The following is a 72,089-nucleotide window of genomic DNA, read 5'->3' on the forward strand; positions in this document are numbered from 1 at the left end:
TATATATTTGATTTTTATAGTTTTTAATAATGAGAATAGGGTTTATATATGGATATATTTGTTTCTAAATTATGAATATGTAATTGTTTCTATTTGGAAAAACAATAAGGAAACAAACATGGGACTTTGAATAAACTAAATAGTTGTAGAACAAGTGGGAGAAAAGATAAATAAATAGAATGGACTATAAATATATAGTTTAAACAGACTTCTAGAAGCACAAAAAATTCAAAGATTATAAATCATAGTCAAAACTACACACAGAAGTTGGTATTCTGACATGAAAGGGAGTGGGAGTAGTCTCTAGGTGAGTACCTCTTATATATTGCTCCTGAGTATCAGCCCAGATTATAAGCTCATTGATTCAAGATCTATCCTTTGCGAAAACGATATAAACCTTATTACACAGAGTAATATACCACATTATAAACTAAGCATTTAGATTCTTTAAATGATTACAAGTCCTGAATCATAAGAGAAGATAGGCAATTTCCTAGCTAGCATAACAAAAAAGAAAGTAAAGAAGTTTCTCATGTGTATGGCAGGTATTACAATGACCATAGAAAACATGTCTAAATTTATATAATGTGAACCTTAATCAGGTAAAAAATTATGAGAATCAGAACTTAGTACTCAATTGTATCATTCCTTTCCTTTTCAGTGTTTGTAGTTTATTTTTATTTGGATGTAAGTTGGTCTTAATTGAGGAATTCTCAGTTTTTCTGCTGCTGGTATTTGTGTTTCCTTGCCTGAGGAAATGGATGATAAGGAGTCCAGGGAAGTCATGTTGTGATAATTTGGTAAGTTATCTTTCCCAAGCTGAAGTCTATTCTATTATATTATGAGTCTAAGAGTCATGAAGTTGGGTGTTTCCTGGAAGTTTGAGATTTTGCATGGTCATTTGTCTGTGTAGCATCCAGTAATAAAGGTCAGGTTTGCAAATATTATGAATTTTCTGGTCCAAGTACTCATCTGATATTTGAATTTTCCCTGCAGCATTTCTACCAAGTGGCAAACTGTCAATCTCTGTAATGATCTTTCCAATCCTTGATTTCCTGTTCTTCTATAGAATCTCCCGTTGTTTCCAGTTTTATCCTTTGATCATCAGAGCAAACCTAAAGTGTTCCATTACCCCTGCCAATAATACTTTTTTTCCCACCTTTACAAGACACAGTCATGCTGATTTTTTATCTGCTGAAATTTTAAAATCAAATTTTATCTCTTCTATAATTATTCTTTTGTTATTAAAAATAATCTTAAAAATTCCTTCTCTAGGAAAAATCAGTTGCCCTCTTCATTATGATATTGTAGACATTGTTCCCAGCACCACTATAGAAGTTACCACATTAGACATGGTTAATTGTATAAACATTTCTTTCTCTGCTAAATTTTAAGCTACTTTAGATGCCATATCACTGTCACCTTGCACTTCCTAGTACAATATCTTGAATAAATAATAAGTATAAACAAAATACGCTGAAGTTAATTTATTTGAAAATATTCCCAGCTCAGTAGCCATTTTTATGGCGATGGGCTTCTCAAAGAAGAGTAGCATAAAACACAAGACAAAACAAGCAAAGTTTCATATTCTTGCCATAAAGCGGTCTGCAGAATTTTTGAGATTTCTATATAAAATTATTTGTTCATTATGAAAGGAGAAAAACCAAGCCATCACCAGCTATAGCTAATGCCCTTGAGCAGCCCCAAACCAACATCTCAATCCAATTTAAGAGTATGCCTAAAGAAGTAATGAGAACAGCATTTATTCTGAACAGACTATATGATGAGCAGTTGGAGAGCTTTTGAGTTTCTTCTAATATCCGCAGAAGAATCCCAAACTAGTATATGCTGGTAACTACCAGGTCAAACCAGTGACCAGATCTATGGTCATTTGGCAAATGTTGGGTCTTCACATGTTACAGAAGTGATTTCCTCTAGTGATTAGTAGTTGTCTATTTCTAAAGCAGTTTTGTTGTAAAGAAAATAATTAAACTATTATTACTACAGGTGACACAGATTTTATTGTAGTTAAGAGTGTAGTTAAGAGTTTAGGGCTAAAGAGACATTACTTAGATCTTTGATCTGCAGAGGTCACTTAGAAGGACCTTAGACAGCAAAATAGCTTATCTTTGTTTTCCTTTTCTCATCTGAAAAATGGAGGTATTTATCTCCAACTAATGTTCCCTAGATTATATAGCATATTTAAAGTACTTAGCTAAATGCCTGGTACTTAGTAAATACTCAAAACCTGTCAACTCTCATTATCATCACCATCATCATCATCATCACTGTTATTAACAAGAAACTCAGTGATTTATTATGGGTCTATAAAACAAAAGACATACTAACAAATTAGTGTTAAGTGTCAGATGAAAACTAAATAAATATTTGGGGTGCATTGGGACTGGGAGGAAATTTCTTCTTGACATTTTTTCCTCCTTCTGTTTATCAGTCAAGAGTATTGGATACAGTAAGAAAATAACAAAGCTTTAAAAATAACTTTATAAATTCCTCCTTGTGCATGTGTCCATCTTTGTATGCTGTTTCCTTTAGATTGCAAGGACCTTTAGGCCAGAGACTGCATTTAACCTAGTGTTTAATATGGGCATTTATTTATTCAGTCTTAAAACTTCACTCTTGAATAAGCTGCCTTGGAGCTAAGGAGATCAGGCATCCCATTTTTTGAGGGATTATTTTATTTTTTAGTACATTTGATGGGTGGCCTGTGAAATCCTAAAGCACAGCAATTTCTCCTCCCCACTTTTTTTTCATATTGCAAATATGCTTACTCTAGTGTAGTAGGATTGTCATTCCTGGGTTCAGGTAGTGGCTCTGCAGTCAGTACTTCTTTAGCATTATATAGCACAACTCTGCCCAGTCTCTCTAACTTTACAAGTTCTCGAATTAGTGAATGAATGAGCACTAAGCGTTTTCTTTGGACTAGGGCCAGAGCTACATATTTTGAAATATATTATTTCAGGTAATCATCAAACAACCCCAAAGATGCATATTATAACTCTCATTTTACAGATGAGAAAATAGGCTGAAAGAAGTTACGTGATTTACCTAAGGATATTCCAGGTGGAGGACAACAAGTTGAGAGGCAAATTTGGAATTGTTGGAGCATAGAGTGCTGGGAAGAAAGCAGGTGGAGGAGGTTCAGCAAAATAGATCTGGAAAGGCAAGCAAGGGATGTAATATGAGGCACTTTTTCACCATGCTAAAGGATTTGACTTTTATCATGGAGATTAGAGGCTTTCAAATTTAAGATTCATTGACATCATCTAGTATGACTATTAAAAATGCAAATTATTGCTCTAATCCACCACTCTGGTTCAGTAAGTCTGAAGTGGGGACTAGAATCTGTATTTTAATAAGCAGACCAAGTTATTCTGTTGGTTTGCAGTCTGTGGCCAATGGGGAGCTTTAGAAAGACATTTTACAAGTGAATTTCATCATTCTTGGGGAATGAGGAGGATAGATAATTGGGATACTAAATTAGAGGTAAGAAACCATTTAGATCACTGGTTCTCAAACTTGTCTATATATAGGAATCACCTAGAAAGCTTTAAAAAATACTCATGCCCAGGTTCCACTTTCAGAAATTAAAATTTAATCAGTGTGTGGTACGGTCTTGGCATTTTAAAGTTCCCATAATAATTTTTATATGCAGCGAATTTGAGAGCCGCAGTTTAGGAGGTTATTGCAATAGGAAACTTTGCAGCTCTGAATTAATGCAATTGTCAGTCCATTAACATTTCTGGGTAGATTAGAAAGTGGAAGTTATTTCTCCAAATGACTCTTGGTAGCCTTGTGCCAGGGCCTTGGGCTCTGCTGAACACCTGCTTGGTGCATTGCCTAACACAGCAACCTGGAAATTTTAGGGAGGTAACAGAGATGTGAATAAAGCTAGAGAGGAGCAGAGAGAGACTGGTTTCCAGCAATGTGGTTTCAGTCTTACCACTGTCTACTTGAAGTCCCTACTTTAGTCCTCTCTGGTCTGGTTATTCCCTGGTTGGGAGAGTTGATTAGCTTGACAAATGTAGCTGAATGGTAGTGGCTACTTGGGATGTTATGTTGAAAATTATTTTGAGGTCAGGCCAGGAGTCAGCAGGAAAAAGACCCCAGTTAAGTAAAACTTTCTGCCAGGGGATGTGAAGGGGGTTATAGGAGCCTCAGGTCAGACATTTGTTATCCTGAGCAAGATGTTAATTATGAAAACATTCTCAGCCTAGACTTTATATGCAGTTGTTCAAAGTCCATTTCTAAAAAACAAAGAAAAAATTCCCTGCCTTGACCTTCCATGCACTGCTTAGGAGCAGATTTCTTGTATATAATGTTGTTGTTTACTTTTTGGTCTCCAACTGCTGTTCTACAAATCTCCCACTTTGTAGTAATTTGGGTAAGAATATACTGTATGGCTTCCTTTGCTTGTTCTTTCCAGGGAACGTATCCTGTTGTAATAGAAGAAGTCATATGCACGTTCATTCTCTTAAGAAGGAAAATACTGTCCTCTGATATAAATGAAGACTGAGAGACTTTCCATCATGATTTTCTTTTATGGTTGCAACTATCTTTCATTGTAGGTTGCTTTCTGGAATTTTCTAACCCTAGGATTCCCTACGGTTAGTTGCTGGCTTATGCTATTTCAAACATACTTTTGGGGGGTAAATATGCATTTCCTGCAAAATATATAAGACAAAGAAATAGTATTAGTTAAAAAAATCTTGTGTAGCAATATGTCTCAATAAAACAGTGGAGAAATTAGAAAAACCCTGTGTCAATATTATCTTACATTGGATAGTAACAATTCCATTTTACAGATGATAAAATTGAGACTCAGAAAAGAGAAAAGGGATGGGATTAACATTTCATGATCAGCAGATCTGGCATTCAGCTAAGTGTTTAATGTACTTATTTCATTTATTCACAAAAGCTATGGGAGTTAGGTATTATCATGTGCACTGGTCTGAAAGTTCCTCAAAATTTGTATGTTGAAACTTGTCCCCATTGTAGTCGTGTTAAGAAGTGGGGCCTTTTAGGAAGCAATTATATCATGAGGACTCCACCCTCATGAATAAATAACTGCCTTATAAAAGGCTTAGAAGGAACTAGCTTAGTCCTTTTCTGCCCTTGCATTCCTTCCACCATGTGAAGACATGGCTTCCTCTCTCCAGAGGATGCAGTAACGAAGCACTATCATGGAAGTGGAAACTGGGTCTTCACCAGATACCAAACCTACTGGTGCCTTGATCTTGGACTTCTCAGCCTCCAGAGCTGTAAGGAAATAAATTCTTTTTTTAAATAAATTACCCAGTCTGTGTTATTTTGTTATGGCAGCATAAATAGATAAGACATCATCCCTATCTCATGGATGAGGAAACTGAACATCAGAAAGGTAAAATACCTTGTCCAAGGTCAGACAGCTAGAAGTAGTGAAAATACCACTTAAATTCTGCTTTGACTTACTCCAAAGCTCCTAAAACCTGGGAGATCCATGACCTTCTGACTTCCAGGCCAGCGTTTTTGCTTTGTCACCATCATAAGTTGCTGCTGTTATCCTTCAAGTATCAGAATAGACTTAGCCTGCATCACATTTGACCCTAAGGTTAAGAAAGTATTGTCTCTAGAGTTTTAGAGCATAATCTTACTAAAGACTTTAAGCTGAGAGCTCCAGAAGTTCTTGGGCTAGACTCAACCTAAGATATGAGAATAGTAAACCTGTGTAGAGCATTGTGTTAGTCAATTCTCTCATTGCTGTAAAGAAATTATTGAGACTGGGTAATTTATAAAGAAAAGATGTTTAATTGGCTCATGGTTCTGCAGGCTCTGCAGGAAGCACGATGCTGGCATCTGCTCAGCTTCTGGGGAGACTTCAGGAATCTTTCAGTTATGGTGGAGGGAGAAGGGGGAGTAAGTACTTCACATGACTGGAGCAGGAGAAAGAGTGGGGAGGTGCTACACACTTTTAAACAGCCAGATCTCGTGAGAACTCTATCACAAGAAGAGCACCAATGGGGATGGTGCTAAACCATTCAGGAGAATCTGCCCCCATGATCCAATCACCTCCCACCAGGCCCCACCTCCAACATCAGGGATTACAATTCAGCATGAGATTTGGTCAGGGACATAGATCCAAACCATATCAAGCACTTAGTATGTGCCTGACACTCTTCTAAAGTCCTTTACACATATTAACTCATTTGATTTCCCTAACAACTACTGGAGTAGGTGCTATCCTCAGTCACATGGTACAGTGCAGGAAGCTGGAGCACATAGCCAGAGCCCAAGCCCCTGTTTCTAGCCATTTCTCCATGCTGCTCACATGTGTGACTTCCTTCGTCTCTTCTTCCCTCCAGCCTAACGAATGCTGCCCAGCAGACTGACCTTCAGATTACAGCTACTCACTGCTCACTCCGTTTTCTGACTGTACTTATCTTACATAAAATCCCTCCTGGGATTTCTAAAATAATTCTTTTCTTTCTCTTTAAAAGAACAGTGCCGTGGTACAGATCTTGGGGTCATGCTGGCTGGAGTTTTCCACTTTCCATCATTGCTTGAATTGCATGTTACCCTGTATCTGCTTTAGACTTATCTATTTTGCTTTCTCTGCTTTGGGTTTGGTTTTTTCTACAGGCCTAGAATCTATAATCTCCAAAGAATAATTTTCTTCACATTATTTTACGTTTCTGAGAATGCTTTTAATGGTAGATATTTTAATGTTCTATTTTAAGGAAATGACAGGCCCTTTAGCTAATCCGCTTGCAGTTAGATTTATTTGCTATCTGAGCCTCCAAAGATCAAGCTGTCTTTTTTTGAACTGACAATGGAAAGTATATTAATGTTTCTGGCAATATAGGTACTATATAAACTCAAGAGTTTATGCAGATTATTTTCTGATATTGAAATTGATTATTTCCTGTGAAGTTGATTATAGCTATTCAGATCATGAAAATAACATGTCAGTGCCTTTATTATTTTAGTGAGTGGAATTGCTTTGCTTTTTGTGGTAAAATAGCAGTTTCATGATGTAACTTTTAAAGTATACTTGAGTCTTTTTTTTCCTGAATAGCCATTTTCAGAGGGATGATCTATGGCTTGTCAACTTACAGTATAGCTGATATAAAAAGTTTGTGATGGCAACCCTAAATGTTTTATCACCTGTCAGAAATTTCAATGATAATAAAAAGTAACATCCTTTAAATTAATTAGACATGATTAGGACTTCAAGCCCAGAGGCCACATCATTATGCAAAAATTATAACAGTTAGCTCTTTAAATTACCATTAAATTGATTCTTATGTTAATTGATATCTCACTTATAACCCTAGATTTAATTTATATAAGATCTTCAGAAATAATAAGGTGTAATGAAATATTATTTTGAAAAAATTCTTTTGAGGAAAAACACACTGAAAAATTGAGTGTTATATTTGACTCTAGGTAGAATTTCTGTACTAGAATAAAGCTAATTTCTCAGGAAATGGCATGGCTTCCATTCATCCCCTGTGTTTGTGCAGGCCCCCACAAACACCAACAGAAGCTGCACGTGTGGTTCAATGGGGTAATTTTTTTCCCCAGTGAGCACTGTCTTATCTTCTCCTGTCTGACGCGGGAAACAGGGTTTAATTTAACCATTTGAGATGCAGCATGTGCTGTGACACATGTTGGAAAAGAAGGGTAATGTGACTGTGCACAGAGTCGACTTTTGAAGATAGGACGTGACATATATTTCAGAGAAGAACTGACACCCTGGGGTAGAATTAACGAGTAGAGTATCACCCACAGGGTTTGAAGAAGCAGGTGCTGATGAAGTACAGGTTTGAAGTTAAAATACTAGTTGCAAGCAACTTGGAATTAGTTGTTCTTCAAGGACACATTGGGATGAACTGAGGCATAGCCTCAGTTCAGGTACATAACCTCATCATGCCTTTTTTTCCCCCTCTGGTGACTAGTTCTGAATCTGTGAGATGGCAAAACAAAATAAAATGTTCTGGGCTCATTTAGAGCATTGAGTTTCTCCTAACTAAAATACCTTTATATTAGTATTTTGAAATTTCTTACTATATTGCAAATTCCATGAGTACTAGGAAATATAGCTTATCAGTATTATATGGGCCTAATTCCTTGGGTTAGGTTTTCAATTGCTTAAGAATGTCCCAAGGAACCTCTGATTTTCTTTGTGGATTTTAGCAATAATGATATTCAAATTGTAAAGTGCAATCACAATATTGCATATGACAAGCAACTGTATTTATAAGAATGGAATTAGGATTGAAACATCCAGAAAAAACTGCTGGAGATGGGAACTTTTAAAACTCCCCCATAAATGGACGCATTTCCTCATCTTCATGGCTAAGATCTTCATTCATGTTTATATTTTTGTTTTGTTTCTGTTCTGTTTTCTTTATTTTCCACACCTTGTCACAACCCAGGTGACAGAGATGCATCTAAGAGGCAAGAAAGGTCAGTACCCACGAATACACAATAGGAAACAAGCATGGTCTGAGATAGGAGACGCAGATGATGCTGGTACAGGAGCTTGTGAAGAGGGGATATAATATCTAAAATGTCCAGAAGTCATAATGCAAGGAAGGTGCTGAGATGGTGTGTCGGTTCCTAACTGCCTGGAAGAATATTTCCATCATTGCAGAAAGTTCTATTGAGCAGTAGTGCTGTCCAGCACCCGTTGAGCAGTGCTGCCTACTCAGACGTCTGAATTTTAGTTCTGGAGCTTCTCCTCCAAACTGCTAAATTTTGATAACCTCAACCTCTTCCTAGTTGCTTTCTGAACTTGCTACCTCCATGATACCTTTTTTTTTTTTTTGGCCTTTTCAGTTTTTTAAATACATAGGTAATGATTCTTTGTATTAAATTCTCTCTATTAACATTTGGAGACTAGTGAAAAAAGAAAATGCAGGTCTTCTTTTTCAAAAAGCATAATAAAAGTGCCATAAACATACATAGTAAGATTTCTTTGGTCTTTCTCTCAGTTTTGTTTTGTTTTGTTTTGTTTTTTGAGATGGAATCTCGCTCTGTTGCCCAGGCTGGAGTGCAGTGGCACGATCTTAGCTCACTGCAAGCTCCGCCTCCTGGGTTCACACTATTCTCCTGCCTCAGCCTCCCAAGTAGCTGGGATGACAGGTGCCTGACACCATGCCTGGCTAATTTTTTGTATTCTTACTAGAAACAGGATTTCACCATGTTAGCCAGGATGGTCTCAATCTCCTGACCTCGCGATCTGCCTGCCTTGGCCTCTCGAAGTGCTGGGATTACAGGCATGACTTTCTTTTAATTTTTGATGATGTTCTTTACTTGCTGTTTAATGCCAGTCTAACTAAAACAGAATTTTAAATTAAAATATTAAATTTAAAACATTAGCATGAGTTTTACTGGTAGTCTTTACATTGCACAATGCCAGTTTTAACTGTAAATATCAGAGCATTTAACTCATGCGTGGAATCTCTGACATCACACAATTTGTATTTTGTGGCTCATTCCTGGAAGATGTCTGCAGAGGGTCAAGAAGGACAGACTTAAATGAAACTCATGAAGTCTGGAAGGAAGAAGAGAAGATACTTCCAGGCATACGGTTTGGCTAAGGGAGTGCTTTCAGGCGTGGTGTTACACACAAGAGCCCAGGACGTGGCCCATAACGCAGAGGGGTAAGCCTGATGGCTTTCCCTATCTCATTGGCTATGGAATTAATGTGGTACATATCAGCCAGAGATGAGATCTGGGGAAGTCAGGCCAGGTAAAATCCTTTGTTATGGGACTGACACTGGACCCAAAGCAGAAAGGTAGCCTCCTAAAGATCTTTAAACCTCAGTACTGGAACACACTAGGTGTCTAGATGGGTGTGGGTAAGAGGCTTACCTATCCAGATAGGGCCTCTAGCCAGCCACCTACATCAAAGGCTGTGCTGCTGCCAGCCCAGGGAGGGCATGGCTGCTCCCAAGCCCTGCTCCATGAAGCCATGTAATACATGCTTCCAACCCTAACTCTCCTGCTTCCATGCCCAGGCTCATGCTGGGGCTGGAGGGTGGCAGTAGTCATTGGGCAGGGTTGTGGAGAGGGAGGCTCGTCAGGGTTTGGGCACCAGAGTGAGGAAGAACAGGTGGGTGAGTACACAATCTGGGAAGGTGTCAAAGGGTGGGACCATGTGTGAGCTGAGGCTTAGAGTGTACTCTTAAGTGCTTAGAATGTACTCTCTCATTCCATAGGACTTCACTTACAAAACACAAATTCAATCATAAAATTATTAAGAATTTAAATTGTAATACAGTGACCACAGAGCATTTAACTCCATGTGTGGGATCCTCCTGAGCATGGGGTCCTGTGCGAGTACATTAATCACATGTATGTGAAGCTGATCCTGATTAAAATGACATATGTAGTTCTGTCTCCTGATGGGACCCTGACTGATGTGGATGGGAAACCAGAAATTGGGTTAACTCTTGAAAAGAAGAGCACAGAGCAGCAAAATTCTGCTCAATGTTTTCTCCTCCCGTGACATTCCCATCTGCACACATATTAGTTGGCTTTTCAACACAGAATTATTTGGGGCCTCCTTTCACTACTGACATTTCTCATTTGACTCCCATGTTCATTGGCACATTCTTTTTTAAATGCAAAGTATTAGGAAGTTGATTTTCTTTATTACTATTGTTTCATCTCTACTCCCTTCAACTTTTACCTTCTCCAGATGCCTTGATTTTACCAAATTATCTCAAGAATAAACATTTCCATACAAAATTACTTCTATTTCTATTTCTGTCTTTGACATACCTTTGTCTCTCACTTGTGAAATAGTGTTTTCGTAAAGGAAGAGCATTTTTAGTGTTGCATCTTACTCTGTGTAGAATGTTTAAGTTCTGAGACTCTACACATAAATTTCGAAGAGGCTCATGCTCCATGCAACTTTCATAAGGATTTCCGAATTCGTTGGGTGGCAAATATGCATACCTATACTTTATGCTCTGTTTCTTCTGCTGTATTGACTTTGGTGTCTTGCAGGAGCAATTTTCAAGCTAATGTTTCTGTATAGGCTGGGTGCTTGATCCTTTGGAGGTAGGAAGGGACCTGGCTTTCTTTCCTCCCACGTATCTAATCGGAAATGACCTGGAGTTTCTTTCTTTCCGTTGTACTTAGGGCATTCTTTGCAGGCTTGCTGGATAGCTTCATGATCTCTCCTATACCAGTGCTTCCTAGTTTTTTTTCAACTCTGACACTGAGTTCGTTGGGGGTAGAATTATAGGCCCAGTAAAAGTTTAATCTAGATTGAATTTAATATGTGACATCTGTTGCAATACAAGAGCAAACAGAGGGTGGAGCTAGGTTTGTTTTCTGTTCATTCAAACCTTGAATCACATTTTTGTTCCCAGACAACATATATCCACATTCATAGAGTCAACATTTACCAATAGATTTCTACATTTGAGTTCAAATGAGGAACAAAGTCAGCTAAGGAAAATTTAAAAATCCATGTCATTTGGCCAAATAAAGGAGAACTTTGGTATCTTCCAAGAAGTCCAAACTCACTGGTTGAAAAGCAGTTATTAGTAGGCTTAAGTGGCTGGGAAAATAACAGGAGAGTTTTGCATTTGAAGAGATGAATAATTTTAAGGAGAGAGACTAGCAGAAGCTAAATAATTGTCCTTTTCACCTGAACATATGCCTGAATTAAGAAGAGAATCTGGGAAAAGACAGAGGAGATTTCTACCTGAGGACTGTTTCTTCCCAAAACAGAGCCAAGAAAGAACCAACCATATTGAAAAGGGCATTTTTGATTAAGATAAGTCATGTAAATATTGTACAGGTAGCTGCAGAAAATGTTTCCTCTCAGTAGGGAAACAATCTGCTTTCCCCAAGACAAAATTGATCAAATGCGCATTTCCAGGATAGACAGCCTGCTGCAGACTTCACTACAGGTTGCTGAGGTGTAAATGTGGAGAAAGTGATGCATCTGATAGTTTTGCCCCTATGATGATCATGAGTACACACCAAGGAATATTAAGCACTTAAATCTGACATCTGAATCTATTATTTTCATTGCAAATGTACAATGAGTGACTTTTCAGGAATAAAATTGGAGGCTCATTCCATGCATTTTTTTCTTCTTATAATAATAAATAAGCCATAGTTATTTTCTTCCAAATATGTAGCTTAAAGCTTTAATTGAGAAACATTTTGTTTTTATAACTCATTTTCTATACTGATTTTTCCCTTATTTTATTCAGACACATTTTCATACTATATTTTATAAAATACTATTTTATGTAGAATTTGGAATGATAGACTTAATCATCTCCTGATATGTTTTTATCCCAGAAATGTGACGATTTCATGCTATGGTCTAATTGTTTTTAGTGTAATATGCATTGTGTGCATATAATATGAAAGTTTACACATATACTGTTTATTATTCTAAAGGTAAAATATTTTAGCGCTGTTACGTCTTTGAGTCAGTAGACACTATAAATCAGCCACATCATATGAAACATCTGCTATAATTAGAGTGTTCTTTAAAATGTATATTTCTTCATTATGCTTAAATATCAGCCATCTTGGTATTCACCTTTCCATTATTTATGGCACCGGGAAAAATATCAGATGAGTTGGATTAGGACTCAGGTTAGATAGCATTTTAAATCAGTGCTTGTATCTATGATGTTACCTTTGCAAGATGCTTTGGGAGGTAGTTGATTTTTCAATTATATGACTACAAAGAAAAGCTAAAAATATTTGTATTTGCTTTCCTTGTTTGTATTTTTTCAGCTTGTTAAACTGGGATCTGCTTTGTCTAGGTTATTGGAAAGCTCATCGTCATCCAAAGAAATGTGGTTTGCAAATTAAAACAGTAACATCCGCAATTTCCCCTAGAGAGACTTGCTTCTACCCTGCCGGCGGCAGTATTACTGAGTAACAAATAGTTAGAAGGTTTCTCTCAGCTGCCACTGTGTTTATGAGGACATGAGCACTGGCAGGCAGGGACCTGTCCTCTGTAGATGCTAATACAAACTAATGTGAGCCATAGTCACAAATTTCTTTTGGAGAAATGGGATGACTGTTATTACTACTAGATTGTTTGCCAAAGGCAAAAAGCAAACAACAATAACAAAATCTTTCTGATCCCTCCACTGTCTGCTTCATTAAGTGATGCTCCAGACCTCAGCTAAATACATTCCCTCTCTGGCCCTAATGTTGCAATGCTCATTCCTATCAAAGTAGAAACATTGGCCAAGTAAAGGCAGTAGAACCACAGCCTAAGATTGAAAGCCAATTGTGTTTTTGTTTAGCTTTGTTCTGTATTTTTGATTGTATGCTTGATATCTGTGCTTAAGCAAATTTAGAATCTTGAAAAGTAACGCATTATCCACAATCACTCTGATGACTCTTTGAGAACTCAGAACTAGGACAGAGGGAAGAGGAATATAAGGAAACCTGTGCATGTGTATACACTTGAAATTACACAAAAAACTATCAGTATCATTCTGAAATCACTCTTTATTGTGTATGTACGTTGTTGCTTGTATTTATGTAATTATCTCCGCTGCTATCTTTCATTATTTATAAAATAAACACTGGTGGTGCTATATGCCAGTTTGTGTGATTATTCTAATATGAAAATATTAATTAGCCTCAAACATAAAGTATAAATAGACAACTATAGGGATAGAGTAAGAAGAAATCTGTTTAGTGGATTAGGTTTACAGAGAAAGTTAGATTGAGGGCCAGTGTTCAAGCTAATGAGAAGATGGAAAAGTATTCCTGAAAGAGTGAGCGATATGAAAAAGATCTTGGCCATGGGAGGCTAATTCCAGAATTCAATCATATCTCAGAACGCCTGAAATCCAGGATGGATGGGGGACAGTGAAATCTGATTTTTCAAATGATTTCAATGACATATCAGAAGGAAAGGACAAGCAGTTGGTTCTGTGACTTTTTCTCTAGCTTCAGGAATATGTGAGGGTTTGAATCTCCTTGGCAATATTAATTCAAGAAGTTGTTAGCTGTTTACCTGTATTGGATTCAAGATGAATGAGAATCTGTCTAAGAGTTATCAGATGTCACACACCTGTACATCATTGTCCAGACGTGTATTTAGGCTGGTATTGATAAGATGGGGCAACACTAGAGAATGAGTGCTAGTTATACACCTTGGAGAAGCCACATGGCTAGCTAGGTATAAAAGCTGAAGAGATCTCTGATTATCTATGCACAGTGAGCCTTGTCTATAGTGATCACACACAACTTGAATGCGAAATGATCAAGATATTGGAAACTGCCTAGAAGTCACTAGGCCTCTTTTTCGGTGGTGTTTTGCATACAGCTGTTTCCTTTCCTGACTTTTTTCTTAAAGCTGGATATACTCAGTGCCAGGTAAAACTAGTAATCTTGTAAATTAGATGTCAGTCTGGACTCAAGACCTGTGCTGTTAGTAGAACAGAGTGGGAGTTGCAGATGATATTATCTGCACATGCAATTATCATTTTTCATCATAAATATTTCATTTCTCAGTATAAACATAAAAATTAAAATTAAAGTCTCCAGTTAATCTAGAGATAAGTATTGTAAATATATCCTTGAGATTCAGATACATCTATATCTAATGATTATTAATTTCATACATTTATTCTTTTATATATTTTCTCATATGTGCTTTTATATTGCTAAGGGTAAATATGCATCATTTTTAATGGCTGCATAGAATTCCATTGTGTGGCTCTTGCATGATTTATTTAACCAACCCCAATAAATACAACTGCTAATTTTTCACTATCAAATTCAATACCATCTTTATATATGTAAACATTGCTTTTCTAAAAATCCTTATCAATGTATAGTTCCCCAAAATAGTATATGCAAAGGTCATCTACCCATTCTTCTGCCCACACTGAATTTACATTTAAGAAGACTCTTGCCAGCTTAATAGTTGGAAAATATCTTTTTGTTAGTATTTGTGTTTTCTAAATACTCTTAATATAAAATGGAAAATTATAAAGACGAAGGTGAGTATCATTTAAAATTCTGTCACATAGAGATAACTATGTTAAAATCTTGGTGCTTAGCCTTCTGAACACTTTTGAATGCATACATGCATATGACTTTTCAAAATAAATGGGACTATACAATACATGCTATTTTCACTCAACAATATATTTAAAAATAATTTCTAATGACAAAATGATATTCTATTGTGTGCATTTCACAATTTCCCTATTGTTCAACATTTATGTTGTCTCTTATCTTTCTGCTATTATATAATAATGCTGTGATGAACATCCTTATATACAGTGTTACACACTTGTCCAATTATTTTCTTAATATCCTAGTCTAAAAATGAAATTGGTGGGTAAGAGTATATTTTATACATGCATATATATATATTCAAATTGTCTTTCATAAATACCAATTCCTGCCTTTATCAACAGTGTATATAAAAATCCATTTCTTCACACTCTAGCCAACACTGGATGTAATAATATTCTAAATCTATACCAATATAATAGGGAAAAGGTGTTTTAAATTATACATTTGAGATTCAGTGAGATTATTCTTTACTATTTATTGACCATTATTATTTCTTCACTTGTAAATTGCTTTCTGATGACCTTTGTTCATTTTTCTAGTAGGTAGTTAATCTTTCTTTTGAAGAATCCTATAAATATTAGAGGATATTAACACTTTGCTATGATTGTTGCTCAACTTTTAATTTTAATTATGACCATTTTTCTGAGCTGAATTTTTAATACTTATTTAGAAAAGTCTACCAATCTTTTCTGATATGCTTTCTACTATAGAATTTTCCTCACTCTAAAATTATTGAATTATTTTAATTTTTTCTTATAGTGTTTGATTTTAATCTAGAAGTCAGTGATTAATTCATTTAACAATTTTTGTTTCTGAATTTCCCAGTGACATTATAACTCTTCTACCTCCTCCATCAATTTGAGATTTATTTTTTCATATATTAATTACTTTATACATACATATATATTTATCATTTCTGTCAATAGTGTTTAAAAATAAATTTTAATGGTGGATAGACCATGTCCTTATAATACTTAGTCTTCCATATAAATGTTGGAGTATTGTTGCTTCATTCCAATTGTAAATTTATTGAGATTTTCAGAGGCCTTGCATACAAATAATAGATTTATTGATAATCTTCACGTTCATAATATCAAGCCTTCTCATCTAAAAAGTAATTACCAATTTAGTTAAGGGTTCTTTTATTAGTCTTATGAAATGCTTATATCTTTTAAAAATATATTTTGTGTATTTGTTGTTCATTCTTATGCTTTTTAATGTATGGTATTTACCAATTAGGTTTTATATACATACACACATATATATCCATATGTGTATATTTAAATTTATATTGAAAAATAACACATGTATTTAAAAAGTACAAAAACATACTAAGTTACAAAAAAACTAATTTTGTAACATGTGAACTCACTTAACCATCACTAAAGTCAAGACATAATATTTTTGTTGTTCTAGAAATTTAGTAATGTGCCTCTCTCCTATCATGACCATCTTCCTCCTCTCAGAGACAATCAGAAACTTTACTTTTATGATAGCACCTTGCCTTTATTTATAATTCTATCATGTATGTGTACATTTCTAAATAATATGGTTTTGTTTTGCTTGATATTTAACTAAAATGAATGACCATTATATTTTCTATCCAAACTTGCATAATTTGTTACCTTCATACTTTAACTGATATTCTTTTCAATACTTTAGCTGATTTTTCCTTTGTTAAAGAAATAATTTACCAGCTTGGGTAATACAGCAAGACCCCATGTCTGCAAAATAAATTTTAAAAAATTTAGTTGGGCATAGTGGGACATGCCTGTAGTCCCAGCTACTTGAGAGGCTGAGGAGGGAGGATTGCTTGAGCCCAGGAGGTTGAGGCTACAGTGAGTCATGATTGTAACACTGTCCTCTAGCCCAGGTAATAGAGTGAGACTCCGTTGCAAAACAAAAAACAAACAAACAAAGAAATAATGTAAGTCTTATGTTGTGTGTAAATTATGTTACTCATGTTCTCTTTTCCAACATTTATAATGCTCATTTAATTGTTTAGGGTTCTTCTTAACTTTTTGACTAATAACGTTGTTTACAGCTGAAGAGAACAATAATAAATAATGGTAATAGTGGGGAATCCCAGTTTTGTTCCTGACATTAATGGCCATACTTTGTTAGTATTTCATCATTATTATGATGCTAGTGGTTGTTTCGAGATATATATGTGTATCACATAAAGCAAGATCTTTATATTCTTATTCTCCAAAGCATGTTCTTCAGAACAAATATAAAATATTATCATGGGACATTTTGCTGTCACTCAAGGCAATCATTTGGTTTTGTTGTTTTGCCTGTGTGTATATATATATATATGTATACACACACACACACACACGTATATATTCTGGAGGATGTCTTTTATACTATTGATAATGCCATCTGAAAACATTATATTCCTTTATTTAATATTCTTCAGGAAAACTGAATCATTTTCTTCACACTTATTACTCTACATTTCTTAATTTTACTTATAGTGATGCTATATTGTTGTAGGGCCTGTGAATGGGATCTTTTAAAATTATAATTTATACATTTGAGTTTTATAATTTTTTATATCTGGACCTATAAGAAGTTCTCCTATTAGATCTAACAGCTTTTTCTATTTACTTTTTAAAGTTTTTCCAGTAAATAATTATAGCATTTGTAAATAGTACTCATTTTTATGTCTTCTTTTTAAATATTTATAACTTTGGAACTTCTGCTGCTGGCTAAGATGAAGTAACAGGGATAGATTTACTCTCCTACTCTAAACAATAAAAGAATTGGACAAAATATATGAAACAATGACTTCTGGACATTTAGAGAAAGACAGTGCAGAACTGTGTTCCCCAAGAGAAGGGAAATAAGCAAAGTGAGTCCTCTAACTGTACCAGCTTTCTGCCTGAAGGCAGTTTACAGACTGCAGTGCAGGGAGGGAGTAACCGAACAGAGCCTGGTCAATTAAGGAGAAATATATTAGAGCACGGGGATGTTGGCAAGCTAAGGTTTGCTTAATACTGTAGAGGAGGAATCTGCAAGCATAGAAGGAGCCCCTCTTTCTATGTGCAGGTGTCCAGAGCTCCTCTCAAGTCTTTGGATAAGTACCGATTTGCACCTGTGTGACAGAAAACTACCTAAGTCAGAAAAAAAAAAAAAAAAAAAAAATCACTGAGCAGTAGTACACAGCAGAATTTCCTAAACTCATAAAAGCTGGGATGATTTATGTTTCCAAGGGCCTGAGTGGAAAGATGTCAAAATATATGAGGCATTGAATAGAGTTCCAGAAAGGTATTGTCATAATAGTGGGACTAAGTTAGCATTAGATTAACGATTCTGTGGATTCACCCCAAAGTATCTTCAAAACCATCTTTTATAATATCCAACTTTAAGTGTTCTCACCACAAAGAAATGATAGTTATGTAAGATGATGGATGCTAATTGGCTAATTATCACAAAGAAATGATAATTATGTGAGATGATGGATTTAATCATTTCAAAATGTATACATGTATTGAAACTTCAAACTCCATACATATCAACAGTTATTAAAAATACATATACAATTATTATTTTTCAATTAAAATATAATTTAAAACTATAAAGAAAATAATTCCAAGAAGTTTAGCTGCATGCTAAAACACAACACTATTTAAGGAACTCAAAAAATTCAACATCTAACAATGTCAAATTGATATTTTTTACAATACAATACAATATTAACAAAAATACAAAGAAGCAAAAAATTTGACTCACAACTAGGAGAAAAATCAATCAATAAAAAAAATTCAGAAATAACAGGGATGGTGAAATCAATATAAAAGGCATTAAGACAGTTATAAGTATGCTTATATGTTCAAATAGGTAGAGGCAAACAATGATGATAAGAAAAATGAACCATATGCAAAAGCACAAATGGACTAGAGATTAAAAATATATTATCTGAAACAAAAATTGCATGATGAGATTAATAGATTAGACACTGAAGAAATACATTATCAGTGAATGTAAGTATATAGTAATAGAGCTATCCAAAATAAATCACGGAGGAAAAAAGACTGGACAAATGAAACAGACTATCAATATATATCAAATAGCATAACATAACGTATAATTGGAGTCCCAGAAGGAGAGGAATACAATAATGGGAAATAATTCCAAGGTTGGTAAGTGTATACATACACCTAAGAATCTCAAATCATTCCACATAAAATAAACACACTAAGCAAAGTCAAAGTACTTCATGTAAAATTTGATACACCGGGTGCGGTGGCTCACACCTGTAATCCCAGCACTTTGGGAGGCCAAGGCGGCGGATCACGAGGTCAGGAGATTGAGACCATCCTGACTAACACGGTGAAATCCTGTCTCTACTAAAAGTGCAAAAAATTATCCGGGCGTGGTGGCGGGCGCCTGTAGTCTCAGCTACTGGGGAAGCTGAGGCAAGGAATGGCATGAACCCGGGAGACGGAGCTTGCAGTGAGCCGAGATTGCGCCACTGCACTTCCAGCCTGGGCAACAGAGCGAGACTCTATCTCAAAAAAAAAAAAAAAAAAAAAAAAAAGAAAAGAAAAGATAAACAGTGATAAAGAAAAAGGTATAAAACAGGCAGAGAAAAGACACATTATGCAGAGAAACACACAAAAAATTGACAGTAGGCAACACTTTAGAAACTATGCAAGCCAGAAAATAATGGAGAAAGAGCTTAGATGTTCTGAAAGGAAAAACAAACAAACCTGTTTTTCTAGGTTTCTTAACCCAGAAAAAAATTCTTTTAAAATGAAGACATTTTAGACAAACAGATGCTGAGAGAATTTATTATCACCAGAATTCTACCTGTGGAAATGTTGAGAAGAAGTATTTCAGGTAGAAGAAAATGATGCCAAATGGAAATTTGGATCTATACCTGGGAATGAGGAACACCAAAAATAATAGGTACATAGGTAAACACCAAATAATTTTTTCCGTATATATATATAAAATACTTTAAGTTCTGGGGTACATGTGCACAACGTGCAGGTTTGTTACATAGGTATACATGTGCCATGTTGGTTTGCTGCACCCATCAACTTGTCGTTTACATTAGGTATTTCTCCTAATGCTATCCCTCCCCCAGACCCCCATCACCCGACAGGCCCCCAGTGTGTGATGTTCCCCTCCCTGTGTCCATGTAATCTCATTGTTCAACTCCTACTTATGAGTAAGAACATGCAGTGTTTGGTTTTCTGTCCTTGTGATAGTTTGCTGAGAAAATTCAGCATTATCCTGATACCAAAACCTGGCAGAGTCACAACAACAAAAGAAAATTTTAGGGCAATATCCCTGATGAACATTGATGTGAAAATCCTCAATAAAATACTGGCAAACCGAATCCAGCAGCACATCAAAAATCTTTTCCACCACGATCAAGTCAGCTTCATCTCTGGGATGCAAGGCTGCTTCAACATACGCAAATCAATAAACACAATCCATCACATAAACAGAACCAATGAAAAAAAACACATGATTATCTCAATAGATGCAGAAAAGGCCTTTGTCAAAATTCAACACCCCTTCATGCTAAAAACTCTTAATAAACTCGGTATTGATGGAACGTATCTCAAAATAATAAGAGCTATTTATGACAAACCCACAGCCAATATCAACTGAATGGGCAAAAACTGGAAGCATTCCCTTTGAAAACCAGCACAAGACAAGGATGCCCTCTCTCACCACTCCTATTCAACATAGTGTTGGCAGTTCTGGCCAGGGCAATCAGGCAAGAGAAAGAAATAAAGGGTATTCAATTAGGAAAAGAGGAAGTGAAAGTCGAATTGTCTCTGTTTGCAGATGACATGATTGTATATTTAGAAAACCCCATCATCTCAGCCCAAAATCTCCTTAAGCTGATAAGCAATTTCAGCAAAGTCTCAGGATACAAAAATCAGTGTGCAAAAATCACAAGCATTCCTATACACTAGTAACAGACAAACAGAGAGCCAAATCATGAGTGAACTCTCATTCACAATTGCTACAAAGAGAATAAAATACCTAGGAATCCAACTTACAAGGGATGTGAAGGACCTCTTCAAGGAGAACTACAAATGGTTGCTCAAGGAAATAAGAGAGGACTCAAACAAATGGGAAAACATTCCATGTTCATAGATAAGAAGAATCAATATTGTGAAGATAACCATACTGCCCAAAGTAATTTATAGATTCAATGCTATCCCCATCAAACTACCATTGACTTTCTTCACAGAAGTGGAAAAAACTACTTTAAATTTCATATGGAACCCAAAAAGAGCCTGCATTGCCAAGATAATACTAAGCAAAAAGAACAAAGCTGCAGGCATCATGCTACCTGACTTCAAACTATACTACAAGGCTACTGTAACCAAAACAGCATGGTACTGGTACCAAAACAGATATATAGAACAATGGAACAGAACAGAGGCCTCAGAAATAATACCACACATCTACAACCATCTGATCTTTGACAAACCTGACAAAAGCAAGAAATGGGGAAAGGATTCCCTATTTAATAAATGGTGTTGGGAAAACTGGCTAGCCATATGCAAAAAGCTGAAACTGGATCCCTTCCTTACACCTTATACAAAAATTAACTCAAGATGGATCAAAGACTTAAATGTAAAACCTAAAACCATAAAAACCCTAGAAGAAAACCTAGGCGATACCATTCAGGACATAGGCATGGGCAAGGACTTCATGACTAAAACACCAAAAGCAATGGCAACAAAAGCCAAAATTGACAAATGGGATTTAATTAAAGAACTTCTACACAGCAAAAGAATCTATCATCAGAGTGAACAGGCAATCTACAGAATGGGAAAAAATTTTTGCAATCTACCCATTGGACAAAGGGCTAATATCCACAATCTACAAAGAACTTAAACAAATTTACAAGAAAAAACAAACCCATCAAAAAGTGGGCAAATAATATGAACAGCCACTTCTCCAAATAAGATATTTATGCAGCCAACAAACATGAAAAAATGCTCATCATCACTGGTCATTAGAGAAATGCAAATCAAAACCACAATGAGATACCATCTCATGCCAGTTAGAATGGCAATCGTTAAAAAAGTCAGGAAACAACAGATGCTGGAGAGGATGTGGAGAAATAGGAACGCTTTTACAATGTTGGTGGAAGTGTAAATTAGTTCAACCATTGTGGAAGACAGTGTGGCAATTCCTCAAGGACCTAGAACTAGAAATACCATTTGACCCAGCAATCTCATTACTGGGTGTATACCAAAGAATTATAAATCATGCTGCTATAAAGACACATGTACACGTATGTTTATTGTGGCACTGTTTACAATAGCAAAGACTTGGAACCAACCCAAATGCCTATCAATGATAGACTGGATAAAGAAAATGTGGCACATATACACCATTGAATACTATGCACCCTTAAAAAAGGATGAGTTCATGTCCTTTGCAGTGACTTGAAGGTGAAAACCATCATTCTCAGCAAACTAACACAAGAACAGAAAACCAATCACCACCTGTTCTCACTCCTAAGTGGGAGCTGAACAATGAGAACACATGGACACAGGGAGGGCAACATCACACACCAGGGCCTGTGGGGGAGGGATAGCATTAGGAGAAATACCTAATGTAGGTGACGGGTTGATGGGTGCAGCAAACCACCATTGCACATGTATACCTATGTAACAAACCTGCATGTTTTGCACATGTGCCCTAGAAATCAAAGTATATTAAAAACAATTATTCTTTTCATTCCCTAAATGAGACACTATTAGGCTTATGTCTTCTTATATGCTCCATAAGGTAGTACAGAAAAGTAGTTTTCAAGAGTTTAATCTTCTACATTCTATCTTGATTTGTGAAATCACTTTTCTAGTTACTAGTAAAAATTTCTGTTGTCATTTAAATAAAATATATGTATCTATCTGAAAAAAAAGAATTGACTGCATGAAATAAAAATAATAGCAATGTGTTTGGGCACTTATATGTAGAAATGAACTGTGTGACAACAATGGCACAAAGGATGGGAAGGAAAAATGGGAATATTATTTTAAAGAACCTGTGATAGGTTTAAGATGCATATTGTAAGAAAAAAAAAGGAACCAAACCCAAAACGGCATAATTAATAATCTAGTAGTGAAGATAAACTAAATTGTGAAAAATCTCAACAAATTCACAAGAAAGCAGGAAGGGTGATGAAAAGAAAGAATAAATAGGAAAATAATCAGACCATGAATTTCATATCTGTAATTGCATTAACATTAAATGATCTAAGTTCCCCAAACAAAAGGCAAAGGTTGTCTGATTAATTTTTTAAAAGGATTAAGTTTGTGCTGTCTATAAGAAACCACTTTAAGTATAAAAAGACACAGAGAGATGAGTAAAAGGATGAAGAAAGATGTATGTTTCTATACTTAAAAATCAATGAATACTAATCAGTAAAAAGCTGAAGAGACTATATTTATATCAGGTAAAGTGGTTTTTAGACTAGAAAATATTATTTGGGATGAAAAGAAACTTTTAATAATGATAAAAGAGTCAAATCATCAAGAGGGCAAAACATTCTTGAAATGTTTGCATGCCTAATAAGAGCTTCAAAATACATGAAGCAAAAACCTATAGAGCAGAAAAGAATGGACAAATCTTGAGACGTAGCTGGAGATTTCAATAGTCTTCCTTCAACAATTGATGCAATATATATTTGGAAATTCAGTAAATATATAGAAGACTTGAAGAACACTATCAACTAATTTGACCTAATAGTTACAGAATACCCTATCCAATCATAAGAGGACATATATAATTTTAAGGTACACAGAATATTCATTAACATAGATCACATTCTGGATCACAAAATAAATCTCAATTAATGTAAAAGGTTTGAAATAATACAAAGTATTTTTTTTTGACCATAGCAGAATGAAGAGGTTGTTAACAGAGATATATGAATTATCCTCACATATTTAGAAATTGAAAACATGCTTCTAAATAAACCCTAGAACACAGAAGTAAGCAAAATAATCACTAGAAAATATTTTCATTTGGATTATAATAAAAACAAAACACAACCTATCAAAGTGTGTAGAATAAAGCTAAGGCAGTGTTGAGAGGAAAATTTATAGCATTGATTACTTATATCAGGAAAGAAAAAGATCCCGAATCAATGATCTAAACTTCCAGCTTAATAAATGAATAAGAGAAGAGCTAAACTCAAAGCAAAAGGAAATAGTGAAGATAAGAGCAAAACTAATGAAGTTGAAAACAGAAAGGCAATAGAGAAAAGTCCATGAAACCAAAAGCTAGCTCTCTGAGAACAATAAATATGATAAATTCTATAGTTAGTAAAAGAACAATAATAGAATATTATGAAGAACTTAATGTCAATAAATTGGACAACTCAGATGAAATTGACTCATTCATTGTAATAAACAAACTATGAAAGCTCACTAAGGAAGAAATAGATAACCTGTTTAGTGCAGTGTATTTTATAAATTGAATTTATACTGAGAAACCTTCTCATAAAGGAAACTTAAGGCCTAGATGGCTTTATTGGTGAATTTTACCAAACATATAAGGAATAAACAATAGCAATTCCATCCAAACTCTTTCAGAAATAACAGGGAACACCCCCAACTCATTTCATGAAGCCAGTATTTCTCTGGTACAAAATGGAAAATATAGTAAGAAAACTTCAGACCAACATCTCTTATAAACAATTGAATTCAAAAATATACAAAAATATTATACATTATATCTGTTCATCTATTATAAAGTCACATGCATGTGTGTGTTCATTGCAGCAGAATTCACAGTAGCAAAGTCATGTAATTAAATGCCCAGCAATGACAGACTGGATAAGGAAAATGTGGTACATAGACACCATGGAATACCATGCAGCCATAAGAAGAATCAGATTATATCCTTTGAGGGGACATGGATGGAGTTGGAGGCCATTATCCTTAGCAAACTAGCACATGAACAGACAACCAAATACTGCATATTCTCACTTATAAGTAGAAGTTAAATGGAAATACATGGACACACAGATAGGGACAATATGAACTGGTGCCTTTCAGAAGGTGGAGGGTAGGAGAAGGGAGAAGATAAGGAAGAATAACTAATGGGTACTAGACTAAATAGCTGGGTGATTAAGTAATCTGTACAACAAACCCCATGACACAAGTTTACCCATGTAACAAACCTGTACTTGTACCCCTGAACTTAAAAGTTAATGAAAAAAGGATTATACATAATAATAAAACAGATAATGTATCACGACCAAATGGGATTTATCCTAGAAATGTAAGGTTATTTCTACATTTAAAAATCAATACAATTTCCCATAGCAAAATAATAAAGAAGAAAAATTATATAGATCATTTCAGTAGTTACAGGAAAAAGCATTTAAACTGGAGTCAAACTCCTAGGCTCAAGTGACCCTCCCGCCTCAACTTTCTGAGTTGCTGGTGCTGGGACTATAGGTATGTATCACTGTGCACAGCTACTGATACAACTATAATAGCCAAAATAAATTTGAAAAATATGAACTAAGATTGACTTAAACTTCCTGACCTCAAAACTTACTATGATGCTACAATAAGTGAGGTAATGTGTTCCACATACACATATGTGGAACATTATAGTCAGTCTAGAGAGAGAACAACAAATACATGATTGATTTTTGATTGAAGTGCCTAGTTATTTCAATAGGGAAAGGAGAGTCTTTTCAAAAAATCATCCTGGAGCAATTGGATTTCCATATGTAAAACAGTGAGCCTCAATTTTTATCTCACACTGACACAAAAAAATAACTCAGAATGGATTACAGACCTTTGTGTAGCATGTGAAGTTATAAAACTTCTGGAAGAAAACAGGAAAAAAACCCTCTTTGTGATTTCGATTACTCTAACATTTCTTGCACATGACCCCAAAAACTCACACCAAAAAAGGGGAAAAATTATTAATTAAAATTTAAAATATTTTCCCTTCAGAAAATACTGTTAAGAAAATTAAAAGATAAATAATAGACTGCAAGAAATTCTTTGCAAAACATGTAATTGATAAAAGGCTTGTGTACAGAATATATAAAGAGCTCTTTCAATTTAAGAAGCCAAATCAAGAAAAAGTAGATTTGAAAGAGAAACATTAACATAGAAGATATATGAATGTCAAATATACTCATGAAACATGCCCAACAGCATTATTCAGGAAGGAAATGCAAATTAGAACTACAATGAGATTTGTGTACACATCATGTCTTAAACTTCTAAAACTAAAAAGAGAGACAATTTTGAGTATTGCCAAGAAATGCAGAGCAACTGGTAAAGCAAACCATGTTACAGTCTCTTTGAGAAAAGTTTGGCAGTTTGTTATTAAGTTAAACATACAATTATACAATGGTTCATCAATCCTATTCTTAGGTATTTACTTACGAGAAATGGAAACATGTATTCATACAATGACTTGCAATCAAATATGCATAGCAGCTTCATCATAGTAGCTAGCCTCAAACTGAAAGAAACCCAGATATCCTTCAACAAGTTAATGGACAAACAAATTATGGTATATCCATAAAATGAACTGCTATATAACAATCAAAATTAACTGATTACTAGTATATTCAACGACATGAGTGAATCTTCAAAGCATTATACTTAAATGAAAGAAGCCAAATGCAAAATATTATATCCTGCATGATTTTATTTAAATGAAATGCTAGAAAATGCAAAACTGTAGTGACAGAGTATGGGTCAGTGGTTGCCAGAGGCAGGGGATAGAGGAACGTGATTGATTTCAAAAAGACAGAGGGAAACATTTGCACTGATGGCTGGTATCATGATTATGGTCAAAGTGACATGATGTTATAAATTAGTCAAACCTCACTGAATTTTACACTTAAAATTGGTGAATTTACTTTATGTAGATAATGTAAATACAGCTGATAAATATAACCTAATACTTTTAATTTATGTTTTTGTTTTCTGCCGTGATAATGTTGACTAGTACTTCTAGAATTATAGTAAATAATAGTGGTAAGAGAATGACCTTACGCTTTGTATTAGTCCATTTTTATGCTCTGTTAAAGACATACCTAAGACTGGGAAGAAAAAGAGGTTTAATTGGACTTCTAACAGTTCCATGTGACTGGAGAGGCCTCAGAATCATGGTGGGAGGTGAAAGGCACTTCTTACATGGTGGCTGCAAGAGAAAATGAGAGAGATGCAAAAGCAGAAACCCCTGATAAAAACCTCGTGTCTTGTGAGGCTTATTCACTACCGTGAGAGCAGTATCGGGGAAACTACCTCCATGATTCAAATTATCTCCCACCATGATTCAGATTATCTCCTACCAAAATCCCACAACATGTGGAAATTATGGGAGTACAATTCAAGATGAGATTTGGGTGGTAACACAGAGCCAAACCATATCAGGCTTTTTCATTACTTGTATATCTGTTGTTTCACTATTAGGTAGAAAGATGAGCTACTCATTTGGAATTAAATGTCTTCATGATGCTTAGTAAGTATCTTGTATTTCTGTTTTGCTAAGTATCTCCACAAGGAATGGCTGCTGGCACCTGATCATATCGATTTTTTTGGGTCTTTGGATATGATGAATTAAACTAACAGATTTTCTTATGTTGAATTATCCATGTAATAATTTATAAAATACAAGTTTTTATACTATTTTTATATTGTTTTTATAAACTATTTTTTAAATGTGGGAGCTTTGCCTTGACTTTCAAGGTGAGATTAACCATTTGTTTTCTTCTTTTCTCTATGTTTATTAAATTCTGTTATTGGAGTTATAGTTAGTTCATAAATAGATTGAAAAGTTTTCCTTCTTGTGTGCTTTAAGATATTTTAATGAAGTTGTATAAATTCCTTGAGTATTTTGACACCAGTGGTTTTTGAAACTACCAGGGTCATACACCCTCTTGTAGGTATTTGACAACCTTCCTTAGTTCTCTGAGGGTTATGGAATTAATTTGATTAACTCTCATTTTTCTTTGAAGTAGTTTATTAGAAATAGTTTGTTTTCACCAAGATTTCCTGCCTTATAAGAATAGAATCAAATAGATTTAAACATGTTATGTTTTTATAATTTTCAATATGTTCTGCATGGTTTATTATATTGTTTGTGTTTTTCTCTTTTATATTAAATTAATCTTACCAGAGTGTTCTACTTTATTGTTTTTTCTGAAAGAGGCAGCTAGTCAATTTGTTTACCAATTGCACATTTTCTGTAATTTCTTCTTTTTTTTTGTTTATTTTGTACTCCTTTCCTACCTTTTTCTGTTTTTTAGTTCTTAGTATATATGCATTTTATATTTTTACTTTATAGTAAGACCTTTAAAATGGACTTTTTTTCCCCCTAAAAACAGCTTTGGCCATATTCCATATGTTTTCATATATAATGCTTTTCTGGAAAAATTGTCAGCATAACTACTAAAGTTTTTATTTCCTTGAGAACTGATTGTGCATTATTCTTTAGACAGTGAAGAGCCAGCAAAGGTTTTGACTGAGGAAGTGATATGATCAGATCTATAAAGAAATACCTGACAGCATTGTGGAGAATGGATTGCAATAAAGTGACACTTAAGATGAGGTTTAAGAGGCTATTGCAAGAGTATACATAAGTGGTGATGACTCTGATATGAACAAAAGTCACACTGCTGAGAGTTGATATGTTAAAGGAAGGGAAGATGAGGAAGCAATGAGAGTCTGATCATAAACTTAACCAGACAGGAAGGGCCAGCTATATCTGAGACTACAGTTTCAGACAAAATGATAATCAGGTAAACAAGAGCTGAATAGGGGTTTTTAAACAGAAGTAAGAAATAGAACAGATAACATTTTCTGGCACAATGAGACCATATCCACAGTTGCTATTTTATAAGACATTTTGTAGACATCAAACACTCCTGGAAAGTAGTTTGTGAGAGTGCCAGCCCAGCCACGATGGTGCTTCTAGATTACACATGAAGATGATAGGATCTACAGAGAAGGAAAGAAATCACACTTAGATGGCATTGTTCTAAGAATGGTTGGCATAGGTATGTTTGTATTGGGACAGGAAAGAGTGAGTGATGAGGGCAGCTCTATTTGGATTCAGATAATGACATCATGCCTTAAATTGCTGAAGTGCCAGTCCATCATCCAAAGGGAAACCTCTTCTTTATCTGGACTTTTCTATATTCTTATCCATATACTGCATTGTTGAGCTATAATCCTCTAGTTGTTATCCTTTCTAGAAACTTTCAACTATGAGTAACCCCTATTCTATGGTTAACTAACTCTAATCTATTTTGTATCATGGCTCTCCACTAAGACACTCCTATCCTTGCAGTTCTGTCAACTAAAGGCTCACAGGACTGAAAAGAAAACATTTAGTATCCAGGCTACCAACCCAGTTAGGATCTGCATTGCCAAGATTCCAAAGAAAAGTGCATTGAGGTAGTTTTCCCCTTAAGGAATTTGCAGTTTGCAAGTGGCGTAAAGCTTAGAAACTTACTGAAGAAGTTGTGAAGAAAGAGATAGCTAAAAAGACTGGTAAGTCATTCAAAACTTTCCGATGTCTCATGATGCTTAGTAGTAAAAGTTTAGAGTTCAGAGTAGGTGTAGTGGCATGCATCTGTAGTTCCAGCTACTTACGAGGCTGAGGTGGGAGAATTGCTTGAACCCAAGAAATCAAGGCCAGCCTGAACAACACAGCAGGACCCTGCCCCTCTCCCCCACCCACATACACACAAAGAAGTAGAGTTTAGAATCTGAGAAGGAGAAAAGACACTGATAAACACTCCCAGACTTCTGATAAGGGCCTAAATATTAGGGTGAATTAAAAATAATGAAATCTGAAACCCGGTTTCCAATCAGATCAGATTCCATTTAGATTCAAGAGATCTGCCTTTAGACTAACTGATGCCAGAAATAATACTGAATCATTTCCAGAAGAGGATAACACTACCCAGAGCCTCAAATAACATATAGTTTCTTATATACAATCTCAAGTGTTTAATTAAAAATTTACTGCGCATGCCAGGAAACAAATGAGAGAAAACTATGAGAAAAAATTAGGCAATAGCATTAAAGCCATATTGTTCTAGCTAATAGAGATAGTAGGTAAGGATCTAAAGATGATTGTGATGAATACACTCAAGAATATTTATGACAAGGAAAATTGAGGATCAACATCTAATAGATGAAAATTAAATAAAAATTCTAAAACTGAGCAACTGAAGGTAAAAAAAAAAAAAAAAAAAAAAAAAATCAAAAGATGGGTTTGACAGCAAATTCCACACAGCAGAAGACCAGATTAGTGAATTGGGAGATTAGTCTATTGAAAGATAAAAGATAACTTGCCTGAAACATGAAGGGAAATGGGGATGGTAAAATACAGAAAACAGAATAAAAATATTTGAACATGGTAAAATGTGCCAACAGATGTAATTGGAGCCCAGACAAAGTTAGAAGAAAGTGGGACATATGCAGTACTTAACGAGACATGACTATTTCTCAAAATTGATGAAAGATATCAAATATTTAAGAAAAGCTATAAGACCCAAATAGGGTAAATAAAATAAGAGCAATATCAATACCAATAAACAAACCAACAAAAAGTCTACCCATAGGCACATTACAATTAAACTGCTGAAACCAAAGACAAATAGAAAATCTCAAGAATTGCTGGCCAAAACAGATAAAAGGCCCCCGAAGAATGGTTGACATTTCAACAAAATAATGAAAGGCATAAAACAGGCCGGGCATGGTGGCTCATGCCTGTAATCCCAGCACTTTGGGAGGCCGAAGCAGGTGGATCACAAGATCAGGAGTTCAAGACCAGCCTGACCAACATGTGAAACCCCATCTCTACTAAAAATACAAAAATTGGCCAGGCATGGTGGTATGCACCTGTAATCCCAGCTACTTGGGAGGCTGAGACAGGAGAATTGATGAACCCAGGAGGTGGAGGTTGCAGTGAGCCAAGATCGCGCCATGGCACTCCAGCCTGGGTGACAGAGCAAGACTCCATCATGAAAAAAGCAAAAAACAAAAATGGAACCACCTCTATAAAATAAAGAAAATAATTGTCAACTTAGAAGTGCCCTTTCAAAATGAAGGCAGAACAAATATGTTTTCAGGACAAATAAAAACTAAGAGAAATTCGTCACCAGTAGATCACACTAAAGAAAAGTACTAAAAGTTGTGCTTCAGGTCCAGGAGGCAAGAACCCACATGCTACTACTTCTTTCACACCCGATATACAGAACTACCCACTTCCTTCTCAGGTTTAAAATGCATACTCATTTGAGATTTCTCTCATTTGGTTATACCATTTTGTATTCATCCTTGTCACCATCACCTGCTTAATATTATCCTTTACCTATTTTTTAAAAACTATAGATCTGTCAGCTCAATCTTTCTTTCTTATCCAAGTCCAAGCATTATCTTTAGTAGCTTCACTTTTCTATAATATTTTCCAAAATGCAAATATACATATATATGTCTTCTACTAGAAATAGACTAGAGCTATTCATTGCTTTCAGGATAAAGGGCAAACTTCTTAGTATAGAAAAAATGGCCAATAAGTATCTGGACCCTTCAACAATCACGCACTACTTTCTGGCCATGCTGAATCATTTGCAGTTCTCAGAGTGTACCATATACTCGCATGCTTCCATGGTGTTGAATATGTTACTCCCTTTGCCAAGATTGCCCTTCAAGCCCAACTCCTACCAATTTTACCTGTCCAGCTTCTATTTGCCATTCACTTATTCAGTTACCAAGTGTTTATTTAATATCCACTATGTGTGTGGCATTATGCCACACCCTAAGGGTATAGTACTGACTGAAATAGACATAGTAATTTCCTTCAATGGAGCCCCTAGCCTACTTTTTCTTTGAGGTAATTTAGCTTAAGTATCACTAGACACTTTGACTCCTTACTTCAAAAACACACACACTCTAGAATATGAACTTTCCTCTCTGCCAAAGCCATTGAGGCTCATCTATATCATCAGACTTATTACCTGAACTATAATCAATGGTTTATATGAACAGCTATCCCATTAGACTGGTGGTTCACAGACTGTGAACCAAAGCATCACAATATGCTGATGAATACCATGGCATATGTGATATGCTCAAAGTAAACACAGAAACTACTGAACACAGTATGAACCTCTAGCACAAAGAAGCTTGTGGTTTCAATATTAGATTACTATGTTTCCATTATGTCATATATTTTTGAAGCTGAGCTTTCAATGATCATCATGATCAAAAGCAAGAACCACACAAAAATCAATGTGTGACAGAAAATGAGGATAGTGGTATCTAATCTGATTCAGAAGTTTTAGAAGTTGTGCACTGCCCAACAGGTGCTAAGTTGTTAGAATATAAATACTTAGTAAGTCGGTTGTTTGGATTCAACTACTTAATAGATAGAACTGGTCAGTAATTCTTTTGCCTTAGTGATGCCTGAGAAAATTACTGAGATGTTAAAGGTTCAGTCAACTGAGAAAGTTTGGAAACTTCTGTGTTGGATATAAACCCAGTAATTAGCACAGTGCTGGACATTTAGTCAATGTGCAATAAACTTATGAGTGAATAAACTAATACCCAAATGACAGAGGTTACATTCACAAGAAAAAAGGTAATTGGCAAATGAAATGATGCCTAACACTGCACCCTAATTATAGTTGTCCTTCAAGTCTCAAAAATCCTACAGAAAAATGTGCAGTACTATAAATTCCATTACTTGGAATATGTACATTCCAAAAAAAAAATCATACATAGTTTTAGATTTCTTCTGATATCTATATCATAATTATTCATTTACATTACTTGATTTACCTTTAAGCTTGTAAAAATTGTGGGCTTCTTTGTGTAAACAAATTATTGTTTTCGATTATTTGCCCCATCCCTGACCAATGTATTTATTTTTATGTATATCTGTACATTTTCTTTAATAGTAGTGATTCTTTAAAATATTTTATTTCTAAAGAAAACATGCTCATAATTAAAAGATTAAATAAAACTGGCACATATAAGATAGCAAGAGTTTTCCCTGCTCTTCCCTACCCAACAGCATCCATTTCAGTCCATAAAGGCAAATACCGTTAATAATTTTACTTTACATTTACGGCTTTCTAGCCCATTTCTAATGTATATGAAAAGCTAAGCATTTTTTTTTTCAAAAATTGGATTATGACATACACAATGTCTATAATTTCCTTGAATTACTTAATAAAACACAAATACATCTTGGACATCTTCATATTTCAGTGTTTATAAGATCTTCCTTTTAAAATATATAGCGTTCCATTACATAAATGTATTGCAATTTTTTAATGAACATTTATGTGGGTTCATTTGTTGTTTTGCTAAAAAGAAGAGCTTCAATCCTTTGAAAACTTGGTAAATATTCCTCTAGGATAAATTCCTATAGTGGAAATGATGGATCAAAGGCTAGGCACATTTCACAATTTCAAAAGAGATTGCCAAAAGTTTATACCAATTAATATCCCAGAAATAATTTAGAAGGATACTAATTTTTTTTCAGATTAATTCTGGTTTTACCAACATTTTCAATATTTAAACTATTCATTTCTAAGTTAGAAGCCTCTATAAAGAAATAGTGTCAGAAAGACAAAAAATCTTGCATGGCGTTTTCTCAATTTGCAATGTACTTGGTGCTTTAACTTTTGCAGAGAACTTTCATATTTATTATGCCACTAAATCTTCAAAATAATCCTTTGAAATAAATTTTTTATCCTCTTCTTATATAGGAACCAATTTAGGCATAAAAGGATGAATTACTTGTTCAAAATCACACACATGCTAAGTGGTTACGTTGAGATTCAAACTCTGGCCACATAATGGAGGGCTGATAAAAATAGATATTTAAATTCAGCTGTGTTATGTTCAGATACTTGATAAGGTTTTTTTGACTTAATATATTTTTTCAACTATACATAACTCTATAATACCTTAAAATTTGTGATTTTTATTGAAATATTTATATATTTAAAAATTATTTTCTTTTTAAATCCTCTAGAAAGTTGAATAATATATCATATGAGGCTTTAGAGAAAAAATGACTTTCAGAGTATAGATGTCCATTTTTTATGACGGCTAATGAATAAATAATACAGGAAATACTGAAACTTTCTCTGCTGAGAAAGTGTTTTGGTTTAGAGGGATGTGGGTTAGAGCTCTGTTTCTGCTACTTTCTGTCTGAATGACTTAAGGAAACTTACCCTCTCCAAGCAGTTTATACGTCCATAGCATAGAGATAAACTTATCTGGTATTGCTATTAGGAAGTCTAAACAAGATCTTCTATGTGAAGTGCCTGGAATATAGTTGGCACTAAATACTGTTGCTGACATTTTTATTGTAATTATTACTGTTGAAGCTGCTAATTTCATAAGTAATTTTCAGAAATAAATACATTTGATAATATTAGGTATGTTCTTAAATACTGATGAACTCTGTCTTTCCTGTGTTACAGAAACCACTGTTTATATATCCATTAAGTTTTTTCATTTCTTTAGAATGTATATAATTTATGTTATAATTATGACATATTAAAGTTGAAAGGGATCTCATATTAAAGCTTAGTTATACAGATAAAGACATTTAAGTCCAGGCCTGTTAAGAAATTTGCCAAAGTCACAGTGATTCTTGATGCTAGAATAAGAATTTGATTCCTGGTCTCTATTCTTTTTTATTTGGGGTTCATTAATTTATTTCAAAAATCAGTGTTTACATTTAAAATATTTTAAAGTAATTTTTAAAATTATAAGCCAAACATTAAAGAATTCCTTTGACATCACAGGTGATTGAATACATATTTCTTCTAGCTTCACTGACATGAATCTCTGCCAGTTTTCCAGATGTGTGGACTTTTCCCCTTTATTATGTGTTCAGTTATTTTTAAGGAAAGATGCCCAGACTGCAATTCTGGTAATTGTTTGTGCCCACTTCTTTAGTGAGACAAAATTTAATTTGTTTTGCATTTGTCATATATCCTGTCTCTGTGATATTACAGACACCTAAAAACCTTCATCCAGTAAAACTAGTTCAAATCAAAAACATTTCCATGCCTGCATGTAAATTGTTTCCATTTTATAGTTGACTAAACTTATTATCTTACTTTCAATATAGTAACTTAAGGAACTTAGAAAATAACGTAGAGAATTAGTGATTTATAGAGGTAAGTAAGTTTGGAGAGCTGTTCCACCTTCATACTTTAAAGCATTGGTCCACTGCCAGTACACCACCAACTGCAGAATGAAGTCACAGACACACAAAAGCAATCCTGGATTTGTGTGGTGGTTGCCCGAAAAATAAACTAGCTTCTAACTTTAATTTAACAGAGAATATTTTAATCTCAAGCTAGTTGGACAGTTTTCCACTGGCAAATAACAAAAAATCAATTTAAATTTTTGTTTTCAAGTTGATTATTTGTAACTTGGGTTATTTTCCCACAGAAGCAATGAGGGTGATTCTTGGTTGGACAACTGCCAGGGAAAAGCCTGGTATCCCATAAATACCTCTAATATTGTTCTCATATTATGTCAATATGAGTAATATTGTTCCTATGGAAAATGAATTTACTTTTGAGGAAGAGTTACATCCTTATTAAAGGATGCAAGTGGTGCGATTCAGCATTTCCTAATGTTTACTTGCTTTTTTTAGCCATCTATTCATCTACTATCGGCAAGTTACAACCATCAGTAGCTAAGATATTGCCTCTCGAATTTAAATAGTTTGGAATTTTGGCTTATATCTTTTAAATATAAAAGTGTAATTCAAAAGTTTGTATTTTCTGATTATACTCTCACTCTAAATTTTGTTTCCCTGTAGGTAAAATAATTGTAATTACTGCTCACACCTGGAGTCATAAAGTGAGTTATAATGAAAGCAGTAAAGGACATATAATGTGAAATTTATTTCTTTAATTTTTATGGAAGAAATAAACAAAAGATGAAAACTAGGTAGATGAAGAGAGAGGAGAAGAATGGAAATATTATTATTAACTTTGCCCTTTCATACCGTATTGTATACGGGGACCATCTCTGAGATTAAACCTTGATGGTGAACTTACAAGTGTAAGGTTACTCGATGAAGTTCAAAGAGAAATTTATTGGCCCCGGAGAGCAGTGGTGCCTGGAGCCACTTAAGCACTTATTTCTGTATGTTAGCATTTTCTGCCTCAACTCTCCTTTCTGCTGTTGCTACTTCTGCCTCCATTTCTGTCTCTTTTTTACCCCCATGGCTGGACTCAGATGAGAATGGGGCCAAATGGGGAGAAAGACCTTTCCTCCTGAACCAAGTTAATTTGACATTGGAGAAGGCCTCATAAAAAAAGCTCCTGGATTGTGATGATAGAAAGTAAAAATGCCTGATTCACTCCATTATGCCTTTTCATGGAATAGTCATAAAAAATAAGATGTAAAGTTTTAAGAACAATGGAAAATGGGAATAATAATCTACTATTTGTTGAACCTGGGAAGAATTTCTACTTATCAAAGAATGTGGGCCATGAGGTAGGAAGATGGTAAGGGAGTTACATTTCTCCCCTCCCCTCTGTTTCCTTTCCACTCAAAATACAGATTCATGGGCTTTTAACCGTGGGAAAGAGGGCATGACTATGCTCTTAGAGCTGCATTATAAGGAGAGAAGGGCCAGTTTAGTTCCTTACCTCCTCCTCTCTCCTCACCAAAATGTTTTCTCTCCACCTGTTCCGTTTGCTAAATGACACAAGAGGGCATCTTGCTTGGGAATATAAGAACTGAATTTTGTGCCTCTGAGTTGGCTCTGAAGGGCTACGCAGGAATAAGAAGTTAAACTTACAAGGACCGTGAAATTGGGTGTCCTGTGGGTTACAATTTGCCATTTATCTTTTTAGCAAGGGAAGAAAAGATCATAGGTAATTTCATCCAAGAAAAAATTCTGCTGTTCTTAGTAAGAGTCAGGCAGGGGTGCCAAGAGATTTCTCCTCAAGATTGTATATTCACAAAACTTCATAAAGTATAACTGATACCTCATTAAGCAATGTTTACAACAATGAATTCTCCAGCTTTAGGTCTTAGAGGGATTCTGATATCTATTTGGGAATCTATAAAGGCAAACTATGCTGGTAGTACTGGATAGACAACACATTTTCAATAAAGCATTAACAAGTAAGTAAAGTAGCCTATACATAATTCTGAAACTCATAAATATAACATTGCACTCTAGGTACTGAGAAAAAATAACTCTGGAAAATAATTTTCCCAGAAGTCTAAAGAAAAATTAAAAAATCACCTGCTTTGAATCATTAACAAAATTAAAATACTAGTTTGTGGAACAATATATAAAAATAATATATTAACAGTAGAGAAAACAGAATGAGCTGAGAGGAAGTAAAAAAGGTAAGGAAAGTGTGTAAAAACTAAGACAAGTCCCTAAGGAATCTAAAGACTCAATAGCATTACTGAAAACAGCATTAGAAGCAGTAAGGAGGAGAACTGGTACCACAGAAAATTGGGCTCATGATGTTGAAGAGAACTGAAGTTGAGAATACATCTATAATGCAGAAGAAAATAATACAGAAGAGAAAATGAAGGGAGAGAATCTGTTATATACAGAACAAATTAAATTTATATGAACATTTAATATATTTGTTCAGATCAATATGTACCTATTCATATATATCATGTGTAGATATGGTATATTTGTGTATAAGTTACATAGCAAATGTAGTAGGATAACATTTTCATATTATCAACATTATATATATTTTACTTTAAGTTTAGGGTCACATGTGCAGGAAGTGCAGGTTTGTTACATAGGTAAACATGGGTCATGGGAATTTGTTATAGAGATTATTTCATCACCCAGGTATTACGCCTAGTATCCATTAGTTATTCCCTCCTCCCATCTTCCATTCTGATAGGCCCCAGTGTGTAAAGTTTTCAGAACAATGGAAAATAAGACAACAAATAGTGGTGTTTCTATGTGTCCATGTGTGCTCATCATTTAGCTCCCACTGATAAGTGAGAATATGCCATGCCATATTCATTAGAGAAATGCAAATCAAAACGACAATGAGATACCAACTCACACAGTCAAAATGGCTGTTAATAAAAGTCAAGAAACAGATACAGGCGAGGCTCCGGTGAAAAAGGAAGGCTTTTACACTTGGTGGAAGTGTAAATTAGTTCAAACACTGTGGAAGGCAGAATGGGGATTCTTCAAAGACCTAAAGACAGACAGAAATACCACTCAACCCAGCAATCCAATTACTGGGTACCTACCCAAAGGAATATAAATAGGTTTTTTTCTGTTTTTGTTTTTCCTGAGACAGAGTCTCGCTTTCTTGCCCAGGCTGGAGGGTAGTGGCACAATCTCAGCTCACTGCAGCCTCCGCCTGCTGGGCTCATGATCCTCAGTTTCCCAAGAAGCTGAGACTACAGGCATGTACTAGCATACCAATTTTTTATCTTTTGTAGAGACAGGGTTTCATCATGTTGCCCAGGCTGGTCTTGAACTCCTCAGCACAAGCAATCCACCTACCTCAGCCTTCAAAGTGCAGAGATTACAGGTGTGAGCCACCACACCCAGGAACATTGTATCTTTTAAAACTTTAAAAATTGAAATATACATACAAATAAGCAGTGGGTTATAATTGTGCAGCCTATTTAACTGCCACTCAGGTGAAGAAATCTTAAAAAATTACCAGTGATATGGTTTGGCTGTGTCCCCACCCAAATCTCATCTTGAACTGTAGCTCCCACAATTCGCACGTGTTGTGGGAGGGACCCTGTGGAAGCTAATTGAATGATGGGGGCAGGTCTTTACCATGCTGTTCTCCTGATAGTGAATAAGTCTCATGAGATCTGTTGGTTTTATAAGGGGGAGTTCCCCTACCAGATCTCTTGACAGCCTCCATCCATGTAAGATGTGATTTTGCTCCTCATTCACCTTCTGCCATGATTGTGAGGCCTCCCCAGCCATATGGAGCCGTGTGTCAATTAAACCTCTTTCCTTTATAAATTACCCAGTCTCGGGTATGTCTTTATCAGCAGCATGAAAATGGACTAATACAACCATCATCCTGAAATCCCCTTGAGAACCTCCCATTTTCTATTCTTTCATTTCTGCCCAAAGATCCACTCTTTTGACATCAACACCATACTATAATTTTACCTGTTTTTGAACTTTATGTAAAAATAATCATCTGGTAAACACTCTTTTGTATCTAGCTTCTTTTATTCAAAATAATGTCTGAGAGACTCATCCATCTGTGTGTGTAGGTTTAGCTCATCTGCTATGATTTCTAGACAGTACTGTATAAGCATATCACCAAATAGCTATTCATTCTTCTGTTTATGAACATTTGGGCTGTTGCCAAGTTTTGGCTATTAGCATTCTCATAAATGTCTTTTGATGCACCTGTGAACACAGACAGTTCTATGGGAGTGAAATTGTTAGGAAGTATTATACACTCAAATTTAGCAGACTATGTCAATGCTTTCTAAAGTGGTTGCAATAATTTGCGCTTCCATCACAAGTGTATCAGTTCCTGTGGCTCCTCAGCTTTGCCAACTTAACATTTCCAATATTTTCAGTGCTAGATATTTGTTATGGTGTAGAATGGCATCCCACTGTGACTCAAAGTTGCACTTCCATGAGGTCTATTGAGGTGGAGCAGCTTTAAAAATATTCCTTGGCTGAAGACAATCCTAAGCAAAAAGAATGAAGCTGGAGGCATCACACTACCTGACTTCAAACTAACTATACTACAAGGCTACAGTAACCAAAACAGCATGGTACTGGTACCAAAACAGATATATAGAACACTGGAACAGAACAGAGGTCTCAGAAATAATGCCACACATCTACAACCATCTGATCTTTGACAAACCTGACAAAAACAAGCAATGGGGAAAGGATTCCCTATTTAATAAATGGTGTTGGGAAAACTGGCTAGCCATATGCAGAAAGGTGAAACTGGATCACTTCCTCATACCTTACACAAAAATTCATTCAAGATGAATTAAAGACTTAAATGTTAGACCTAAAACCATAAAAACCCTAGAAGAAAACCTAGGCGATACCATTCAGGACATAGGCATGGGCGAGGACTTCATGACTAAAAGCAATGGCAACAAAAGCCAAAATAGACAAATGGGATCTAATTAAACTAAAGAGCTTCTGCACGGCAAAAGAAACTACCAGCAGAGTGAACAGGCAACTTACAGAATGGGAGAAAATTTTTGTAATCTACCCATCTGACAAAGGACTAATATCCAGAACCTACAAAGAACTCAAACAAATTTACAAGAAAAAAACAATGCCATCAAAAAGTGGGCAAAGGATATGAACAGACACTTCTCAAAAGAAGACATCTATGCAGCCAACAGAGACATAAAATATGCTCATTATCACGGGTCATCAGAGAAATGCAAATCAAAACCACAATGAGATACCATCTCATGCCAGTTAGAATGGCAATCATTAAAAAGTCAGGAAACAACAGATGCTGGAGAGGATGTGGAGAAATAGGAACGCTTTTACACTGTGCGTGGGAGTGTAAATTGGTTCAACCATTGTGGAAGATGGTGTGTCAATTCCTCAAGGATCTAGAATTAGAATTACCATTTGACCCAGCAATCCCATTAGTGGATATATATCCAAAGGATTATAAATCATGCTACTATAAAGACAGATGCACACGTATGTTTATCGTGGCCCTCTTCACAAAAGCAATACTTGGAACCAACCCAAATGTGCATCAATGATAGACTGGATAAAGAACATGTGGCACATATATACCATGGAATACTATGCAGCCATAAAAAATGATGAGTTCATGTCCTTTGCAGGGACATGGATCAACCTGGAAACTATCATTCTCAGCAAACTATCACAAGGACAGAAAACCAAACACTGCATGTTCTCACTCATAGGTGGGAATTGAACAATGAAATCACTTGAACACAGAGCAGGGAACATCACACACTAGGGGCTGTTGTGGGGCAGGGGGCTTGGGGAGGGATAGCATTAGGATAAATATCTCATGTAAATAATGAGTTGATGGGTGCTGCAAACCAACATAGCACATGTATACCTATGTATCAAAGCTGCATGTTGTGTGGGTTTCTGTGTACCCTAGAACTTAAAGTATAATAAAAAGAAAAAATACAAAAATGAAAAAAATATATATTCCTTTGCTATTTGTCTACCATCTTGTGAAGTGCCTATTATAGTATGTTGTCCATTTCTCCTCTTGAATTGTTTGTATTTGTTTTTTATGTATTTGTAAGAATTCTTTATATATTTTGCATATAATCCCTTTGTTGGTTAGATGTGTTGCAAAAATCTTTGCCCTTATGTACTCCAATTTATCAATATTTTTCTTTATAGCAATGCTTCTTTAGTATCCTATTTTAAAAACATAATTTTCATGACTGTTACCTTGTATTATGAATTTTGTTTTTTCTTTATCTCTTGTATTACATCTACTAAAATTGAATTTTGTGTATAATAAAAGAGGGATCATGTTTAATCATTCTTGCAGATAGATGGCCAATTGACTCAGACCATTTATTGAGAAGACCTCCCCTTCCCCACTGATCTTTTTAACAAATCCACTGTCCATATATATAATATGGTATATTATATATGGACATGTATATATTATACATGCATATATTATGTACATGTATATGCCTATTCCATGTGTATATATTATATATGTGTATATGTATATTACATGTGTGTATATATGAACATGTATATATGAACATGTATATACATATACATGTATATATTATATATACATGCCCATATATAATATACCATATTATATATATAGACACTGGATTTGTTATATATATATTCATGGGTCTGCTGATAGACCTATTCCCTTTCATGGGTATACATATCTATTATTTGCCCACCTATTGTATGCCAACATCACATGATCTTAGTTGATATCTAGTAGGATATCTAGTAGGATAAGTCCTCCCATGTGACCTTCAAAGGTGCTTTGGCTAAGTTTGATTCTCTGCATTTCCTTATTAATTTTAGAAACAGGTAGTCAATGTCAACCAAATGTTTGGTTGAATTTTGATTGGTATAGCATTGAATCTGTATTTCAATTTGAGGGATAATTGATCTTTATAATAGTAAATCTTAGTATTGTGTTTTCTATTCCTGGTTATTCCTATTATTCAGTGATCATTATTCTTTGCACTTCAATCCAGGCAGGAGCAAGATAATTCTATGGCCATTATTTCAGATAATTAATACCAGACCAGAAAAGAGATCAAAGTTGTCAATTTTTGCTTTTGAAACTCATGACAGAGCTAACAGTCCTGCGAGAGAAGGTCTTTAAGTCACAAGAGAGTAAGCTTTTTAAAAACTTCAAAGTCTGAACACTAGAAGACTCAAGGCATCAAGCTGAAGCAAAAGACAATCTTCTGGCTAAGTAGATGAAGAGCCAGATTGCATTACATCCAGACTAATGAAGATTCCTATGCACGGTGGGAAAGGAAGTCAGAGAAGAGCAAAAGAGCTCTGTTGTGGTGAATCCTTGAGAAGGGGCTGTATGCTCTGCTGCTACTCCCAGAATAACTTCTCAGAGTGGAAATGAAACAGTAGAATCCCAGGTACATTTAATAATTCCATAGACAGTATGGTTTGTGCATAACATGCAGGGTGGAACTCAGAGAAGCAGGAAGCCTTATAGAGTTCCCAGTATTTAGCGTTTCACAGGAGCAGAAGGAACAGGATTTCAAGGCATGAATGAATCTCTCACTCCTCATTCTCTGAAAGGAGCTTGGAAATAGAAAATTCCAGATCTGCAAGACCTTGGTTGTAAGCCAGGAAGAGTGAGTCTGCTGAGAAACACTAAATTAAGAATATTCAGTCAACACATAGTGACTTGAAATAGAATTGTATATCAAATGTAGAAAATTAAGAAAATATACGTGACTTTTAAATATTGTAACAAGTTTAAATTTTATTATTATTTTAAAAGGTTTAGTTAACAAAAATTTACTTTGGGGTCCTATATTTACACCATGTCAGATATTCTTTGCTAAGCAGAAAAATGTCTTATTCCTGAATGGGAATATAATACAGTAAACATGTTGATTTGCCCCAAATTAGTTTACTATTTTGGAAAATCATATCATCCCTACTGTGTAGCTCACGGAAAAGTATATCTAAAATACATTGGAGAGGTGAATATAAAAGATAACACTGTAACATTATAGAAAATCTGAGGCGTATTTATCTGTTTTGAGGTTTGTTGATACAGCTTTTCAAGAAAAATTTTTAAAAAATAAAACAAAGTGACTTTTCTTATGACTACCTAAGACATCTAAAACTTATTAATATAAGAGTAAAATCTGAAAGTAAAACCTAAATTTTGATTCAAAAGTAAAATCTTTAAAAATATTCATATAAAAATAAAATCCACTATATAACTAAAAGCCAAGGAAGCACCTGAAAATAAATATTTATAATATATTCCAAATTGGAAAGGCAAGAAATAGATTAATACAAAATATTGAGTAAGGTGCTGAAAATATTCAATCTCATACTATTATTCTACTCATCAATACTACCAACAGTAGATAATAAAAATGTTTTTGACGACCAATTTGGAAATAGTTATGAAATGCCTTTAAAATATTTGTTTTGCTTGATCCCTTAAATATTCTAAGAGTAAAGTCTAACAAAATAGAAGTTCACATTAAGATTGTGATATTATGATCTTAGTAGCAAAAATATAGCAGCAACCTAAATATCCCACCTAAGTACCCGGTAGGAGACTAGTTGAATTCTTTATACTGTATGTCAGTAGATTATATGCTGCTATTTAAAATTCACATTTTAAATAAACAATGATGTGGGGAAAATGCTCTCAATACATGTGGGTGCTAAAAAAATAATGTATTGATATACAGTAGAGCATATAATTCCAATGTGTAAAAGTATTTCTGTAGAAGTTATTTTATCTGCCCTCTATTTCTCAAAGCATCTGATGTGCCCTCCTTCCTTCCAGTAAAATATCTTCACTGGTATCAATTCTTACGGAGAGTCAGCTGCTCCCTAGAATACCCACACTTTGTTTCACCTGTTGATTTTTATGTAGACTTAGAGTCAAATGTTAGTTTTTATGCCTATTAATATGCCTATTAATATGCCTATTAATACTATTTTACTTGCTATTACAAGTCTATTTACAAATTAAAATGTCTAGTAAGCTCTTAGTGCTAAAACGAGTTGTCTTGTGTAAAGAGAATACTCTAGAAAAAGTTAATAAATTTGGGTAGCTAAGAAAATTTTCTGAAATTACATGCAAGATAACTGTGAAACACCAGGGAAAATGATTTAAAATCCAGAATTCTGCATGGAGATCTATTTAAGTGTCTTTATATTATTGTTCTAATTTCAGAAAAACCAATCTGGAAAACATTTGTGGGCCATTAGGAATATGATTTGTATTATAAAGATGATGTGGACATCCCATAAGAAGACCTGCAATCAGAAAAAAAGCTTAGTCCTACATAAAAAAATTAGCAAAGATTCAACTTCTCTCTGGTTTTGTCTTGGGAGAGTGTATGTGTCCAGGAATTTATCCATTTCTTCTAGATTTTCTACTTTATTTGCTTAGAGGTGTTTATAGTATTGTCTGATGGTAGTTTGCATTTCTGTGGGATCAGTGGTGGTATCCCCTTTATCATTTTTTATTGCATCTGTTTGATTCTTCTCTCTTTTCTTCTTTATTAGTCTTGCTAGTGGTCTATCAATTTTGTTGATCTTTTCAAAAAACCAGCTCCTGGATTCGTTGATTTTTTGAAGGGTTTTTTGTGTCTCTATCTCCTTCAGTTCTGCTCTGATCTTAGTTATTTCTTGCCGTCTGCTAGCTTTTGAATGTATTTGCTCTTGCTTCGCTAGTTCTTTTAATTGTGATGTTAGGGTGTCAATTTTAGATCTTTCCAGCTTTCTCTTGTGGGCATTTAGTGCTATAAATTTCCCTCTACACACTGCTTTAAATGTGTCCCAGAGATTCTGGTATGTTGTGTCTTTGGTCTCGTTGGTTTCCAGAACATCTTTATTTCTGCCTTCATTTTGTTATGTACCCAGTAGTCATTCAGGAGCAGGTTGTTCAGTTTCCATGTAGTGGAGCGGTTTTGATTGAGTTTCTTAATCCGGAGTTCTAGTTTGATTGCACTGTGGTCTGAGAGACAGTTTGTTATAATTTCTGTTCTTGTACATTTGCTGAGGAGTGCTTTACTTCCACCTATGTGTTCAATTTTGGAATAAGTGTGATGTGCTGAGAAGAATGTATATTCTGTTGATTTGGGGTGGGGAGTTCTGTAGATGTCTATTAGGTCTGCTTGGTGCAGAGTTGAGTTCAATTCCTGGATATCCTTGTTAACTTTCTGTCTCGTTGATCTGTCTAATGTTGACAGTGGAGTGTTGAAGTCTCCCATTATTATTATATGGGAGTCTAAGTCTCTTTGTAAGTCTCTAAGGACTTGCTTTATGAATCTGGGTGCTCCTGTATTGGATGCATATATATTTAGGATAGTTAGCTCTTCCTGTTGAATTGATCCCTTTACCATTACGTAGTGGCCTTCTTTGTCTCTTTCGATCTTTGATGGTTTAAAGTCTGTTTCATTAGAGACTAGGATTGCAACCCCTGCTTTTTTTTTGTTCTCCATTTGCTTGGTAGATCTTCCTCTATCCCTTTATTTTGAGCCTATGTGTGTCTCTGCATGCGAGATGGGTCTCCTGAATACAGCAAACTGATGAGTCTTGACTGTTTATCCAGTTTGCCAGTCTGTGTCTTTTAATTGAACCATTTAGTCCATTTATATTTAAGGTTAATATTGTTATGTGTGAATTCGATCCTGTCATTATGATGTTAGCTGGTTATTTTGCTCATTAGTTAATGCAGTTTCTTCCTAGCATCGATGGTCTTTATAATTTGGCGTGTTTTTGCAGTGGCTGGTACTGGTTGTTCCTTTCCATGTTTAGTGCTTCCTTCAGGAGCTCTTGTAAGGCAGGCCTGGTGGTGACAAAATCTCTTAGCATTATTTTGTCTGTAAAGGATTTTATTTCTCCTTCACTTAATGAAACTTAGTTTGGCTGGATATGAAATTCTGGGTTGAAAATTCTTTTCTTTAAGAATGTTGAATATTGGCCCCCACTCTCTGCTGGCTTGTAGAGTTTCTGCCGAGGGATCTGCTGTTAGTCTGATGGGCTTCCTTTTGTGGGTAACCCGACCTTTCTTTCTGGCTACCCTGAACATTTTTCCCTTCATTTCAGCTTTGGTGAATCTAACAATTATGTGTCTTGGAGTTGCTCTTCTCAAGGAGTATCTTTGTGATGTTCTCTGTATTTCCTGAATTTGAATGTTGGCCTGCCTTACTAGGTTGGGAAAGTTCTCCTGGATGATATCCTGAACAGTGTTTTCCAACTTGGTCGCATTTTCCCTGTCCCTTTCAGGTATACCAATCAGACGTAGATTTGGTATTTTCACATAGTTCCATATTTCTTGGAGGCTTTGTTCATTTCTTTTTACTCCTTTTTCTCTAAACTTCTCTTCTCGCTTCATTTCATTCATTTGATCTTCAATCACTGATACCCTTTCTTCCACTTGATCAGATCAGTTACTGAAGCTTGTGCATGGGTCATGTGGTTCTTGTGCCATGGTTTTCAGCTCCATCATGTCATTTAAGGACTTCTCTACACTGTTTATTCTAGTTTAGCCATTTGTCTAATCTTTTTCCAAGATTTTTGGCTTCTTTTTGATGGGTTTGAACATCCTCCTTTAGCTCGGAGAACTTTGTTATTACCGATCGTCTGAAGCCTTCTTCTCTCAACTCGTCAAAGTCATTCTCCGTCCAGTTTTGTTACATTACTGGTGAGGAGCTGTGTTCCTTTGGAGGAGAAGAGGCGCTCTGATTTTTACAATTTTCAGTTTTTCTTCTCTGATTTCTCCCTATGGTTGTGGTTTTATCTACCTTTAGTCTTTGATCATGGTGATGTACAGAAAGGGTTTTGGTGTGGATGTCCTTTCTGTTTGTTAGTTTTCCTTCTAATAGTCAGGACCCTCAAATGCAGGTCTGTTGCTGTTTGCTGGAGGTCCACTCCAGACCCTGTTTGCCTGGGTATCACCAGCAGAGGCTGCTGAACAGCAAATATTGCAGAACGGCAGATGTTGCTACCTGATCCTTCCTCCGAAAACTTTATCTCAGAGGGACACCCGGCTGTATAAGGTGTCAGTCGGCCCCTACTGGGAGGTGACTCCCAGTTAGGCTACTCGGGGGTCAGGGACCCACTTGAGGAGGCGGTCTGTCCATTCTCAGATCTCAAACTCCATGCTGGGAGAATCACTGCTCTCTTCAAAGCTGTCAGACAGGAACTTTTAAGTCTGCAGAAGTTTCTGCTGCCTTTTGTTCAGCTATTCCCTGCCCCCAGAGGTGGAGTCTACAGAGGTAGGCAGGCCTCCTTAAGCTGCAGTGGGCTTCACCCTGTTTGAGCTTCCTGGCCACTTTGTTTACCTACTCAAGCCTCAGCAATGGTGAATGCCCCTCCCCCAGCCTCACTGCCGCCTTGCAGTTCAATCTCAGACTGCTGTGCTAGCAGTAAGCAAGGCTCGGTGGGTGTGGGACCCTCTGAGCCAGACATGGGATATAATCTCCTGGTGTACCGTTTGGAAAAGCCTTTGGAAAAGTGCGGTATTAGGGTGGGAGTGTCCCGATTTTCCAGGTACCATCTGTCATGGCTTCCCTTTGCTAGGAAAGGGAATTCCCCGACCCCTTAATTCAAGATAGACTAAAGACTTAAATGTTAGACCCAAAACCATAAAAACCCTAGAAGAAAACCTAGACAATACCATTCAGGACATAGGCATGGGCAAGGACTTCATGACTAAAACGCCAAAAGCAATGGCAACAAAAGCCAAAATTGACAAATGGGATCTAATTAAACTAAAGAGCTTCTGCACAGCAAAAGAAACTACCATCAGAGTGAACAGGCAACTTACAGAATGGGAGAAAAATTTTACAATCTCCTCATCTGACAAAGGGCTAATATCCAGAACCTACAAAGAACTCAAACAAATTTATAAGAAAAAAATCAAACAACCCCATCAAAAAGTGGGCAAAGGATATGAACAGACACTTTTCAAAGGAAGACATTTATGCAGCCAACAGACACATAAAAAATGCTCATTATCACTGGCCATCAGAGAAATGCAAGTTGAAACCACAATGAGATACCATCTCACACCAGTTAGAATGGCAATCATTAAAAAGTCAGGAAACAACAGGTGCTGGAAAGGATGTGGAGAAATAGGAACACTTTTACACTGTTGGTGGGGCTGTAAACTAGTTCAACCATTATGAAAGACAGTGTGGTGATTCCTCAAGGATCTAGAACTAGAAATAGGATTTGACCCAGCCATCCCTTTACTGGGCATATACCCAAAGGATTATAAATCATGCTGTTATAAAGACACATGCACACATGTTTACTGTGGCACTATTCACAATAGCAAAGACTTGGAACCAACCCAAATGTCCATCAATGATAGACTGAATTAAGAAAAGGTGGCACATATACACCATGGAATACTGTGCAGCCATAAAAAGGATGAGTTCATGTCCTTTGTAGGGACATGGATGAAGCTAGAAACCATCATTCTGAACAAAGTATCACAAGGACAGAAAACCAAACACTGCATGTTCTCACTCATAGGTGGGAATTGAACGAGAACACGTGGACACAGGGCAGGGAACATCACACACTGGAGCCTGTCGTGGGGTAGGGGTGGGGGGAGAGATAGCATTAGAAGATTAAAAAAAATTAGCAAAGTAAGGATTATGTATAAATCAAGTTAAACTTACATATTACATATATATAAGTTCTAAACATTGTACACCTTATGAAATCTTTTCCGATTAACCAAAATATTGCTGGCTATTGAAGAAGAGGGCTTCTACTGCACATGGTTGTAGTATAAGAAAAAAAAAAAGGCAATTTCAACACCAAAATTCATTAGTGTTTCTCTCTTAATAGTCATCATGATTTATCTTTCCTTCAAATGTTTATTTTTCAATGTCTTTAGAGTATGAATTACTTTAACCACAGTTTAAAAGTTACTTGAAATAGAAAAGAACTGTTCATCTTTCACCCCCCAACCCTGCACCCTACACACAAAAAAGTTGTCATTGGCTTATCCTTTGGGAATGTCTTATCAGTGGTCCTGATAGATATTATTGTTATTGTTGTTTATTGCTTCATCAAAGCATCTGATTATTAGAGCTGAAGATTATCGCCAGTGTCTGGTCCTGTGTAATTGCATAAACATCACTCTGTGTGACTATTTCAGCATCAAGATTTGAGGTTGAGGAACTTGTTGGAGAAGATTATGCAGTTAGTTTGAAGTGCTTGCTTCTGCAGCTTTGGTCTGTCATTGCAATGTAGGATGGCTCAATGGACGTGATGCAAAGCTATCTAGTCTGTGTCCTCATGGACACAGCCCAAGATGGTGCCACCCATCCTAAAGTTTTCAGGTCCACCAACTATGCAAAGCTCATTATAAAAACCAAGGGTACACCATAGCAGACAAATGTACTTAGGGTCCCAATCAGTGTTTAGAACCAGTGTGTGAATGATCATCTTTGTCTAGGATCAACAACTGTCACAGTGGGTGCTTCCAGACCCTGTTCCAGCACTCCAGGTATTCTCGGCTGCCAGGTCACACACTGACTTTATTACATATACATGTTTTCCACTGTGCACATGACCAATAATCTTTTGCCTGGCACATAGTAACTCAGTAAATAGTATCTTTTCCTTTAGAAGATTATAATAGGGGTGCATGTGAAAAACATACATTTGGTTTAGATAGTAAACTACATGACAGTGGACTCTGTGCCTGTTGTCTGTATAACTTCTTTGGACTAAACACAGCTTGCATCATGTTGTAAGTAAAAGCTAGTTAATGTGCTAGTGAAGTGTCTTCCATTTTGCATAAGTGCTTCATGTCTATAGTGTAACATTACGTGATGGCATATTCTTTCAAAATTATTTACATATATTCCTAAACCTAAAATCTCTAATTTGCTTTTCTGTTCTAATGCTTTTTTTTCCTTCTGAAGTCCATGGTATTAAAAAATACTTATTCTTTGAGAAGATACTGAGTTTTTGCTTAGGGTCATACATAAAGGAGGTTGATTTAAATAATCATAGGAGTTAAATTGCATCTGTCAGGGAGTTCTACATTTTTGGCAGTTATAGGCTGCCTTTATTCAGTTTAATGATGAAGATTTGACTTTGTTGGATTTTTTTCTTCTTAGTAAAATGAATGGTGCATCTTTCTTTAATTGTGATCCTCATCAACCATTTGGCCCAGTAATGGTATGCAAATTAAACCCTTTAAAAATTAATGCTAACATTTATTAAATAATGCATCACACAAAAAGTTAATTTGAAATTCCAAGTTAGGCTTCCTGTCTGCTCATGAGAAAGTGTTTTTTTGTGTGTGTCCCCTCTTCATAAAATATCTTTATAGTCTTACTAAATACCTTGAATGTTTTTTAGTATTTTGCAAAATTATCAGAGACTGTTCATGGCTACAGACTATACTTTTCAGTTTTAATTTGTATAACCTCTCAGGTTTTGAATTTACATCACTGCTTTGACCTTCTAAACTTACAAGTGCTCATGAATGTTTCTTTATCAAAATTTAAAGACAAGTCTAATTAAGAACTATATATACTTGAATGATACATGCCTACATTCACTTTTGATTCTAAAAAAATCAGAATATATATCACATGCTAGTTTGGCAATTGTAAACCTTAGGTAACATCCTCACCCAGACAACAGGCATTCAACCTGGTACATTGGTGATTTTGTAAATTTGATTTGGGAAATTTAAATGATAATTTGAAGATGATCAGTATAATCTGAGAAGAATGAGCCATCTTAGAAGGCAACTATGTATATTGTTATAACAAGAATGCTGGAATGTGACTGCTGGGATTTGAATACCAGCCCTAGGTACTTTTGGTCCTAGACAAACTCCTTATCTTCTCTGGTCTCAGTTTCTTTATCTGTGAAACTAACAACAATAAGTGTACTTATCTCATAGGATTGTTATGAAGCTTAAAATAAACAATATAAAATACTTCTAACAGTCCCTGATTCATTGTAAGCACACAATACCTGTTAATGCATTATTATTATCTTGAACACTTTCCTCTCACTTAAAAGATTTTAGCTATGCTACTTAAATGAGTATTCAAAGAGTTTAACAATACTTTAGGTTTGACTTGCTACTGTAAGAGGAGGAATCAGATATCTTTTTGCTTTGTCTATAAAAATGAAATTTGGGAAAGAATGTAGAATTTTTCATTACAGCTGTTGCTGTTTCTTCCATCCGATGTGAATTACTGAAAAAGAGCTTTCCCATGTATGTTTTTATTTCAGCAAACATGCATTTAACACCTAACATATGCAAGACTTTGAGCTGACATTCGGAAGGGAAACATAATGAGATGAAATATGGTTCTCATCCTCAAAGAGTTAGCCCTACAGTTAGCAATAGAGATCCCAAAAATATCAAAAGTTAATCATGACATAGAAAATAAAAAGACATTTCAATAATTTATAATAATGAAAGAGATCTACCATAAGAAAGCATACAATTAAACATCCATAGGATGATATGAATAATACATGCAAGTTTGTCTTGTTTTTTATTTATAGACTTGTTTCATATAATACGTGAGCTACGTATTTCAAGAAGAGGAAAATCCTTGTGGTTGTGTTAGTCTTGGACAGTTTTATGAGGAAAGTGTGCTTCGGAAAGATCTTGAAGTTTGAGTTCCAGTTGAGTTTAATCTCTTAGGCTGTCTCGTAGGTATTAATAAGCTATGTATTTACTGGAAGTGGGTATAATTTAGGATCTCAAAAGATGACATCATGCTTAGTTATGGTTCAGATCAACCCTGAAGTAAGCTTACTGAGATTTCATCAAGAACCAAGTGGAATTAGATATCATACATCACATCATTTTAATAGTTCTATGTTTATTGAGGACCCAGTCAATATCTGGGGAGGAAATGAATATAAAGAAAGAGGTGCATTTGTTGTTAGCTACTGGCCTCCAGTTGCTCACAACACATGTAACAAATACTTGTTATGCTTTGTGATACTACATGTCAAGAAGAGAGAAGCCAGGGGTGTGATGGATCTGAGGAGTGGACAAGAGGCTGTGTCAGGGGAGATTTCAGAAAGGAGCCAGGGTTTTCTGTTTTCTGAATTCCTTAGTGGAAGCCAAATACAGTTTTTAATTTTAGGTCAATTCAAAGGGCTTCACAACTTTTTCCTTTCCACTGAATCTAAAGCTATGATCAGTGAGTAAAAATTGCTAAGATAAGTATCAATCAGCTAGGAGTCTGTGGGACAGTCACTCTTTTTGACTGACACTTTGGTGTCATTAGAGTTTGTTTCAAAAATGGATGTGGGGTTTAGATATCTGAGTTAGTTGAAAAACACTTTAAATCACAAATAGAGTGTCCCAAACTAGTAGTGAATTTAAGCAAAAGGTGTTTCTCATTACATCTAATAGAGATTTTCTTCAATTGTTCATTTATTCATTTATTTTTTTAAATCATTTATGTACATGCCAGGCTCTGTACAATTTTTTGGCTGATTTAGTAATGAATAAGCACAATGTATTTTTTTCATGAATTGTAAGAATCTAGTATTTTTTACATAGTTGTACCACAGAATTGCCCAAGTCTATTGAGTGATAAGACTGATTGTCATATAGGCAGGGATACTGCCATTGCAGTAGGGTATTGGATGAAGAGGCATCCTACAATAAGGGAAATTTTGAAGTACAATCTAATTTGTTATATATGGAATTAATTGAATTGAGACAGCACATCAATGTAAGCCACAAGCCCTTAAATTTGAGGACAGCACAGTCTAAATTCAAATGGTGACCAGAACATGTATTAAAATATTATATTGAGATTAAGTCACTATGATTTTAATTGATGGTTAAGAAATTAGGGGACTTTTAAGAATACTGCTTACTATTATGCTATCAGCACTCATAATGACTGCCATTTTTTGTTCTCTTATGTATATTATTGTGCTAAGTGCTTTACATTTAAGACATTTTTGTACACCACAACATGTGCATAAGTATATGCAATTAAAATGGGACGAGTTTTGCCTTATCTACCTCTCAGGGCATGTGATAGGGGCGTGACTCACTTCCTTGGTGCCCAGGGGCTCAAACCCCTAGCGGGAGCATGCAGACTGGCAGGTCGTGGGGGAACCTAGGCTCTGGTCCTATGGCAGCAGCAGTGTCTAGGGTCGAGTGTTTACAGCTCCCGAAACCCCAGTGGGCATGTGTTACAGTGTGCTCTTTCAGCTTGGCTGTCTGCAGGTGGCTTGTGTTAATCAGCTCAATAAGACCCTCTGCCTTATTGCAAGGACAGAGGGCTTTTTGTATCCCAGGGTTGTTGCCCTAGTGTACTAGTAAAATCGGGTCACGCGTGGGCTTGGAGAATGAGTGCAAGGTTTCACTGAGTGGTGGAAATAGCTCTCAGCAGATGGATGGGGAGGCAGAAGGGGGATGAAGTGGGAAGGTTTTCTTCCCCTGTAGTCGGGTTGCTCAGTGGCCAGGCTCTCCTCCAACCGCCATTGGCTGAACTTCCCTTGGCGTCCGCATCATTCAGCGGCTGATGGCCTGCCAGTGTCTGTCGGTGTGTTCTTCGGCGGGTGTGTTCCTCTTGACATTCACCCAGTTGTGTGTGCGCCCACTAGGGTCTTGGGGTTTTATAGCACAGAATGGGGGGCATGGCGGGCCAGAATGTTCTTGGAAAATGCAACATTTGTACGTGAAAACAGGAGTGCCTATCCTCACCTAGGTTCATGGGCACAGGTCCGAGGGTGGAGCCTTAGCCAGGGACCCCATATTTCTCTTGCCAGCACTTCCCTGCCCCCTCCTGTATCACAATCATATCTATTTGCAAAGGAAGAAACTCAGGCTGAGTAATATTGAATGATTTGCTGTATGTCAGAAAGGGGTCAATAGGTGACAGAGCCTATACAGGTTGGGTATTCCTAATCCAAACATCCAAATTCTGAAATGCTGCAAGATCCAAAAGTTTTCTAATTTTTTTAAATTGGCAATAATTATACATACTCATCAGGTGATATTTTAATACATATGCTGTTGAAATGCTTTGGCTGTGTCCACACCAAATCTCATCGCAAATTGTAATCCAAATTGTAATCCCCATGTGTCAAGAGAGGGACCTAGTGGGAGGTGATTGGATCATGGGGGTGGTTTCCCCCATACTGTTCTCGTGATAGTGGGTGAGTTCTCATGAGATCTGATTTTTCGATAAGTGTCTGGCACTTTCCCTTTCTCTGACTCTTTCACCTGCTGCTATGTAAGACGTGCCTTGCTTCCCCTTCACCTTCCACCATGATTGTAAGTTTCCCGAGGCCTCCCTGGCCATGCAGGACTGTGAGTCAATTAAACCTCTTTTTCTTTATAAATTACCCAGACTTTATAGCCATGTGAAAACGGACTAATACAAATGTGTAGTGATTGAATCAGGGTAACTAGTATATCCACCATCTCAAACATTTGTCATTTCTTTGTGTTGGGAAAGTTCCATATCCTCCTTCTAGCTATTTGAAGCTAATATGTTTTTGTTAACTACAGTCATCCTACAGAAGTATAGAATACTAGAACTTATTTCTCCTATCTAGCTGTAATTTTGTATCCTTTAACAAATCTCCCCTTATCTCTCATTTTCCCCACTCTTCCCAGCCTCTACTTCCTCTATTCTAGTTTTTACTAACATGAGATCAACAACTTTATAGCTTCCACCTATGAATGAGAACATGAAATTTTTAACTTTCCACTCCTAGGTTATTTCACTTAACATAATATCCTCCAATTCTATCCATGTTGCCACATTTAACAGAATTTCATTCTTTTTTATGGTTGAATTGTATTTCATGGTGCATATATACCACATTTTTAAGTCCATTCATCTGTTGTTAGATACCTAGGTTGATTCCATATCTTGGCTATTATTAATTGTGCTTCAGTGAGCATGGGATAAAGATGTATGTCTCTTTGATATGATTTATCCAAAGGAAAGGACATTCAAAACTTTTTGAACACCAACATGATACTCAAAGAAAATACTCATTGGAGCATTTCCGATTTCAGATTATTGGAAAAGAGATATTCAACCAGTAAAATCGACCAGTAAATATTCAAAAATCAAAAAAAAAAAAAAAAAAAAAAAAGGAATCCAAACACCTCTGCTCCTAAGCACTTAGGATTTGGGATACTCAATGTGTATTGTATTTGATCTCTACCTTTCAGGTATCTAATAAAAAACCAGATAATTGTTCAATGACAAACAAAGAATTAAGATTGCTTAGCCTTAAGGCACTGAATTTTAAGCAGTGTCTAAGGGTTTTTTTGGAGAGAGCTGCTTTTTATCTATATTTGCATGGTCTTCTTGGTAACTCAAGTGCTGATGATCACTGAAATCAAGAATTTCAGTATACATGATTTTTATGGAAACTACCAAGGAAACTTTATCGTGTTTTAGCAGAATCAAAATATAAAATGCTGGGGCAGAAAAATATGCAATATATATAGGTAAAACAAGTGCATAAATTAGTGCTAGGGGATGTATGGCTAATGATTATTACATAAACCCTACCATTCTTTAAATTAGACAGAGAAGATCTTTTGGAACGGGTCCTATCTGAGAGCCCAGTTGAATGATGGGAGGGAGATAGTTGACAAAGATGGGCAGCGGTGTTATTTCTGGCAGAGGCTGCAACTTGAAGGTGGAAGTTAATAAAAGGCTTTGAAAACATGTTTAAAAGAGCAGAAAGGATTAGTAGGAGTAGTTGAAGAAAAGTGAGTTCTGTGCCTCCTTAATGAAATGCTTTGAAGCAGAAGAAAGTTTTGTTTTTGTTCTTGGTTTAAATACATGACTGAGATTGTATTAAAATGCCCCAGGAAGCACTAGATTCATGTCATGGCAGATATTTCATAGAACTTTAGTGAACTGGTTTAACTGTAGTTAAAAAATAAAAATAACTTGATCAATTGTTAAGAAGCAGGGATGGGAGAGTAAACTGGTAGAACTATTTTATTTATAAATACTTTTATCCAAGATTCCCTACAAAACAGAGCCTGAGTCAAGAATTAAGAAGTGATGCTTTATTTAGGAAGTGCAATTCTAAGACATGGAAAATGAAAAAAGAGAAAGTAAAGTAGGTAAGGATGAGAAGCAATGCGAAGTGATATGTTACATCACTGACCATTGCTTTATAAAAACCCTGAAAGAGACAAAGATGGTTGCTTGGGAGGTATACCTTCTTGGCCACACAGAACATCTCCGATCAGACTGCATGATGAAGCTGCCTGAGAACAGTCAGTGAGAGGGAACAAGAGGTTATTTATCTGTTTTGATGTCAACGTTTCCTATCTCTTCTTTGTCCTTGACCAAATTTCATCTATTGGAGCACCCCACCCCCAACACCAATCCTCAGTGGGGTGCTGCATTCAAGTCTGGAGGTGATGAGAGGGACTCAGGACTTGTGGCTGGTCAGGCATGTTGGCTCCAGATGATAGGACTACCATGAGCAGAGTTGAATGGTTGCACTTGTGTCAGATCAAGTGACTGAGAATGAAAAGAATCTGAGGAACATGTGCAATGAGGTATCATGTTTATTTCCTATTTATTATGTGTCAAGCACTGCAGAGCATTTAGCTTGCCTTATCTCTTTTGATCTATTGTTATTCCCGTTGTACAATGATGTAGTCAGACCCTAGTAGGGTTACTCATCCTCAAATTTTAAACCAAGCAGTTACTATTAGCCTTACTTAGAGGGCAACATTTTTTCCTTCACTCTCCTCCACCTTCCACCCTTCATCTCCTTTTCCCTCTCTCCCTTCATCCTTTCCTTCCTTCGCTCCTTCCTTTTTTCCTTTTTCTATCCCCCACTTCTGTCTTCCTTCATTCTTCCTCTCTCAAAGCTTTCTTTGTTTTTTTCTTTCTCCCTTTCTGATTTTTAGTTCTTCTCCCTTTCTTTCTTCTTTTCTTCTTCCCTCCTTTTAACTCCTCCTTCCCTTCCTTCCTTTCTTCAATAATTTTTTTTTTATGTACTGTGTTCTAGAAACTGGTCTAGTTAATAAGAATACACAGTCAACATGGCCCTTGCTCTCTTGTCTCTTAAAATCAAGTTGGGAATGGAGATGGAAACACACAATTGAAAATAAACAAATAGCCAGAGTATTTTCACGTCATGATCTGTACTATAAAGACAGTGATACAGGATATTGGAGGGTGACAGCAAGTATAAAAAAAGAGTAGCATGAGGGAAGATGCTTCTCTAAATGATGTGTTCAGTACAGTTATTTCTATAAGGAGGTGATATTTGACCTGACATATGACTGATGATAAACAGTAAGAGACAGGTCAATGTAGCTGCTAAGTAAAGAACAGACTGGAGGAGAGGCTATTTACAAGATTATGGGATGATTCAGGACAAGGGAATAGTGGGTTGGATTAGGATGGTTGCATAGAGGTGGACAGAAGTGGGTAGATACAGTATCGTGCTGGGAAATAGAACCAAAGGGACGTCTCAATGATGGCACCCAGGCTTTTGATGTAGGTCATCTGGTGAAAGATAGTTTCATTTACTGAGATGAAGAAGACAAGGGGGAGTATACATCTGGAGTGGGGGCAAAAACTTATATTTTGCACGTGTTACGCTTGAAATATCTGTTAGCCATATAAATAGAGGCATCAGGAAAACCTGAATATAAAAGCCTGAGTTTAAGAGAGAGATATGGACCAATGATAAAATGTGGGGAGTCACTGGCAGGGGGATGGTATTGATAGCCATATTTTATTTAAACATACTGATTTTAACAAATAACTGATTAACACATGTTTTCCGGGGACTTCTCTTTTTTTATTTAACTCTGTATTTTCACTCTTAAATATAATGAAAAGTATTTGTACATCCTGACAGAGTTAAGATAACTTTATAATACTTTGTTACAGTTTAATAGCCTTAAAATATGACTTACCTTTTTTGGTTTTATTATTCAATTTATAAATGTGTATGCTTTATTATGCTTTAAATTTGTAAACCAAAGCCATAAGAAAAGCGAACTCTTCTCTCTAGTGGATTAGAGAGGTAAGCATCAATGTGAACTAATAACATATCCATGTATATTCATATAAGTTTTTTTAACCTATAAAAATGTACAAATCTAATTAACAAGCAACAGAATACTAACAGGAACACTTGGAAAATGATCAAGTGGTGTTTGTATTTTAAGTGATAGAAGGTGGAGATAATGGAGAAGAATGAGCTAACTGATGCTCCTGGCATGATTTTGTTTAGTGAAAGCAACCGTCTTTGGAGTAATTTGGAAGGCACTGTGAGATGCTACAAATGCATTATGGAATCCATCTTTGGATACTTGGTTTATGGCAAGGCCAAAGGGATGCTGCAGAAAACAATATTGTCTTTTATGCTACTAAATATTTCCTATTCTTAAAGCTAAGAAAATAGCTAGTCTCTAGTAAATATTCACAGAGGGATCACTGCGATAGTTTCCCAAAGGCTCATGTGAATTTGAAAGCACTGTCTATTTAAGGAAACAGTGACTGCGTCATGTTTCTGCACCATGCTTGCCTCTCTATGAACAGAACACTCTTGACTTCTGAAACACATGGAAAGCAGCGAATTCAGTATCCAAATGTTAAATCTTACTTTATATGCTACTATATAAAGTGCATTTAGACCAGGAATCAATAAAGAAGGAGGAAAAATTTTCCTCTGTTATTTGAGAAGATGGGTTTAGGATTCGTGATAGAGGATACAATTTCAAACATTTTCAATAAAGAGGCAGAGGGCTGATCTGCTGTGAGCTGCCATATATTCCCAGTATTTGGTCAGGATGCATGGAAGCAACAAGGTGTGAGCTCTCACATCATACCCACAGGACCTCCATCCTTCACTCTGCTTCTTTGTGTAATACAGTGAGCAGCTAAATATTTTGACCATTGCTATGAAAAATTTGGGAGATGGCTACAGAAATAGATTATTTAAAAGTTTCATATGTCGTTTTTACTGATTCAATACTAACCAGGAAAAGGCATAATTGAGTAAATATGATTAACTGTATATGTAGACAAATAGTCACACTGTCCATTGATAACTTTCCAAACTCTAATTTGTTGGAAACATGAAAAATAGTATTTTCCTTTTCTGTGATAACTGAAACTGTGAGATAAGGGAGAAAAGTGGATCTAATTGTTTCTGCATTTTTAAGTGTAGACCGAATAGATTTCAACTAAACACATCTTATCAAAATTCTTTCTGATTACAGACGTCTATATAGTATTTCTAACTGTCCCAGTTCATAATTTTTTTTTTTTTACAATCTCTTAGGCTAGGTCATTATGTTTAAATTTTCCATAACAAGGACTGAAGACCTTTGAGTTTTTCAAAGCGAAGCAAAATAGATAAGACTCAAATTACTGTCTTCTACATCTTCTTGTACTTTTTAAAGCCTATTATTTTTGTTTCCTGAGTTATAAATTTTCTGATACAGCCTACTTAACACTGTCAGATAAATGTTTCTCAAAACCTACATTATTTTTTCTGCTTACATACCTGTAATATAGTGTTTGCTTTATGTGTTCCAGGAACACTAGTTCCATGTAATTCAAGCAAGGCATCAGGGCTCAAACGCTTTGGGGAATTGTTCTATACTCCCTTTCACTTTTCAAGATTCCCCATATACATTAGAATATTAAAGGCAATGGAATTCCTGCAGAAAAAAAAAAAAAAGATTAACTTTGTTTAATCCACATGGTTCCAGAATCATTTGAACTTTAACCTACTTCTTCCATTGGAAGCACACTTTGAAAAATGCAAATATAAAGGTGCTGGATTACCTTAAAAATTTTTCAAAGATCTGTAAGAACTGTAAGGATGTTTTGAGATCAAATAGTCCAATTATTTCACTTTACAAATAGCATAACTGGACTTAAATAGGACAAGAGACTTATAAAAGTTCACAATATCAAGAACGTTTTCAAGTTAACAAAGAGACAGAATTTGAATCTCAATCTCAAAACTCATAGTTCTTTTCATCGCATTTTGCCTTTCTTTCAAAGTAAGTTTTAGAAGCTAGAGATCCCTTTTGTACATCTTATCTATCACTTACAGCTTTGGATCATGGCACAGTGTATGGGAGAACATAGCTTAGAATTCTGTATTCAGAAAACAGTGAACGGAGTGCTGCGTGAACAATAGTGAGTAAAACCAATGGTCATAGTTATTGCTGTCATGGAGATTATTGCCTCCATGGGGATCAGACATAAAACAGACAAATCAATAGATAGGCAATTATAAATGTGGGCAGGAAATAAGAAAGTTGCATACAGGGATCTATGATTGTGAATAATGAGGACTACTTAGATAAGGCTCTTAGGAAGGTTCATCTTAGAAAGGGAAATATTCAAACTGAAAGAGAAGCCAGCTATGCAAAGAACCAATGACAGGGCTTTCTAAATGGGATACTCCCACAGTGTGAGGATTCTAAGGAAGGAAATGGCTCTCCAGGAGCAGAACAGTGGCCCAGGTGGCTTGAGCATGGTGAGTATGGGAAGCACTGTTAGAGATAAATTTGAAGAGGCTGACAGAGAATACATGATGCAGCTCAATATAGATCACAGTAACCTGTTGGATTTTAAAGGGCATAGAAAGCCATAGCCTCAAGCAGTGAACTGGTGGTATGATGGCTGCTTAAAAGAACATCACAGTGATATAGTAGATTCCTGAAAATTGTTTCATTGGGATTCTTAGATGGCAGTTCCTACCAGCTCAGGATGTCAAGGAACTACAAGTCTTGTGGAGGAAGGTAGATTCTTACTACAGCATCCATGTAGCTAATATTAGGAAGCCGGTGGAGTGGAAAGAGCAGGTTAGGCATGGAGCTCTCAAGATGGTGGTTTGGGAAGAGAGGAGACCCATCCAGTGATGCCCATAAGATGGCAAAGAAGTCACCTTGCTAGGACTGTTCTTGACTTAAAAGGTAGGCTTTCAGCCTTCAGGCCAGAGTGAAGGGGTCAGGGGTGACAGTGGACAGAGCAGGGAAGGGGCAGGCTATGGGCCATGCAGTTGTTAGGGGAGAACAGAGAAGCTCCTTGTCTTTCATGTGGACTACATGTGAGATCCCTCCAAAGGGCATATGATGAGAAGGGTCTCTGTCTCGTGGCAGGTAGTGCAGGTAAACATGGTGTAGCTATGTTTAGCATCATGGTGCAAGCCAGATCAAAAGGGCTTAATCTGAAACTGATCCTTTTGGTGCACATTTTCACCCTTCAAATAAGGATTTCCCTGAAACAATTTAGGTGTGGCCTCTATGCCCTTTTACAACGTAGGAGTTGCATTTTCATCATGGCAACTGAATAAATTTTCTCAGCACTGTAAACTCTATTTTCTTATTATTTCAAATTATTTTAATATAAGATTTCCCCTTCTTTGCTTCCTTCCTTCTTCCCTCCCTCCCTCCCTCGCTGCCTCCTCCTCCTCCTCCTCCTCTTCTTCTTTTTCTCCTCCTCCTCCTGTTTCTGTCTCTTTCTTTCCCTTCCTTCTTCAATGTTGATTGATCGCTAACTCTGTGCACACATGATCTAGGCAATGGAGACTCCTAATGAACAAGATAGAGAAGATTCCTGCTATCATGACATTCTAGCTGAGATTTTCTAAGCATATATCTCATAGTATTCTGAGTTGGAATTTTCACTTCCATGAAATGATTATCAGAGCTTCATAATGTTTGAAACCTAGAGTAGAATCAAAATTTTATTGTAATTCTCTAAATCCTGTTTATAAAAGTATTATTTCTATTCGTATAATTAGATATTAGAAAGAGCTAATCAATCATATAATAAGTTAATGTGATTAAGCAAGGGATGGAAGAATTTTTTGTATTCACATCAGAAATTCAAATTAATATTTATATATAAGGATGTTTATCTTAAAATTTTTCAAAAACTGAATGTGAAAAATATGGCAAAAGTTAAACAAATAATTATATAGAAACATGAAATATGTACTGATTAAAATTATGATTTTTAAGAAGCAATATTATCTAGCTATTAAGGCCACAGACACTGGAGTTAGAGATTTTATAATCTTGAGGAAGCTTCTGTGTATCCGTTTTTGCCTCTGTAAAATGGGAATAATAATAATAATAGGTACCTCATACATTTGTTGTAAGGATTCAACAGGTGTTTAGAACAGTGTTGACACATAGTAAGTGATCAATAAGTCTTACCAATCAATGTCTTCTTATTATAATTAGGTAGAAAGATTTATGCCATAATATTATTAAATTGTATCTATATCTAAAAGTTCAATTTCAGAGAATATGCATATTACTAGAAATAAACATATCAAAATATTAACAGGTGATACCCATGTTAATATTATAGTTCATTTTAATCATTTACTTCATAAATATTTTGATTGTCTGTATATTCTTACGTATGAATTTAGTATTAAGTAAATAAATAGTATTAAAATATATTAATTATTAAGTTGCATAATTACGATTTCAACATGGTGTCACAGAGGATTTTTTATATACTTGTAAGAAAAAAAAGAAGATAATTTCTGATATTGGTGTATTTTTTTTATTATACTTTAAGTTCTAGGGTACATGTACACAAGGTGCAGGTTTGTTACATATGTATACACGTGCCATGGTGATGTGCTGCACCCATTAACTAATCATTTACATTAGGTATACCTCCTAATGCTATCCCTCCCCCCTCCCCCATCCCCACAATAGGCCCCAGTGTGTGATGTTCCCCTTCCTGTGTCCAAGTGATCTCATTGTTCAATTCCCACCTATGAGTGAGAACAAGCGGTGTTCGATTTTCTGTTCTTGCGAGAGCTTACTGAGAATGATGGTTTCCAGCTACATCCAGGTCCCTACAAAGGACACGAACTCATCCTTTTTTATGGCTGCATAGTATTCCATGGTGTATATGTGCCACATTTTCTTAATCCAGTCTGTCACTGATGGACATTTGGGTTGATTCCAAGTCTTTGCTATTGTGAATAGTGCCGCAATAAACATACGTGTGCATGTGTCTTTATAGCAGCATGATTTATAATCCTTTGGGTATATACCCAGTAATGGGATGACTGGTCAAATGGTATTTCTAGTTCTAGATCCTTGAGGAATCACCACACTGTTATCCACAATGGTTGAACTAGTTTACAGTCCCACCAACAGTGTAAAAGTGTTTCTATTTCTCCACATCCTCTCCGGCACCTGTTGTTTCCTGACGTTTTAAGATTGCCATTGTAACTGGCGTGAGATGGTATCTCATTGTGGTTTTGATTTGCATTTCTCTGATGGCAAGTGATGATGAGCATTTTTTCATGTGTTTATTGGCTGTATGAATATCTTCTTTTGAGAAGTGTCTGTTCATATCCTTTGTCCACTTTTTGATGGGGTTGTTTTTTTCTTGTAAAGTTGTTTGAGTTCTTTGTAGGTTCTGGATATTAGCCCTTTGTCAGATGAGGAGATTGCAAAAATTTTCTCCCATTCTGTAAGTTGCCTGTTCACTCTGATGGTAGTTTCTTTTGCTGTGCAGAAGCTCTTTAGTTTAATTAGATCCCATTTGTCAATTTTGGCTTTTGTTGCCATTGCTTTTGGCGTTTTAGTTATGAAGTCCTTGCCCATGCCTATGTCCTGAATGGTATTGTCTAGGTTTTCTTCTAGGGTTTTTATGGTTTTAGGTCTAACATTTACGTCTCTAATCCATCTTGAATTAATTTTTGTGTAAGGAGTCAGGAAAGGATCCAGTTTCAGCTTTCTACTTATGGCTAGCCAATTTTCCGAGCACCATTTATTAAATAGGGAATCCTTTCCCCATTTCTTGTTTTTGTCAGATTTGTCAAAGATCAGATGGCTGTAGATGTGTGGTATTATTTCTGAGGGCTTTGTTCTGTTCGATTGGTCTATATCTGTGTTTTGGTACCAGTACCATGCTGTTTTGTTTACCGTAGCCTTCTAGTATAGTTTGAAGTCAGGTAGTGTGATCCCTCCAGCTTTGTCTTTTGACTTAGGATTGTCTTGGCAATGCAGGGTCTTTTTTGGTTCCATATGAACTTTAAAGCAGTTTTTTCCAATTCTATGAAGAAAGCAATTGGTAGCTTAATGGGGATGGCATTGAATCTATAAATTACCTTGGGCAGTATGGCCATTTTCACAAAATTGATTATTCCTATCCATGAGCATGGTATGTTCTTCCATTTGTTTGTGTCCTCTTTTATTTCACTGAGCAGTGGTTTGTAGTTCTCCTTGAAGAGGTCCTTTACATCCCTTGTAAGTTGGATTCCTAGGTATTTTATTCTCTTTGAAGCTATTGTGAATGGGAGTTCATTCATGATTTGGCTCCCTGTCTGTTACTGGTGTATAAGAATGCTTGTGATTTTTGCACATTGATTTTGTATCCTGAGACTTTGCTGAAGTTCCTTATCAGCTTAAGGAGATTTTGGGCTGAGATGATGGGGTTTTCTAAATATACAATCATGTCATCTGCAAACAGGGGCAATTTGACTTCTTCTTTTCCTAACCAAATACCCGTTATTTCTTTCTCTTGCCTGATTGCCCTAGCCAGAACTTCCACCACTATGTTGAATAGGAGTGGTGAGAGAGGGCATCCCTGTCTTGTGCCAGTTTTCAAAGGGAATGCTTCCAGTTTTTGCCCATTCAGTATGATATTGGCTGTGGGTTTGTCATAGATAGCTCTTACTATTTTGAGGTATGTTCCATCAATACCGATTTCATTGAGAGTTTTTAGCATGAAGGGCTGTTGAATTTTGTCAAAGGCCTTTTCTGCATCTATTGAGATAATCATGTGGTTTTTGTATTTGGTTCTGTTTATATGCTGGATTACATTTATTGATTTGCGTATGTTGAACCAGCCTTGCATCTCAGGGATGAAGCCCACTTGATCATGGTGGATAAGCTTTTTGATGTGCTGCTGGATTCGGTTTGCCAGTATTTTATTGAGGATTTTTGCATCGATGTTCATCATCAGGGATACTAGTCTAAAATTCTCTTTTTTTGTTGTGTCTCTGCCAGGCTTTGGTATCAGGATGATGCTGGCCTCATAAAATGAGTTAGGGAGGATTCCCTCTTTTTCTATTGTACCTCTGGTAGAATTTGGCTGTGAATCCGTCTGGTCCTGGACTTTTTTTGGTTTGTAGGCTATTAATTATTGGCTCAATTTCAGAGCCTGCTATTGGCCTCTTCAGGGATTCAACTTCTTCCTGGTTTAGTCTTGGGGGAGTGTAAGTGTCCAGGAAATTATCCATTTCTTCTAGGTTTTCTAGTTTATTTGCATAGAGGTGTTTATAGTATTCTCTGATGGTAGTTTGTATTTCTGTGGGATCTGTAGTGATATCCCCTTTATCATTTTTTATTGTGTCTATTTGATTCTTCTCTCTTTTCTTCTTTATTAGTCTTGCTAGCGGTCTATCAATTTTGATGATCTTTCAAAAAACCAGCTCCTGGATTCATTGATTTTTTGGAGGGTTTCTTGTGTTTCTGTCTCCTTCAGTTCTGCTCTGATCTGAGTTATTTCTGCCTTCTGCTAGCTTTTGAATGTGTTTGCTCTTGCTTCTCTAGTTCTTTTAACTGTGATGTTAGGCTGTCAATTTTAGATCTTTCCTGCTTTCTCTTGTGGGCATTTAGTGCTATAAATTTCCCTCTACACACTGCTTTAACTGTGTCCCAGAGATTCTTGTATGTTGTATCTTTGTTCTCATTGGTTACAAAGAACATCTTTATTTCTGCCTTCATTTCGTTATGTACCCAGTAGTCTTTCCAGAGGAGGTTGTTCAGTTTCCATGTAGTTGAGCGGTTTTGATTGAGTTTCTTAGTCCTGAGTTCTAGTTTGATTGCACTGTGGTCTGAGAGACAGTTTGTTATAATTTCTGTTCTTGTACATTTGCTGAGGAGTGCTTTACTTCCAATGATGTGGTCAATTTTGGAGTAAGTGTGATGTGGTGCTGAGAAGAATGTATATTCTTTTGATTTGGAGTGGAGAGTTCTCTAGATGTCTATTAGGTCCACTTGGTGCAGAGTTGAATTCAATTCCTGGATATCCTTGTTAACTTTCTGTCTCGTTGATCTGTCTAATGTTGACAGTGGGGTGTTGAAGTCTCCCATTATTATTGTATGGGAGTCTAAGTCTCTTTGTAAGTCTCTAAGGACTTGCTTTATGAATCTGGGTGCTCCTGTATTGGGTGCATATATATTTAGGATAGTTAGCTCTTCCTGATGAATTGATTCCTTTACCATTATGTAATGGCCTTCTTTGTCACTTTTCATGTTTGATGGTTTGAAGTCTGTTTTATCAGAGACTAGGATTGCAAGTCTTGCTTTTTTTGAGCCTATGTGTGTCTCTGCATGTGAAATGGTTCTTCTGAATGCAGCAAACGGATGGATCTTGACTCTTTATCCAATTTGCCAGTCTGTGTCTTTTAATTGGATCATTTAGCCCATTTACATTTAAGGTTAATATTGTTATGTTTGAACTTGATCCTGTCATTATGATGTTAGCTGGCTATTTTGCTCGTTAGTTGATGCAGTTTCTTCCTAGCATCGATGGTCTTTACATTTTGGCTTCTTTTTGCAATGTCTGGTACTGGTTGTTCCTTTCCATGTTTAGTGCTTCCTTCAGGGTCTCTTGTAGGGCAGGCCTGGTGGTGACAAAATCTCTTAGCATTTGCTTGTGTGTAAAGGATTTTATTTCTCCTTCACTTATGAAAGTTAGTTTGGCTGGATATGAAATTCTGGGTTGAAAATTCTTTTCTTTAAGAATGTTGAATATTGGCCCCCACTCTCTTCTGGCTTGGAGAGTTTCTGCTGAGAGATCAGCAGTTAGTCTGATGGGCTTCCCTTTGTGGGTAACCCGACCTTTCTCTCTGGCTGCCCGGAATATTTTTTCCTTCATTTCAGCTTTGGTGAATCTGACAATTATATGTCTTGGAGCTGCTCTTCTCGAGGAGTATCTTTGTGGTGTTCTCTGTATTTCCTGAATTTGAATGTTGGTCTGCCTTACTAGGTTGGGGAAGTTCTCCTGGATGACATCCTGCAGAGTGCTTTCCAACTTGGTTCCATTTTCCCTGTCACTTTCAGGCACACCAATCAGACGTAGATTTGGTCTTTTCATTACCCCATATTTCTTGGAGGCTTTGTTCATTTCTTTTTACTCCTTTTTCTCTAAACTTCTCTTCTCGCTTCATTTCATTCATTTGATCTTCAATCACTGGTTCTCTTTCTTCCAGTTGATCAAGTCGGTTACTGAAGCTTGTGCATTTGTTACGTAGTTCTCCTGTCATGGTTTTCATCTCTATCAGTTCGTTTATGGTCTTCTCTGCATTGATTATTCTAGTTATCCATTCCTCCATTCTTTTTTCAAGGTTTTTAGTTTCTTTACTCTGGGTATGTAGTTTCTCCTTTAGCTCTGCGAAGTTTGATTGACTGAAGCCTTATTCTCTCAACTCGTCAAAGTCATTCTCCATCTAGCTTTGTTCCATTGCTGGCGATGAGCTGCCTTCCTTTGGAGGGGGAAATGTGCTCTGATTTTTTGAATTTCCAGGTTTTCTGCACTGCTTTTTCCCCATATTTGTGATTTTTATCTGCCTTTGATCTTTGATGATGGTGACATACTGATTAGGTTTTGGTGTGGGTGTCCTTTCTGTTTGTTAGTTTTCCTTCTAACGGCAGGACCCTCAGCTGCAGGTCTGTTGGATTTTGCTTGAGGTCCACTCCAGACCCTGTTTGTCTGGGTATCAGCAGCAGAGGCTGCAGAAGATAGAATATTGCTGAACAGCGAGTGTTGCTGTCTGATTCTAGCTCTGGAAGCTTCGTCTCAGAGGTGTACCCAGCCATGTGAGGTGTGAGGTGTTGGTCTGCCCCTTGTGGGGGATGTCTCCCAGTTAGGCTACTCGGGAGTCAGGGACCCACTTGAGAAGGCAGTCTGTCTGTTCTCAGATCTCAACCTCCATGCTGGGAGAACCACTGCTCTCTTCAAAGCTGTCAGACAGGGATGTTTACATCTGCAGAGGTTTCTGCTGCTTTTTATTTAGCTATGCCATGTCCCCAGAGGTGGATTCTACAGAGGCAGGCAGGTCTCCTTGTGCTGCGGTGGGCTCTACCAATTCAAGCTTCTGGGCGGCTTTGTTTACCTAGTTAAGCCTCAGCAATGGCAGGCGCCTCTCCCCCAGCCTTGCTTTCGCCTTGCAGTTAGATCTCAGACTGCTGTGCTAGCAATGAGGGAGGCTCTGTGGGCATGGGACCCTCCTGGCCAGGTGTGGGATATAATCTCCTGGTGTGCCCTTTGCTAAGACCCTTGGTAAAGCACAGTATTAGGGTGGGAGTTACCCGATTTTCCAGGTGTTGTGTGTCTCAGTTTCTCTTGTGTAGGAAAAGGAATTCCCTTCCCCTTTGTTCTTCCCAGGTGAGGCGATGCCTCGCCCTGCTTAAGTTCTCGCTGGTCAGGTTGCACCTGCTGACCAGCACCGACTGTCCGACACGCCCCAGTGAGATGAACCCAGTACCTCAGTTGAAAATGCAGAAATCACCTGTCTTCTGTGTCGCTCATGCTGGGAGCTGGAGGCTGGAGTTGTTCCTGTTTGGCCATCTTGGGCACTCCCCCCCTCTGATTTTGGTGTATGTTAACATCAAGAACACAATTTGAACCAAAGAGTTAAGGTATAATAACAGAATAATTAGAATAATATATTCCCTCTTCCTGACTTAATACAACATTTAAAAATAGAGATATGAAAAATAATATGAATACTGCAGTCCATTTTATATTTCAAAAAAAAAAAAAAATGAAAATAGTGTTAACTTAAAGGATACTTCCTGATATCTGAAGCTTGAGTAACGGCAGGTGAATTTTATTATAACACCCTCCCCACAGAGTCATTGGCAGCCCACACTATATAAGCTTTATGGTAAGATAAGAGTCAGTCTTTTACCTGTATCTTTGGAAGCTTTAACTTTATTAGCTCTTCTTTCTTTCCTATGCTGCCTATCTGCAATGTACAATAACTTACTTTTGATTTAAGATCAGGAAATAATAATAGCTAATATCTTTATTGTAAATCGTTTACATTAGACTTTTTACAGGGAAAATATGCTTTGTTTACTAGTGAAATTCAGGTATTTTGTGGTTACAATTCATGTTAGTGTAAGGAAAGTGACATATATTCTCCCCTATTAATTTATTTCCCAGGACTATCCAATTCTATTGGGAAGTAATTTTGAATGAATTAGATAATTATTATAATTTATTTAAATTGGGCTCATACAGAAAACTCACATCAATAATGCCATCATAAATAATTTTCTAAGAGGAACTGGATTAACCCTGTTGCGTACACTGGAAAAAATATAGGTTGAAATGCAGAAGCTAAAAGGATGAACAAGACAAAATCTTGCTCTCATGGAACTGACATTCTAGTGAAGGAGAGCAAAAATGATGAAAATAAACAAAACAAATTCGCACAGTGAAAGTGCTATGCATATAAACAAAGTTAGTGCTGTAGTTTCTGGATGGGTAGGTAAGATGAAGTGACAGACAATTGGAAATATGAATGATATGAAGACTCCAGTGAAGCCAAGATTAAGGAAAGGATACTTTGAGTAGAGAGAACAGCTGCTACACTGACTCTAAGCCAACAGCAAACCTAGGGTGTATGGGAAACAAAGAAAACCACTATGTCTTGGATGCCGTGGTGTAAGAACAAGTGGTACCAGATTAGTTGGGAATGATAGCAAAGGTGAGATTTTATAGGCCTTTGTAAATCAGCATTAGAGAGTGGAATTTATTCTAAGTGGCATGGGACATAATTTGAAGGTTTTAAGCAGGGATATGATGTCATTTGATTCACATTATGTAAAGAATGCCTGGGCTGGGCATAGTGGCTCACACCTGTAATCTCAGCACTTTGGGAGGCTGAGGCGGACGGATTACCTGAGGTCGGGAGTTCGAGACCAGTCTGACCAACATGGAGAAACCCCCTCTTTACTAAAAATACAAAAAATTAGCCGGGTGTGGTAGTGCATGCCTGTAATCCCAGCTACTAGAGAGGCTGAGGCAGGAGAATTTCTTGAACCTAGGAAACTTGGGTTGCAGTGAGCCAAGATCCCATCATTGCACTCCAGCCTGAGCAATAAGAACGAAACTCCGTCTCAAAAAAAAAAAAAAAAAAAGAATATCTGGCTTCTCTATGTATATCATTTATAATGAAGCAACAGTGAAGGCAGGTGACCTGTTAGGAAGCTTGTGCAGTTCGTTCAGGTGAGAGAATGATGATGTGGGCTGGACAGAGGTAGTGAAGATAGAGGGTGTGTCCAGATTCAAAGCAAGTTTTAAAGGTAGAATCAACAGAACTTGATAAAGTATTAGGTGTACTTGGTGAGGGAACAGGAAGAATCAAGATTTTTGATCAAGAGTAGAGGATAGGTTTGTTTACTGAAAAGAGGAAGTCTAGGGAAGAAACCCTTCGGGAAGTGGGACTCAAGGTACCTATTTTGGATGGTATTTTATAGTCTGCTAGGCCTGCCATAAAATGCCACAGAGTGGCTTAAATAATAGAAATTTATTATTCCACGGTGGATGTTGGGAATTCCAACATCAAGGTTCCAGTAGGGTTTGACTTCTAGTGAGGGCTCTTCTGTGTTATAGATGGCTGCCTTCTCACTATGTTCTCACATATGTCCTCTTTGATGTCTCTTATAAATGCACTAATCCACTTGGGTCAGGATCCTACCTTTATGACCTCCTTTAACCTTAATTATGTTATTATTCCAAACACAGCCACACTGGTGGTTGGGCTTCAACATATACATTTTGGGAGGACACAAACATTCAGTTCATTATAGATGGGTTAAATTTGAGTACTTGATATATATATATATTATTTTTGCCACCTAAGGACTGGATAAGGTGAACAATGACTAGGTGGTGAAAAGAAAGCATCCCAGCACTGAGCCTGGGAGCCTCCAATATTTGAGATAGTATTAGGAACAATTGGTTAAAATTACTGAGAAATGTCCCATGAGGTGGAAAGAAAATTAAGAGTAACAGAAGGCAACAACAGCAGAGTTTATGAAAAGGGAAGTGGTTAACTGTGTCAAATACTGCTGAAAAGTCAATTAAAATATAGATAAGAAACCGATCATTTGGTTTAGCGATACCCAGATCCCTTGTGAACTTGACACTCAAATCCCAGTGCTAGTTTTTTCCTTACTTTTGAGAACAGTTTAAAGTAAAAGCTAAAATTTCTCCCTTTCCTTTAACTTTATCAATCTATTCCCTAGAACTGATACCTATTATCAGTCTAGCATATGTATACATTTAAAAATATAATATAGATATATTTTATTTAGACACACATATAGGTGAGCATTTTGTTTTCACACAAATAGTAACAAGTATGTGAGTGGGTGTACATGTGCATTTTCTGCAATATGCTTCTTTTCACATAACAAGTTATGATCTTCTGTCTAAGCCAGCACAGTAGTCTCCCTTTATGGGAGGTTTTGTTTTCTGGGCTTTGCTTTCTGTGGTTTCAGCTATCAGTGGTCAACCGTGGTCTAAGAATATTAAATGGAAAATTCCAGAAGTAAACAATTCATCAGTTTCAAATTGTGTGTCACTCTGAGTACCATGGTGAAATCTCGCACCATCCTGCCCAGAACGTGAATGCTCCCTTTGTCCAGTGTATTCACACTGTACATACTCTCCATCGGTGAGTCACTCAGTAGCCATCTCGGTTATATCACCTTTCTCTGTATT

At 36.2% G+C, this 72,089-nt stretch overlaps 1 long non-coding RNA gene across 2 annotated transcripts; it reads right to left on the bottom strand.

Annotated features, from left to right (window-relative positions):
• Window positions 1-3,150: 3,150 nt before the first annotated feature.
• On the bottom strand, window positions 3,151-60,439 carry LOC103887031. 2 transcript variants are annotated; one of them, XR_002523925.2, is made up of 3 exons: window positions 60,410-60,439; window positions 59,854-60,010; window positions 3,151-3,173 (listed from the first exon to the last, which is right to left on the bottom strand). It is a non-coding gene; the product is annotated as an uncharacterized LOC103887031 (long non-coding RNA). The 2 variants fall into 2 exon arrangements; XR_002523924.2 differs by lacking the exon at window positions 3,151-3,173 and adding an exon at window positions 56,496-56,581.
• Between the last annotated feature and the right edge of the window lie 11,650 nt (window positions 60,440-72,089).

The sequence above is a fragment of the Papio anubis genome, chromosome 8 (assembly GCF_008728515.1).
Source record: "Papio anubis isolate 15944 chromosome 8, Panubis1.0, whole genome shotgun sequence".
Taxonomy (NCBI): domain Eukaryota; kingdom Metazoa; phylum Chordata; class Mammalia; order Primates; family Cercopithecidae; genus Papio; species Papio anubis.